General features: G+C 37.7%; 1 protein-coding gene and 1 long non-coding RNA gene across 2 annotated transcripts in view; both read right to left on the reverse strand.

Annotated features, from left to right (window-relative positions):
- Window positions 1-287: 287 nt before the first annotated feature.
- On the reverse strand, window positions 288-44,725 carry LOC121406054. The gene is made up of 6 exons (XR_005968751.1): window positions 44,471-44,725; window positions 25,188-25,236; window positions 22,134-22,346; window positions 10,912-11,046; window positions 1,540-1,647; window positions 288-366 (listed from the first exon to the last, which is right to left on the reverse strand). It is a non-coding gene; the product is annotated as an uncharacterized LOC121406054 (long non-coding RNA).
- Window positions 44,726-67,244: 22,519 nt separating this feature from the next.
- Window positions 67,245-72,089, reverse strand: part of LOC121430850 (protein sprouty homolog 3-like) — a 14,382-nt gene continuing 9,537 nt past the window's right edge. Inside the window, exon 2 of the mRNA XM_041628311.1 lies at window positions 67,245-72,089. This exon is cut by the window's right edge and continues 677 nt beyond it. Coding sequence (XP_041484245.1) covers window positions 71,906-72,089 — 184 coding nt within the window. The 3' untranslated portion in view covers window positions 67,245-71,905.

Genomic DNA, 72,089 nt, shown 5'->3' on the forward strand with positions numbered 1-72,089 from the left:
ATTATGAATAGCATTATGAAATGGCCCCCAGTAAAAGTTTGAGGAAAGTGCTTTAAAAGTAAACTGATTCATTTTTCTATTGTTTCAGAAAGATATTTGTAGCATAACAAGATAGCTTCTTATCTGTATATCTGCATTATCAATTAAAAAACACACCAGCAGTGTTTAATCCAAACTTTTAAGAGCCTTTAACAATACATTATAGTCATGTTACATACCTTTCAATGAAAAAAATTCATTCATCATGAACCGTAAAAATGGAAGTGGCAATAAATGCTTTTAATACTGGCACTTACCACACTGCTTGATGAACTATTAAGCAATCATGCCGCTTCGAAATCTTAGATCTGGGAATAATACGATTTCCTGTTTACAAAAAAGCCAGATAAAACAAATGAAAACATCAATATATAAAGAGCTCTGCAATAAAAATAATATTCCTTCAATATACATGTAGCCTATCTTTGCATCTGAACATGCACACCAATAAAAACAAAAATATGGTCCTCCTTTTTTTTTTATCTTTCTCCTTTTGCCCTCTATTCATACTTTCCTTTTTCCTGACTTGGCTTTTGTCAGAATTTGTGTTATGCCTGCATTCACCTTTATCATGAACATGTATTTTTAACCTCTTGTGCAAGATGGAGCGATTGAGAAATAACATAGCGTGAACAACAAGCCTCCGGGACTTTGATCTGCCAACGGGCATAAATCGTGCATGTATGAATGATCCCAATGAAAGCCTCTGAAAAGAAACAGAGAAAGAGGAAAAGAGTGAGATAGAAAGAGAGCATAAAAAATGAAACCCTATGAAAGAATAACTATAATTCCCTCTTCTGCATGCTTGCAGCCTCACATCGCCTGCTTTTCAATTTTTTTTTAACCAAAAACCTCCCTTTATTACCCATTTCTTCCTCTTTCATAATTCAATGGTAACAAAACAAGCAAGTGCAGGGGGGGAGAATTTTTTGCCTTTTTTCCTTTTTTTAATATTTCTTTTCACAACGGTTGCCAACTTGGTGGAAAGAATCGGAAGTGTGGTTGAAAGAGAGCGCTGGGTGCCTATTGTGTTTTACTCCTATGCATGTAGGTGAGTGATTACTCCCAAATCCAATTCGATGACAAGAGGCAGCAGTCATGCATGAACCGGTCCATTGTCGCCACTTATTTTTTTTACTTGCTGATTATAATTCATTTTGCTGGCGGATATCCTTTCTGTCACACTCCATGCCTTAAAGGACGAGTCCACCCCTCAAGTTCACTTGTTGCCACAGAAATAGGGGACAAAATAAAGGCCATCTATGAGGGTTTGAACTAAATCCAATTAAAAATAAGAAAGTGAATTGCAAAAATGTGTGGTCCAATCTTATTTTGTTCTTTATCATTAAATTAAATCTTTAGATGGGATAATTATTCTTAATAGTGTTCATAATTCTGTTTCTAAAGTGAAAACTCCTTGGGGGAGATCATGGCATAATATGATTACCATGACCTTAGTCCCTGTATTTCATCAATGTTTAACAAAATTTATTTACAAACCTTCTTGATAGTCAAGAGCAGAATCTTTGACTAGGAATCCAGCTAGCATCTTTGCATCTTCCTCCCATTCATTAAAGACAAAACAATAGGAAGTACTGGAAAACAAAACTGTGGTGAAAACAAAACAAAAACAGTGCCTAATTCAGTGGAAAATCCTGTGTAAAATGTGGCACAGCCGCACATACTGTTAAAAAAGTCATGAGGGAAGGAAATATGGCAAATGAAAAAGAATGAAACTTATTTCTGAAATGAACACAAGTTATTTGATGGAAATGACTGCAGCATGTTTGAAAACAAAATTCAAAAGCGTGTAATTTGAAAACAAGGCAAAAGCGATTTTGTGTCTCGCCCACGTATGAAAATAACCAGAAATATTGTGATTCGCGAGGGCATGCAACAGAATTGTATTGAAACTTCATTGTAATATGACTGGGATGGAATAACACTTGCCTTAAGAGCCTTGCACGTAATTTTAATGTTGACCTGAAAATGACCTTCGACCTTACCATGTGACCTCCGACTGCAGCAGAACATGCAGGTCCCCCAAGTCCATCTACCATCCTAGTTTGGTTGAAAAGCGGCCTACGGTTGCGGAGTTAGGTGTCATAAGAGAGTCCTGCATGTAAACTTTAACGTTGACCTGAAAATGACCTTTGACCTTACCATGTGACCTCCAACTGCAGCATAACATGCTGGTCCCCCAAGTCCATCTACCATCGAGACAAAAAGTAGGTCCATGATCGAAGTAAGCTCCCCCCAGGTTTTGCTAGGTAGATGATATGCCCCCCCCACAAACCTCAGACTTTGTTCTATAAGTGATATTACACTGTTATGATTGCAACTGAACACATCCAGCTGAAATCTAGCCTCATGTTTCCACTTTACAGATTGTTTGGGTAGACAAAACATGAATACTCCTACTGCAATCAATATTCTCTCTCTTTTTCATTTACTAATTGTTTTTAAATCTATTTTTTAGGGGTGAGGGCTTGACCTTCATGCAAGCACTTTAAAAAAAAGCACTGAAATTATGCAAACTCAATTTGCGTACAAGCTGAATTTATCATTGTCATGGCAACAGGCACAGGCGTTCACCAGATTTCAGGAGGAATTCACCTCATACCACTGACTCTCCTTACTCTTCAATTCACAACACATGTTAGCCTACACATTCTCATCTAAAAGAAAGAATGAACTTGAATACTTTTATCCAGAAAAAAATCCTTCCCTGAAAGTCAAGTTCCTCTAGGACTATCTTACAGAACATGTCTGGTAAGGATGCAATTATGTTAACTTGTTTCATATAACATACAGAATACAAAAAAGCATTAATCAAATAATTAAATTCATGACTGCAATCAAAAGAAATTTGAAGGCTTTCAAACGCATACATTAGCACAGGTGCTCTGGAGATGTATTTGTCCAAAATGAGATAGACAGATAAAAAGAAAATACCAAAACTTCTGGGCAAATATGGGGCATGTTCATATTAAATGTTCCAGCGATTGATGAATGGAGCTTCGAGCAAATAATTTTGGTCAATCAATCTCGAGCAAATAGGATGGTAGCTGCAAAGAATGTGTGTACATAAAAAATGAAGAAAAAAAAAGTATGTGTGTATTCTCATATACATTAGAGGTACGTGAAGTTATGAACACCCTAGCTGGCAAAGTACAGGACACCTGTAGAAAGGATAGTATAATTGATGCTTTAAAGGACAAATTATGAAATAGAACTTACTTTTCTGGAATACAAGATTTATGTTGGAGAAACAACAAGGAAACATGCTACAATGGATGGAATTTCCGGTATTCATTTGGATGTTGGCATAATTTTAGTGTTGTATGCAAATTTATTTGGTTTAACCATGGAGATCCATGGTGAACTAACATCGGTGCAAAAATGTGTTCGTCCATAAACACCAGTGGTAATGTTTTAACACCAAAGCCTATGTGATGAAGTCCACAAATGATTCTGTAGACTTAGTAATGTGACGTCATAATCTCATATATGCTTTTCACACTGCACATATTTTCCTTAACCTCGGGAAATTGGTGGGGTTAAGGTGAGGGGGGGGGGGGGCCTTGGCCCAACCAATTCCCAGGGGTTAAGCTAAGACCACTTTGTTTTCACATTAGGTGTTAACAAAGTGGGCTAGCACAAAAATAGTATCGTACTATCTGGCCCTGCAAAAAAGCAGGGTTAGCTTATTGCGGTGCTAGCGCCACAATTGTGGTGCTAAGAGATAGAGTGTGAAATGAAACCGGGCTAAGGAAAAGTGGGGCTGAGCATTAGACAATCACAGAAGTCGAAATTGCACATTAATCACGCTCTGTATGGCAAAATCATCAATAATCATGAGCTTTGCGATAATCTGGCGTTAACCTGGCTATTAAAGCAAATAGTATGGGGTTAAGAAAGACAGTATGAAACAAAACAAGATAGTATGGGGTTAATGATAGGGGGATAAAGATAGTATTGGATTAAGGAAATGCAGTGTGAAAAGCAAAGTAGTGATCCTAGTTCTCTTCCGCTCTGGGTACAGACTACCTTCTGTTGTATTGTCAGACTATGGAGGTTTGCCCGAGATTGGCAGGTGCAATTCACCAGGTGAACTGAAAACCCTACTCTGTGACCCTGTTCTTAGTACACTTTCTTGAACTTGTTTCCCTAAAAAACAGTTCAACCAGTTTTAAAAGATCACTTTGCTAGCATCCTCATCGCCATCTAGTTGAACTGGTTTTCAGAACCACTTCAATAGGTCCATGATGTAATGCAGTCATGTTGCAACAGGAACGCTTTCATTGGGGTCACATGTGTTTTGTGCGAATATTGAAATCTGCTTGATGTGGTCCTTTATTGGCACCAGTATTATAGGTTAACACCAAAGCTGGTGTAAAAATCAGCTTTAGCACAAACACAGGTGGTATAGTTTTAACACCATGGCTTGTGTGCTTAAGGGAGGCCACCAATGATTCAATTTAACACCAGTTGGTGTACAAAGCATAAACATCGATGGTGTAGTTTCAACACCATAGCTTATACCTTGTTTGATGAAATGATGCCTCAAGTGATTCAATAAAAACTGGTGTAAACACCTAGATGTGGTTCTCCATAAACACTGATGGTGTAGTTTTAACACCAGTGGTATAGTGTTAACACCAGATTTAGAAATGTAGATAGGCCACCAAGGAAGAGAAATATCCAATCCCAGAGAGTGAAAAGGACTACAATAAAAAGATAAATGATAAATTCCAGGCATTTGACATTAATTATCCAACGAATAATCTCAACCCCTTTGTAATCGAGCTAAAAGGTTGCTAACTCATGTTATTTCATGAAGCATTAGTTCCCTTCTTGCTCTAAAAAAATAACCAGATCCTGAAATTGTCTATTTATAACTTGTTTGTTTGTTTCTTTGGCAATATTTATTGATTCATTGAAATGAGAGTAATTTGGAAGGATAAAAGGTCATTGATGGTTTAGCGAAGCAGTACAAGTACATCAGCCCGAAGCCTATGCGTGTTCCTCTATTCAAATTACCGACTACAAATGTTGACGGATAAGAACCTAATTCCATGAAATTATCTTGGCTATTTATGAAGCTAAAACCGACTTCCTAAACAATTCAACCATACAGAAAATAGAATGTTATTTCTTTGAAGGTGAAAAGGACTATAACTAACAAAATAGATATTGCGGTTCAATTCAAAGTAAGTAGTGGTTGGAAATATAAGTCAGAATTTGATTTGAATATACATGTAAAGCAAGTCATAATAAGTATCTAAACGAATGATACAGAAACTTTCATCAGTTGGGGATGATAAATCAAGTATTTTTTAAGCTTCAACCAAACTTAATTCAATATATTCAGAGCTTGCCCCAAATAATCATTAAGGTTGGTTGAAGCTTAAAAATCATTTAATCTTTATGAATTTGAAATGGAGTTTACTTGCCAAACTCCAACATCTCACCAACTGTTGCACTTCTATAAGGAAAATATGGGCCTATTATTATACTTTAAATCTTTGTTCATAACAATGTCATCAACATTAATAAAAGTAATAGCCATATGACAAAAATAATGATATCAACATTTCTCATTGTAATTATATCCAAGTGTTTTAAGTCGCCTAATTAACATCAGAATTAAGTGCACAAGATTGGTAAAACTAAAGATAAAAAAATATCACAACTGTTTTATGATCAAGAGAATAAGATTAAACAGTCACCGAGTATGTTGAAAGCAAAGATATATAACTGACATCAAAGCTAGGTTCACAAGAAATTCTTGGATCTTTTTTGGCAATGCATTTTACCTGTAAATATCTTTAAAATAAAACCTTGGGTGCTTTTAGACCCCCAACAAAAGAAAATTACTTTAGTTTTAGCCAAAGCAAAAATAAAACCTTATATTAAGCACCTCACTAGCAACTACTGTAGTTGTTGTTTTTTTTTCAAATGATCTATAATTCAACATCTTACCATATTTTATACTAAATCGAGTTCATCACTAAATGTTTTTTAAAAGGAGATAAGATTTTGAAATGGTCGTAATGTCTTTTTTCTTTCTCAATAATATTTGTATTTGTAGCAAATCTTATCAATTCTTATATGCTTTGACCATTATTTTGAAAATTCTAGTCTGGTTAATACTCTTTTCTCAAAATTGTCATATTCATTCTTTTTTGTCCAGGTGGAAACACTAGTAAGCAGTGAGCACGATTGAAGCGGTCTTGGAAGCGATCTTCCAAACCAGTTTGGAAAACCACCTCGCGATATTGTTTTCAAGATCGCTTTGCCTTGTTAAACTGGTTTTAGCGTAAGTGAGGACACAACCGTTCTTCGGGAAGCGATCTTTGCACATTTTGAGCACGCTACTCCACACAACAGGTGTAGAATGTTTCAAATTTCATGCAAAACGCGTCACCCCACTGAGAGCATTTTCATAGCAACAAGTGCGCCTTGCGTAAAGTGATTTTGAAAACCACTTTTGTGTGATCAAGTGGGAGCGCTAGCAAAGCGAACTTCCAAACTGGTTTCCTGAATCGGTTTTCAGTGACTAGTTTTGGAAAGCGTAATGAGAATGGCCTCAAAGAGAGTGATTGCTCTTCTCTACAAAAATGTGACCATCTCATCACTTACAAATAAATTTCAAGAACTATTTCTATACAGGAAGGTTTGAGTGTGCTAAATATTTTTAGACCTAAGCAATACAGGTAATGTATGCTTATTTTTTGCGACTCGGCGGGTGTGAATACACACCCTGTGAATTTATAAGAGTTTCTTCAGGACCCCTAAAAAGTACCCAACCAAGGACAGCCAACAACAGAATGGAGTTGAAAAATATTTGCATGGATGACAGGACAAAAAATACAATTTGACAAAAAAATGAAGATGTCTTCAAACCAAACGAACCGAATATGCCATTATGGGCACAGTTCAAATATGGTGGACAAACTTTGAAATCAATCAGGCAGTTTTGATGTAGACCGAAGCCATGTTTGATGTCGGGCCAGAGTTAAAGGATAACTTCTAGCTGGAGGTTTCTATTTTATCTCCTGTTTTTTATGTGTCATCAAAGATCGCGTCATGAGGAAAAGGGTTCTCAGAAGACTGGCATGCACTGTCCTTGATTGACGTACAAGGCGGCTTTGAGTGCGTTCAGGCCATGTCTCTGAAATGCCAATATCGCTTTTAAGTGAACATGAAAAGCACAGTAAGGCAACTTGTCACATCCGCATCTTTCAGAATGCAAGAAGCATCCTTTCTATGCTAATCCTCTGATGTCATCATGGAGAAAACATAAAAGGAAAAGTCAGTTTAAAAGATGATCAGCTTCTTTTGATTGGGACACCCGCTAAAAACCATGAGACAAAGTGCCTTGACTTTCAGTTGGGGTGTATAAAGCATGCATGTATTAACCCTGATCATGAAGCAGGCTACAAAAGTTGACATCTCATAAATATTGCCAAGTGGTTCTGTGGATAGGTCTCTGGACTTTGAACCACAAGGTCTAGGGTTCAAATCCCACCACAGCACTCACCTCATTTGACAAGGTGTTTATCTACATTTGCCACTCTCCACCCTGGTGTAGTCAATGGATTCTCAATATCAAGGAATTCCTTGGGTGCTTAATAAACACCTGATTAGGGTAGCAGTGCTAAAGCTGGGGAAAAGTAGGCAGCACTATTGCATATTGTCAAAATTAATATAATCTTTGTTACATTTCATTTTCATGCAATTATTATTAACTAATGTGATTTGGCAGAATCTGTTTTCAACAGTTCACACTTGCACTTGAAAGACGTTTCTTTCTACACTGAGCCACAACAATATCACCCGAAAGCAACCATGTTAAAACTTTAACAAGCCATTGAAAATTATAGTTATAGGGTGAGAACATTTGCTCAAACACAACCAAAGAAAGACACAGAAATATCACTCTCTTGCTGATGTTTCGTTGATCACAATTTAATTATTACTGCCCAGATATAATGTTATTCTGAATATTCGAATGAATTATCACATATTTTTAATAACTCTAATTTCATTGAATTACGCAGGTCCTTGATAAGACTGCTCATTTGTGGAAATCTAGATCCTTGTAAAAGTTATTTTGCAGCAAATGTCAATAAACACATCCAGAAATGAATAATCAATAAACAAAATGGCAAAGTCTGAGAATCCTCCAAACAGGGATAACGAAAATGATTAGCCATCAATTGATTCATGAAAACAATAGCCGCTAATAACCAATCGCGTAGACAATTGGCAAACTTTTTTAAATGGCTCTACGGCTAGACACTTTACTAATCAATACTTGTCAATGTTCCGCTGTTTAAATATTAGCGACCTTGAGAGAATTATGCATGCCTTCTACAATCCATGTTAGTTTGTTTGCCTCGAGAATCTGTCAATCAGGAAATGTACACAATCTACGCAAAATGCCCTGTGAATGTAACATCTGCCGCCGCCTTTCGTAAACTTTTTTTAAAAAGCCATTTCTCTGGATTTCTTTGATTGATGGTACAGAATTTCGAATTTGGGGTCTGTATTCTCATCTGTCATGTTTTCAATGCTTACTGATTTAACAAAGTCTATGAAAAAATTCCATTCCCACATAATCTTCATTTTTACTATACATAGTCACATTGGTGACTGCATGCTTGCTGTTCAATATTTGTGTCACACTTGGTTTCCGGGCACTGTTATAAAACCTAAGGAATGAACAGCTTCCACTTTATACATGCTCCAACAAGAAGTAATATTAAGGGGGGGATGATCAAACACCGACAAAGAATAAACAAAATATACCAGCTACTGCTGCTGCATATAATGATAAAAGCAAATAATAATTTCATTGATAAGATAGCAATAAATATGAATATTTGAAATATTCTAGTTATTAAAAAAATCTTTCTGAAAACTATTCAAACAGTAAAATTAGGTCAATGACACAGGTTTGCATAGATCTGATTCGGCTATAAATTTTGCAAATGGACTCCATCATTCAAACATTAATTCCATCCGGTATGTCCTACAATATCAATTTGTCATATCCATACTGACTCTCTTGTCATATTGATTTTGCTTTTTAATAATTCTAGGAATTTCTTACTTTTTTTATTATATTCATTGGAATTAACATTGGATCGAACTAAACCACACCATACCTAAAAATATACTGGTTTAGACCAAATGGGAACTCCATTGTGACATTAGACCAAATGGCAATAGACCACTGTCTACTTGGATTGATCCCACTATAGAGGCATTCATCATTCGGACATTGTTGATACACCTCAACATCATTAGCACTCATTCATCTGATCACAACCCATCAACCACAATCAATGATCTTCATAGTCCTTTATAATAAATAAAAAAGAGGAAAACCACTCCAAATCTCCCAAAATACCACTATTTCCCTTCAAAAGGCGACTCCCAAAGAAAAAAAAAGGAGACAGGTATTCCCCCAGTACTCATCAACAACCAGCCCATGCGCCAGGGACCCCCAAAGTATGCAATCAAATTCATGTTGCATTGATTTCCCTAATCCTACGCCTTTTTTAGAGCACGCTCGTGAAAAAAAAAACCCAGGCATGAATATACCAAATCCAATGACTGATGAAGGCTCGCCTCGGGGTGAAAAATACATGACACGGGTGCGCATCCTGTACCCCTATTCATCCCAGACATCCAGAGAGGAGAGAGCAGTATTTAATTGTTCTTTGGCTCTATTCTTAGACTCCAAACTTTTTTTGCGAAGGGACGAACAGTTAGCGTTACCCTAGGCGGTACTAGAATGACATTCATTACGACGACGATGCATTAGTCATTTTTGAGACCCCTAATGGGTGTTAAGAACTGGTGGGGATCTCTCTTCCCATTTAATTGTGGGGGTAATAGATGCTGGGCACAATACAGACCATTTAGCGGATAAAATAGCCCGCATTGATTGCCCTCATAGTTCATATCACGGTGTATGACTGGAGAAATGTGCATCAAACATGGAACACAATGGGAGGGGAGGGATAACTGAAATTGATTTCTACAAGCAGAGAAGCAAAAAAAAAGAAGGTAAATAAGCTAAAAATCAATAAATGGTCATCAGATTAATCATTTTACTGTCATGGGCTTAAGGGAAATCCATATATAATTCTAATCTTAGCACTAGTGTATATCAGTGGTTGTGATCTGCTCTGACATCTTATTTCTTATCAGATTGATGAATTGGGGTCAATACCTAGATTGTGGGAATTAATGAGCTGCTAGAAAGCTCTTGTTTATTTTTTATTCTCTGACAGCAGGGCAAAATGAAAGAAATAATTACCATTACCAAAACCCTGGCTACGGATTTGAAAATTATTTTGTAGTATTTCACCAGAAATGATAACAATTATGTGTTCCATTTATATAGCGCACCTACTATAATTGCCTATACTCTACTGCGCTTGATACTTGGTATCATATTATTTCCCCGGCTGTAGCTGAGCCGTCATATAGGTGCTAAACTATTCAAGGAATAAATCCTACCAGGTACCCATTCACCTCACCTGGGTCGAGTGCAGCACAATGTGGGTGAATTTCTTGCTGAAGGAAAATACGCCATGGTTGGGAATCAAAACCATGTCCCTCTGGTTGAAAGACGAGAGTCGTAACCACTAGACCACGACGCCCCCAAATTGAGCAGAAGAAAGGATGACGTTAACCTGTATGGTTATGATACTGGGCAAAATTTACCTGTGCAAATTTCAACAGGCTATTAAGCACTAGTACAACATTGAATTACCTCCATCACCTCAACTATGCAATGTTAATTATTAAAAAACAAAATGATAAACAAAATGAATGGGGGGAGGTACATACCTGGGCTTGATGTTGATGATGGTGTCGGTGGAGGTGATGCTGTCAATGATGATGATGATGATGAAGATGATGCTGATGATGATTCATATTACAAGCATGGCACCATCTATCTGTTTCATACATTCCCCTTCTACACTACAAACAAGAGAAACAAAAAGAACATTGTTTGTTAAATTGATTTGTGAAATATGATTAAAGGGGTGCTCTGGGCTGGAAATATTTATATCTGAATAAATAGAGTAAAATTCAGAGCAAAATGCTGAAAATTTCATCAAAATCTGAAAAAAAATACAAAGTTGTTATTGAAGTTTAAAAATGAGCAATATTTTGTGAAAACAGTAATATGTACGTCATCATGAATATTCACTAAGTGAGCTGATGATGTCCCATCCCCACTTTCATTTTTCTTATGTGATTACATGGAGCTACTATGGATGAAATCATAATTGTTTCATTTTTTCATACATGAATGAATGATATGTCTCCCTTGTAATGATATAAAGTTGCAGCAATGAATATTAATGCACTAAATCAGTTGACAATCCAATCTTTTTTTAATTCTTGGTTGAAAAATTTGAATAAACCAAATTTCACATAATAAAATACACAAGAAAAAGTGGGGATATGACATCATGACTTTGCTCACTGAATATTCATGAAGACATGCCTAGAACTGTTTCACTGGAATAATGCAAAAGATTTGTTATTCCTTTTCTGATTTTGATTAAATTTTCAGTATTTTGTTTGTCTGATTTGTCTTTATCTCTTCAAATCATATTATGGCAGCCTGGAGTGCCCCCATTAATGCATAGACAATCAATTGATAGACATTTTACATCAAGCTTATCATCAGCTACCGCTGGGAATTATTGCCATTCCATATCAACTATCATGACCACTGCCCAGAATGTAAATTTTTTTCTGAGATATTTATATCTATTATCTATTATTCCATTTATTTATTACAAAGAAAGTGGACATCTCACAAAAGACAAAAAGTGATCAGGTAAACATTTTTTTAAACACACTTTCAATGACTGAATCAATTTATTTGAACAAAATGAATGTGTCTGCAGTTGCCCACATAATGCACAATGCAAATACTGATTTGTAAATAAGCCAGTCATTTTGCGTTAATAATGTTATACAACAAAACTGAACAAATATTATGGGACAAACTTGACGAGGAGGAATGTGACTTTCTGTATTCAACATGGTCATACTATACAACCCCTTTTATACTAAGGGTGTGTTCAATGTTGATTTTCAAAGTTAAACAGCAACATAAATCATGATTGAAAACTCAATTCCAAAACACCGAACACAAACATGATCAACGGTGCACCGTTCAGTGTCAAAATTAAAAGCTGTTTATATGTTCATTGTCTTTAAAGACGTTTGAAAATGCAATTGTGTTCAATGTCGCATTCGCGATGCTCAAGGATGTAAATTTGAGCTGATCGCATTTACAAACGCATCCTTTTCAACGTTTAAATTTTCCTCCAAATCCTGATTTGAAAGACGTTTACTTTTACGACCGGGAATAGTGGACATTGAACAGGCCCTTTGTTTCTCATTCTATCTGCGTTTTGTAATCACGTATTCAATCATGATCCATGTTGCCATTTTAATTTGGAAACTGACATTTCACACCGTAAGATTTCGGGCATTCTGGTCTGCACTCCCAAAACAGGATTAACTTGTCTGAGAGTTCAAATGTGAGACATCATCAAATAACAATATATTCCTGTTTATGGTTAATTGGTAAATCATAGTAATTGCTAAGAAAGCATGGATGCTTGTAAGCAAACAACCAAAGCAAGGGCGCAGGCTGGTTTGAGCATGGGGAAGTACACATCCTGGGGAGGTGGAACTAAAGTGGAATGGGGTGCACATCCTGGGGAGGTGGAACTGAAGTGGAATGGGGGGTGCACACCTTGGGGAAGGTGAAACTTAAGTTTGGAAAATCAGTAGTTGAAAGCAGAAGGGGTACGAATTTTGATTAATACCCTTTTCATAAACCTATCCTCCAATTAGAGTAATGCGGATAATTCAATAAAAATTTCGTTCACAAACTCCGAAAATAAGCCGCATTATTTTTACGAGCGCTCGTCCTGAAAAAGGCGGATAATCGTCATGACAACTGGACACGCCCCCTCTGATGCGGTTGTGTTGGGAAAGGGTGACCTTGTGACCGCACCATGGCAATTATCCGCATTATTTGGAAATGCGTTCATAAACTCAAAATCTTGTCCCGATGCTGCTATTATGCGGATAATAGCAGCATCAAAATAATGTGGATTACTCTTGTCCTCCTCCAATATTACGACCAAATTATGCTGCTATTAGCCGCATAATTGGGTTTATGAAAGGGGTATTACTTGCCAGTGTCAGAACTCCTCTGCCCCAGCGGGAGGGTTCACGTGCACCCAGTGCACCCCAGCCTACCCCCTTGCCTGAGGACCAAAAAGAAATTAATCCCCATGTACCATTCTGTCAAATTGTCTAAAGACAAGTCTTTGATTTCTTGGTTAAAGGACAAGTCCACCCCAACAAAAAGCTGATTTGAATAAAAAGAGAAAAATCCAACAAGCATAACACTAAACATTTCATCAAAATCGGTTGTAAAATAAGAAAGCTATGACATCTTAATGTTTTGCTTGATTTCACAAAACATTTAGATGCATAGCCTGGTCGATATGCAAATGACTAGCCTGATGATGTCATCCACTCACTATTTATTTTTGTATTTTAGTATATGAAAATGTTTTCCTCATTGTCAAGTGAAACAACGATTAATATCATTAATTCCTCCCTGAACCTGTAGAATTAGCATTGCTTAATACTATATGGTTAGTCAAGTTGGTCCTTAATGTCAAATGTGTAAAAAATTGATTATTGTATAATTCAAACAAGAAAAAAAAACAAAAGAAATAGTGAGTGAAGGACATGATTGACTGTCCCATTCGCATGTCACTGAATTGTGTATATCACTGTTTAGTGAAAAATAAGTGAAATTTAAAAATGTCATAACTTTCTTACTTTGAATCCGATTTTGATGAAATTTTCAGTGCTATTTTTATTTTTTTATTTATTTATTCAAATCCGCATTTTTTTGGGGGTGGACTTGACCTTTAAATTAGGTCCAAGACAAAGTACAATATTACAAAGAGTTTCTAATTAAATGATGATTTCATGTACATCTGGCCGACACATGTACAGATATAATTCCTTTTATCTGGAACTTGCCATATTAAGAAGATCAAGTGGTATTACCGATAAAACCCTCACATATGTCAGAAGTCCTAGAAATTTGCCAAACTAAGTAGAAAAATTTGCAACTTTTTACTTTACAAGTAGCAGTAACAATTAAATGGAGACAAATTTCCCACACTGCTTCATAATTTTCCTGCGTTATGTCTAGAATAAACTTTATAAAACCAACCCCAATTTGTTTTAATTGGCAAAACTGTATTTGGAGGAATGCAGTAACAAACAATATCAAAACATTTAGCAGAGCAAGCACATTATTTTGTGGCTAGAAATAATGACTTTAATAAGGGTTTTTATTTCCCTCTCTGTCTTTGTTCAGTTAAATGGTTATGAAAGGAAAGCTGAATTGCAGAGATCCGATTCATCAATGTCCCAAATGGTTCTTGCTCATCCATAAAGTGTGGCTTTTTTCATAGTGCCAACGTGTCTGCAACCTATGCCACAGCTAGGGTGTGTTCAAGCTAGTTTATTAAGCTGGAATCACAAACCAAAATGGCAACACAAAAAAACGGTTACTGCCTGAGAGAGAAAATAGATTATGAAAACTTCCTGGGGCAACTTTTAATCTCACTAGCTTACAGTAGACTCTATGGGGCTTTTAGGAGCTCCTTTTTTTTTAGTTTTCCATTGCTTTTGTGGGCATTTTGGAGGCGAGAGAGCCCTGGGCCCCATGTGAAGTTTTTTTTATCCCTGCTGCAGGATAGCATTCAAGGGATGCTTCATCAAAACTGATGTTCCCCTTTTCTGAAAGATATAACCATTACAAGCTGTATGTGTGCAGTTTGGCCACAAAGTATCAATTGGTCAACTCAGGACATATGCAAGGCATGTCCAGACTGGGAGGTCACTATCATGATGACATCATAGAATAGTGACAGGGATCTCTGAAGACTGAACATTTGTTAAAACAAATTTTCATTGACTGTGATTCTGCAAAAACATGTTGATACACTCTCAAAAATGCACCTCTTGGTGTTTAGCATACTGGTACTTTGAAAATCAAAAAGAAAATGGCTTGAACACAGATGTGTTAAAAAATAAATGTCTTTGAAAAACCCACAATAAACACTGTAGTTTGAACACAGCCTCAGAGAGACAATAATGCGTTCTTTTGACTGTGTGAAACAAACAAGGCTGCGGAAACAAATTTAGAATCATTGTCCTATTGTTACGTCCGGTTCAATCCAGTGCCACTTTGAAAGGTGAAAAATTTGGCCTTCTTTGTGGTTCATAATTTATGTTTACATAAATAATATTATATCAATTTATGTTTATGTCAATATTAATGAATGATATGATGACAATCACGGTTGGGGCTAGAGCATTTTTATTGGTGGTCACAATTTCACGGCAATACAACATACTTTTAGGCCAAGTTAGTGATCTCAAAGCCAAAAGCGAATGAACGACCTGACATTAGCAAATCTTTGAAATAAAATAACAACTATAAGAATGTTTATTGTAAATTATGCAAGTAAAACAAGATTAAAGATGGAAATTAACGCAAAGTGCAATTCTTCTTTGCAAGGAGTTGTTTGAAATTAGTGGTGGTCAGAAATAGTGTTTTTCATGATGAGTGGTGGTCAGAAATTTTCTATGCTGGTTGGGCCGACCATTGCAGACCACTGTAGCTATATCACTGATGACAATATATACAATAAATTAAACTCAAAATAAAGATGACTGAAAATCATCATCTTTTTTCCACTTTTCATATAATTACCCCTACATTTCCTCTTTCAGTTTCAATTTTCAAAGTAACATAATGACAAATCAAATATTTACTTCAAGTAGTAAGGACAGAACAATTTTTTTTTGTGGAAGCACATGTCATTGTGAGGGCATGTTCATATGCGGGGGCGGGTGGAGATACTTGAATTATAATGTGATACCTATGTGCCACACCAAAGTCGAAAATAGGGGGCTCAGGAACTAAATCTTGGTCTTAAAAAATGGGGTCTCCGGAACGGCTCTTGGAGGGAGTAGAGGGAGATAAAGGGAAGGAGGGAAGGAAGGCTGAAATGATGGACAGAAGGAAATTAATGAATGGAAAGGGTGGTTTAAGATGGAGTGCTGGGTAGAGAAAGGGAGGGAAAAGAGGAGTGGAAGAGATGGAACTGGGGGGGGGGTCACTTCCATTGACGAGTGGATACCATGCGCGACCATGAGAGCTCAAAAAGCACCCTAAACACGTATTTTCCATATTTTGAAAATGCACCCCTTAATGGCATATGAAACCCTACCCTTAACAAGTATTGGAAACAAAACAATAGTATTGGCAAAGTATTCCCTGAATTGAACCCCAAAACAAGTACAGCTATATTTCAATTGTTACACCGACGTTGGTCGTCGGTTTTACCTTTACCTACATCATTGGGCTTAGTACAGCCCCACTAGTGCAAATCATACTCTAAACACTTAGCGTTGACTCTTGGGGCAAAAAGTACACTCTTTATAAAACATTTTAGTTTTTTTATTTTATATACCCTCGCAAATTTGACCCTCAAAATGTAGCTTTCCTATCGAAAATAGATACCTTTTTTTTCATTATTTTAGTGTTTTTGACACCCTTATTACGTTATTACGTAATGTGCCCTTTCTTGAAAAAGACATCCTTATACATGTTTTTATGGTCGTGCATGGTATCCACTCGTCAATGTAAATGCCCCCCCCCCCCGGATGGAAGGATAGCTATACCCTTTTCACACACGATAAAATTTCCTTAACCCCATACTATAGGTGGGGCTAGATTGCCATTTAGCCCCACCTATAGTACGGGGTTAAGCTTAGCCCACTTTCTTTTTACACAGCTTTTTTGCAAAGTGGGCTAACCCCACCTTTAGTACAGGATTATTTGGCCCTGCAAAAAAGCAGGGTTATCCCAGCAATTGCGGTGCTATGAGCGATAGTATGGGGTTAAGATTGCTAGTGTAAAACGAGAGTGGGCTAATCTTAACCCCGTACTATAGGTGGGGCTAAATGGCAATTTAGCCCCACCTATAGTACGGGGTTAAGGAAATTTTAGCGTGTGTAAAAAGTGTACGAGTGAAGTACTTGTACTACGAATGATCGACAAACGTATTTAAACCATGAGCTACCACTAGTCCGGGGCTAGCGAGTTTCGTGTGTGAAAAGCAAGCATTCCTTATCCGGGGTTAGCAATAACAATTTGGCATATGTGAAAAGGAAAAAAAAATAGTACGGGATTAAGGATAGTCCGGGGCTAAGAAAATCCTGTGTAAAAAGGGTATTAAAGAGAAGAGAGAGAGGTGGATGGTGGGGGAAGGAAAGAGGAGTGAATGGATTGATGACAGAAGGAAAGAGTGTAAGATGGAGGGAAGGGAAACATAGAGAAAGGAGCAAATGAAAGGGAGAGAGATGGGAGGGAAAAAAACAGGAAATGAAGGAAATGAGAAAAGGATGACATGATGGACAGAAGGAAAGGAGGGAGTGGTAAGATGGAGTAAAAAAGAAAATGATGGGAAGGACTAGGGAGAGAAGAGAGAGAAAATGTGAGAGAAGAGGGTGGAATGAGGGAGGAATAAAGGTAGGAAGAGTTGCAAAAAACAAAAAAACATGCACAGCAGCAGGGAATGTTGGGGTGGGGGGGGAGGTGTGACATATATAGAACGCAAGTGTGAGAGATCATGAAAGACAAACCAAAAGCATGGAAAAAGCATGAAAATAGGGAGGCGAAAAAAGAGACAGAGTTGAGAAAACTCTCGAGTTTGGAAAAAATATCGTGACAAACAAGAGCTGGAAAAATCAACACACATTCCTTGTATACCAGATGGAGTTATCATCATGCATAGGTATTTACGAAGATGGGCAGGAACTAGCCTTCTTCACAGGCTTCAAGAATATATTTCAAGTTTGTTTCATTGACAAATGGAATTCTATTCTACTTCTTTGGAATCTGTATGCAAATTTATAAGCTTTTATTTCCTTTGTGAGGCAGAGATTTCCAACATGAGACAAAATCAAATTTATAAAACACCAATTTAAAAATTATTTTAAAGGTATATTTGGAGTGGAGCAAAAAAACCCAATCAAGTATAAAAATTCAAATTTTATGTTTTTAATATGTGGGAAATTGTATCAATGAAAACACATGTTTGCATTATCATTCTGCTTTAAATGGTGATACAATTGCACCTATACCCTGCAAGTCTTTACAAAAAATTAATACGGAAAAGGGGGAATTAAAAGAGGGAGGTAAATCTAATTACATTACTAATCATTATTCTACACAGATAGTGTATGGTTACAGATCAATGCATATTTCATTCAAATGCAGAAGATGAAATAAGACTACAAAAGATGTTAAATTAATACCTTCCATCAACTTTTCTCAGCAATATCCAAAATGGAGTAGAGAGCAAATGATAAAATTAAAGATATATTCTAAGATCATTGCTGAGACAGACAATGCCAAAATGGAGAAAAAGTGGGTTTTGCTTTAAAAAACGTTTTCTTTTTTTCCTCCATTATCTTCACCTTTGGGTCTGTTAGAAGCATTACGAACGGCTTCCCTTGCGGGGAGCATACCAGATTCAAATTCAATCCCCTCTCCTGTCTTCTGGCGTGAATGAAAGGCATTCTGCCCGATCGCCGGACCTAGATTGACACCAAAATTTGCAGGAAATAGCAGAAACAACTCCGGTCCGCTGACAACGTTTTGCACTGCTAAACAGATTATTGCCGCCGAGCCTCCTCTATGTTTTATCGTCGCTATCTCGGTTTGGAGGTAGGGGAAAGTGTATCAATGAACTAACCCTCATGAAGATCTGGCCATGTGCGATATCTACATATATAGTATATATAGCTGCGACAGTGCAAACATTTATCTACAATTTAACAAAAACACTATAATTCAGGTTAAAATGTAAAATGAGAAATATGGGATGGTATTATAAAGATTTTGAATACATTGGAAGTCATTATGCTGGCTAGTTTTAGGTTTTATGATGAGTCAATTGGTTACACATTCAGAAGAATAATTAAACAATAGTAATTAATAATCAATATGATTCTTGTATGAACTGCCCCAAAAGAAAACTTTCCATACTGTTGATACCATTCATTTTGTAATAATGCTAAAGATTAGAGAGAATTGGCTCTGTGGCATCAATTGCTGAAGTCTATAAAATCAATTTTATCATATAATTCAGACAAATGAGAACAGATTTATGCTGCCCTCGCTGTTAGGATGCCTCGGAGAAAGAAAAAGGGAAAGACTGGATATCACAATTCTGGTTGCCGATTCAAAATCTGCATACCAATTCCATATCTTTTGATTACTCATTTGTCCACTAATTTAACACCCCGTTGTTTTAACATAAGACAGCTCCTTCCTTGCCTGTTAGATTTCTGAGGGCGGGATGGGGGACAGAGGATCACCACTTCCTATTTTATGCCAAGAGTTTACAAGTTCAAACTGGGCTAAACAAACATACAGAAGCTCATAAATCACTGTAAATGTCAGTTAAACACAGGCACATATCTATAAATTTGCAAAGCTCTTATTGTCCTGGTTCAAGAAACTAAAGATTGTCACTTCATAATCCATCATAGAGGAATAAACTAAAAGTGGGGTATCTATGAGGAATAGGGGAGGGGGAGGTGGAGAGAGGTTAAGTGTCCGAGAAGCCACTTTTACAAAGATATGTTCAGATAGCTTGGAGGTTTGCCACTTTTTTTCTTTCCCAGTCATAACCATGAACTTTAATACACTACTTTCTGTCTCCGTAGTGCGTTTGATCTAACGGCAACTGGACACTGATGTTCTTCTAGATTGGATATTCAGGGATCAATACTATAGCTATCCCAAAAGATTTTTCTATAACTAACTAAAAAGCTTTAGTATATTACTCTGATAGCATATAATTCAGGAAATAATGCAAGGTTTCAAGAAAATACTGGAGTATTTCTTACTGAATGTCTCCTGACATAGCCAAATGTTGATTTCATTAATAATGCATCTACTAGAGCACCATGTAAAAATAAACTGAACATCAAAACGCACACTTCTATCAGTGGTGACACCCTACACAACCTTTCTATTCATTGATAACCCCCCCCCCCAATAGATTTGAAAATTCCTAAATTTCTGGCATACTATCATGCTTATCTTGATCAATGGTGCAAATCCAGGTGCATCTACATTTTTGTAAACTAAAGGGACATTTTATACATTTCAAGCAGTGTTTTTTTTCATGTTGCAAAGCATTGGGTGTTTTTAAGATCGGTGTTAATCTATTGGTATTAGTGTTAGCCCAAATGATTATACCAGCACAACACCAATCCTTAAACAAAACCGGTGCTATGATTCATTCACTTTGCACACGATTCAGGGTTTTGATGAGAAAGGCTGCATTTGAGGTCGTCACATAAAATGCCCAAAATTCATTATTTTTCCCACCATTTTGAGTCGGATTTTTTTACTGAATATCTGTCTATGTATTGCATGTGTAAAGTTTGTGTTCCTTACGTATCTTCATTTACTAGTATCACGCGGATACGCGTGTGCGCAGACAAGGGGGAGTGCGCAGACTTGGGGGAACTTGCCATACAGATTTTTGTAACATAATATCAAGTGTTGTGCTTTTGACACAAACACCAGCGGCAAACTTGAAATTACCCAATCTTTAAACATAAAATAATGATTGTAGAAAAACAATCCCTTGGGTTCATAACTTCTAACCTTGAAATGAATATTTAAAAGCTCAAATGCAAAACCTAGATTTCAAATTGGTTAAAAATAATTTTTCCAGTTACCTTTTCAAGCATGCAACATGCCCTTGCCTTTGAGCAGCATTGGTTTGCTAATTTGAAAGTTAGTACGACGAAATTGTCTAGTTTTTGAGATATGAATTTGACAAGCAATAGATTGGTGTAAATTATCAGTTCTTATCTAATCAATATCAAATTTGTTCTTGTCATGGATATTGCACCGCGGCTGGCCCTGCAATTGCAAGTCTGTGCCCCTATGACCTATGACTTATGATTATAGTATTTGGTTTATCATAATAATTCCCATGGTAATCTTAATTTGAGTGGCTGATGAGCACTGTTACCATGGTTGGGGGCTGCAAAACTGGGGTGGGGGGTGGGCTTGAGCGATTATTTGTCACATGATGAGTCCCCAATTTTAGCACAATCCCCCCCTCTACTTTGAAAAATCATTCCGTAACCCCTGATCATAGTTACAATTGTGAGGTCTGTATAGAATGGGCCCTGGTCCTAGAATAATTTCTTTCCTTGTCCAACTTTGGTGTTTGGAATTGGAAAGGTTTTTATTTAAGTGAGTTAGCACCTTTGAAAGGTAGAATACATATGTATTGAGTTGATAGGCCTACCCGTTTGGCTACTATAACCCGGGCCCCCATAACACAAATCTCAGTGCTTGATAGTAGTGCTGATTTTAACGTTCATAATGTGCAATCAAAATTGATTACATCGTTCATGATGTGCAATCACAATTGATTACATCGTTCATGATGTGCAATCACAATTGATTACATCGTTCATGATGTGCAATCACAATTGATTACATTGTTCATGATATGCAATCACAATTGATTACATCGTTCATAATGTGCAATCACAAGCGATGACATCGTACATGATGTGCAATCAATCATACCAATCAACTTTATGATCCATCTCTAAGCATTGTGATGAAGGCCCCAGATGGTCTTTGTCCAATATATATGAGAATGACCAAATTCAGTAGAAGATACAGTTCTATCTCTGGAACTAAGAGTAAATCCGATGATCAGCTTGGATCAGATTATCAGATTGGTCACACTCACTTAGCCACAGGGGCAGGGATAAAAACTTGGAATATCATGATTTTCAAGTGTTCCAACAGCCACACCTCACGAAAAAATATGATCATGTGACCTTAACAGAAGGAATTATAATCTCATCAATTGGGTCATACACACCTTGGTTGAACCATGACCTTTGAACTTTTGAAAGAGGCGTAGTAGCAGCAGCGATGGATGGTTCCTCCAGCAGGCCCAGTTTTTTTTTAGTCTGATAAACTTGGCCCCCGCACAGTCACCCAAACATCCTGTGTACAAGGCAGCAGCAACTCAGGCAGGGAGATACGCTGCTAGCGTGACAGCCACCGATTTCCACTCCTATTGTTTTATCCGCTGTATGGTGGAAGCAAAGGGAATATCAGGTCGGTTGGTTGCCCAAGTGAGAAATCAAATTATTATGGGGGTTTGCATAAGCAGTATAGAGGTGCCAATTTGAGCGTAACCATTTCCTCTTTGGATGGGAGTTGGCGTTCCTTGATTTGTGCCGCTCTTTTGATCCAGAACTTGGTCAGGAGATTTATGGCTCTGCCGAAAACTTTTTTTTCTTTTGCAACAACTCTAAATCTTGATCCCAACTGTATTTGATATGGAAGAGAGAGAGAGAGAGAGAAGATTGGGAAATAATGCATTTGGGTTCTAAAATGACAGCTGTAATTCAATCCCAGGTACGACTCTGATGTATGGTTTGATTTTATTTCTTAAACAGTGACGCAAATATCTGATGCAAATAACTAATGGGGAAAGTACTTCAAAGGTATTTACTGTTATGAAAAATGTCAAGAATTTGTCTTCATTCATCTCTATGGGTTTGGGATACACCTACCTCTTTTGATTGTGAAATACATATACATGTAGACACATAAAAAGTGCACCACCTATGAGTGGTGCATTGATAAACTTACAGTTCCAAGAACTGTAAGTTTATCAATGCAATTTTATCCCTTATTTCTGAAAATTATTTCATGCCAAGCCTTTCTCTGAATACCTTACATAGATAGAGGTATAGGACCCTTATCACTTGATTACCAATATTTTCATTTCAGCATTCATTTGGTTTAAAGGACAAGTCCACCCCAACAAAAAGTTAACTTGAATAAAAAGAGAAAAATTCAACAAGCATAACACTGAAAATTTCATCACAATCGGATGTAAAATATTTATGACATTTAAAGTTTCGCTTAATTTATCAAAACAGTTATATGTACATCCTAGTTAGTATGCAAATGAGGAGAGTGATAACGTCATCCACTCACTATTTCTTTTGTATTTTATTATATGAAATATTCAAATTTTCTCCTCATTGTCAAATGACACATCAATTAATTCCTCCCTGAACATGTGGAATTAGCATTGTTCAATACTATATGTTTCAGTCAAGTTGGTCCTTATTGTCAAATCTGTAAAAAAGGAAAAATTGTATAAATCAAACAATAAAAAACAAAAGAAATAGTGAGTGAGTGAGTTAGGGTTAGGGTTGCATATCACCGACTTGTGCATTATCACTGGTTTGTGAAAAATGAGCACAATTTTAAAATGCCACCCTTTTTCATTTTACATCCGATTTTGATGAAATCTTCAGCATTATGCTTGTCTGATTTTTCTCTATTTATTCATATCAACATTTTCCTGGGGCGGACTTGACCGTTAAAAGCTATGAGAGTAGTTAGATAAAAGAAACAGGTTTATCTTCAGAATAACAATTGATTCTGGTATTCAAAGCTTCCCCATGTTCGAAGAGGTACCACGGAATCGATCTCAATGCCATTCTTTCAAGCTCTGAGAATTGCTCATTTTAGAAATCTCTAACCATGAATGAAACCTTGACCAATGGCATGAGATGTAACTACCTGTGATTTTCCTGGCAATTATCGGTCTCTATAGGTAATGACAGGAAATAACCTTTGAATGTAGGTATTCATTTTTAATAGAAAACAAGGAGAGACAGTGTGTGGCATGGCATAGTCACCTTTTCTATCTAATGCCTCTTGGTTTGATTCCCAAATTGCTTGAAAGCATCTACCATTCTGAACCCTTTTTGGTCTGTGGCAAGTTTCAGTCAATCGCAAATTATCACCTTGGGCAGAGACTACATATATGTCACAACTTGAAGTTTGATATTTAACCAAAACAACAACAACAACACAGTATGAAAGGAGCTACCAGAGAGAGAGAGAGAGAGAGAGAGAGGCCCCTGTAGTCTCGTAACACAGCCACTTTTACATTTGTGTCTGCCATGTTCAGAGGAGGGTTGGCTACAGGAATAGCTCCATGATGTGGGCTTGTCAGGGTCATTGCGAGGTACCTGGTAAAATCCCTTCTCCCATGAAATGGAACCCTCATCGCCTCCTTTGTTGGGATGTGGCTAATCCCATGTTCAAATTGAACAATATCCAAAATAAGTGTGAAATGGAGAGAGAAGGGGAAAAAGAGGGGGGGGGGTGAGAGAAGGATAGGGAAAAAAAGATTGGGAGAGAAAGGGGAAAGAATGAGAGGAAGATAGAGCACGAGCGAGAGAAAGAGAGAGGGCATGAAAAGAAGAGAGCGATGGAAGTAGAAAGAAGTAGAGGGGAAGAGAAAATGAGTGAGAGAAGAGGGGAAGATAGACTGATGAAATATCTCCATGATAAACTAGAGAAATATGAGTACATGAATGAATAAAGTCAGGGACAGACAGAGATGTCAAGAGAGAAAGGGGGGATAGGAAACAGAAAGAAATAGAACAGAAGAGACAGAGGGAGAGAGAAAGCTAGTTGTACCAGAAAAAAATGAAGAAAAAAAATAAAATAGAGAAGGGAGGAAAGAAAAGAGAAAGATAGAGGGAGAGGGAGAGAAAGAAGAAAAAAGGAGAAATAATGAAGAAAGAGGGGATGGAAGACAGAAGAGAGAACAAACAAAAACTTTAAGGACCGTTGGGTTTGCTTTTGAGGTTTGAGTGGCATGGCCACATGCACTCAAAGATTGCTGTTTAAACACGTTTTCATATATTGTTGTTTGTTTGACGCTGAGTCATTTCCTTTTTACCCAGGGACAGAAATAATAAGGTACACCAAAGATCTGAAGAAAAAAAATCGAAAAGATAAGAAAAAGAGGAGAGAAGAGAAGAACTAGGAGTGCATGAAGAGGGAAAATCAAAGTACAATTTGCTCAAAGGTGAGTGTGCTTTGAGTGGGTTACCTGTAGGGCCATGTCCATTGTCAGGCTAGGCTCTGGTCAATATCTGAACCTGGTGGTGGGAGAAAAAGAGGAAAGAACAGAATAGAAAGACCAATGAACATTGGTATACAAAGGTCACGGATAGAAAACTTGTTCCCTTGGCTATCATAGGTAGGCTTATGATATGAATGAGACCTCAAACACACCATGCGGGCCTAATTCCATATGAAAGGTGACTTTCTTGCACTCTTGATAAAATGATGTGCACTACCGTTATTAACAATAGTACCTAAGATAGATTGAATAAACCTGTTGCATAAAAATTACTTCAATGGTATTTTCCATTGAATTCTTTAAATTTGATTGGATCTTGAGGTTTATTTCCGATTGGTCCAATGCCAATTTGTCCAATTCCTAACTCGTCTACTATCATTTGGTCTACCATCAGTTTGTCCACTGTCCACATGGTCTAATTGCCATTCATCCACTCACCATTTTGTTTAATAGCCAGTTATTCCAATAACCATTTAGACCACATACCATTTGGTCTAATTGGACTAAGCGCCAATTTGGGGAAATGAATGAAAAGAAAATGGGTATTAGACCAACTGGTCATAGACAAAATGGTGATTAGACGAAGTGATTATTGGACCAAATGGCTGTAAAACAAAAGGTTGATGGACAGAATGGCATTAGACTAAATGAAGGTAGACCATGTGATGAGTGGACGAGTTGGATATAGGCGAATCGGCAGTTTACCAATCTTGAGCAGTGTTGCCATGGTAGTTACAATTGGATGACAAAATTACAATAAAAGTAACTTATCCGTAACAGGACCCTGGGGGTACACAACTTATTTCATCCAGTATCTGAAATACAAGTTGTAATGTAATTATGATAATTGTCCTTTATGTACCGTTTGACAAACAAATCTTAGCCCCAATGATCAGATCAGATTCTGCCTTGCCCCCTGAGGAGCATTCCAGTATGAATTTCCAAACTCAATTTTCTAGGCATCACTTTGGCAATGGTGGGTAGATAGAAAGTCAATGTTATTTGCTTCAGTGAGCATCTTATACCCCTTTCCCGTTGACAGCTTTTTGGATGGCCCCTATTTTGGCAAATAGGTCCATCCGGGGATATCTAAATTTTGGTGGGGAACGGGCACACAGAATTTTGGCCAGCATCAATTCTGATTTACATGCATGCAGTCTAGGCCAACGGGTTCTGACTGGAATTTTGTCTGGCTCACACCAGAAGGAAAGACTGGTAGAGTTTGTAAGGGGCTGTTAGGGGATGGGTAACACATATAATGTAAAACAGATATTTTAACATAGTATGTAAATAGTGTGTCATTTTCACAGAGCAAAAGTGTAATATAATGGGTATTGGAAAACATAAAATCACTACAAGTTGGCTTGCAGATAGTTCAGGAAAGTTGATGTGAAAGAAAGTCCACCAAACTACCAAGAAGAAGTGATGTCATTTGTCAAAAATTTGAAGAAGGCATAATAAGACATACAAAAGATACAGGGTAGAACATCTTCTATAAATTAGAGAGCTAAAGTTTTAGCCTTTTAAAATCAAATTTTGTGGTAGGCTCTTACATGATACAACAATTTTCATCCTTTAACTTTCCTTTGATTTCATTTAATCCTTTTTTGTAACCCTAAGGCCCTCCCAATCTACATCCCCAGTGCTAAGAGAGTACTAGAAATATAGACCTATATATTAACATAGAATGTGCTTTGTACTTTTGATATTAGAGCCCATAGGGACACTCCGGGCTAAGGATATTTATATAAAAATAAATAGTGGATAATAAATTACAAAGTTATTGAATTTTAAAGATTTGCATTATTCTGGTGAAACAGTTCTAGGCATGATTAGGTGGGCTGATGATGTCATATCCCTACTTTCCTTTTTCTTATGTTATTACATGAAATAACTAATGCACTTAATTAGTTGTCAATCCAATTGTTTAAGTTTTTGGTACAAAACAAATTTTTTTAAATAATAAAACACAAAAGAACAAGCTGGGATATGACATCATCAGCCCACCTAATGAATATTCATAAAAGCATGCTTAGAACTGTTTCACCGAACAATGCAGTTCTTTTAAAATGCAATAAATTTGTTACTTGTTTATCAAATTGATCAAATTTTCAGCATTTTGCTCTGTGAATTTTACTCTATTTATTGAGATATAAATATCTTCAGCCTGGAGCATCCCTTCAATATCAGTTTGAAAACTGTGCTTTTAAATACTGTAAACCGGTTCATATCACACAAAGACCCCTGTTACATCTGAAAGTTTCCTACCCGAGACCCAACCGAGTCCACTTGCAACCTTGACTGGATTAGTGATGGATTAGCTTCGCGAACGGACCGAGTCCGAAATGTGGTCTGTTTACATCACAGTCTTCATTCCCTCCCCTATCGCCCTATCTGTACTGTTTCGAGCGGCATCCAATTGCTGACACCTTTAAAAGGCGCTCTCGATCTAGGCTCCGAATAATTCGCGCGTGCTAATTGAAGTTACCCGAGATTCTGAAAGAATGCTGATGATCCCAACAGTCGTTGAAGATATGATCGACTTGAAAAGGATACGGTTAAAATGCTTCTTTTCACTCAAATCAAAGACTTTATCAATCACAATTCACATGTCGCATGCCGCAAAAACATTCGAAGAACGACGGGGCTGGGGAGGGGATAGCGCGCGCTATGACGTAATTTGACAGCTGGCGAACGGACCAAGATAGGTTCGAAAGCTTGTGTGCGTTTACATCTACGAATCGGTGGACCGGGGCCGGCCCGATACCTACCCGAGACTACCTCTGGATGTGGTCTCGGGTAGGTTCGCTAAAAGGTGGCCCGAGGTAGGTTTGGGATGTTTACATCTGATTTCTTTCCGACCCGAGGTAGGCCCCGGGCCGGCCCGAGGTAGGGAATCTCTCAGATGTAACAGGGGTCTTAAAGGGGAATCCAGCCTTGGCCATAAAATGTTATGTTGGGAAGGAGAAAAATAAATTAAACAGAATGGTGAAAGTTTGAAAGAAATTGGACAAGCAATAAGAAAGTTATAGCTGCTTTAAAATTGAGATCACTAAGGCTGCGTTTATGCGACCTCGACCCAGAATCATGATTTGAATCACCATTTGAATCATGATTCAAAACAGCAGCATGAATCACGATCCGACAGAATCAGCGTTTATACGACCATCTTTCTAACAGGACCTCTTTCTAACGCTGTTTCTCCCTGAATTCGGGCCGATCCAGTGCGCATCACAGTGTGCAGTTTGACCCAGGAAGTATAGGTCAACATTTTCGCACGTGTTTCTAACTTCACGTCGGCTGCTAGATTTTTGCTGCCGCCAGAGCTAACGCGCGATCGTTTGTGCAAGTGCAACGCTTACTCGGCTTCCGAAAAATAAATCTTTTACTTCCAGAATTCCGTGTATTGTACCTCGTATTGTTTTTGATCGGGAACCAGAAGGGGTCATCATCCTCCCTCCCACCTCCCGATCGATTTTTCTTGTCTATGATGGTCCTGTACTGGGCACGAATTCTGTTAATTTTGTCTCGACAGGCGGTGCCACATCTCCGTTGAAATCCCTCCCTCGCAAGCGCCGCTGAAAGGGATCGTCTTATTTCTGTGAATCCCGGTAAGGGATGCTTGTGCTTCAGGCTGAGCTCAAAGCACAAGCAGAGCCCTGAGTTCATCGTCAGTCCAATTTGTGCCTTTGGAACTTGAAGAAATGATGGATGAAAACAATGAAATATACAAATGACGCTACAGTACAACCCCGGGGGTACAATACACAGAATAATGATAATTCGTAAATGCTGGCAATACTGCTACACGAAAATTAACCTGCACGAAACACAGCGCGCGCCTTTGAGTCGAACCCGGAAGAAGCACGACACAATGACGTCATAGAATCATGATTCAAATCACGATATCGTTCATACGATCTTTTTCGTTCGTGATTCTACAGAAACGTCTTTCCAAACGCCCCTTTTTTCGTGTTTCATGTTTGTGATTCTAATCATGATTATATTCAATTTCGACTAAACGCAATCGTGATTCTGCAGAATCGTGATTTGAATCATGATTCTAATCATGATTCTAGGGTAAAAAAGTGTCGAATAAACGCACCCCCATACTATGTAGATTTCAAATTGGCAACTGGGTAAGTAAATTATGACAAGGGGCAAGGACAACTTTCCCATAGGCCATGTACTTTATTATCAGGGAATTGTGGTTTTCTCCTAAGTACCCATTCCCCTGGGGCAGTAATCTAAATATAACCCATGTAGTATATTGTTTTATATCCTCATGAAAGAAAAATATAATTTGAAATAAAACTTTTGGGGAAAAATTACATTTTAGCCATAATATGTATTGGGTACATGGAAGAGTAGTCCTTGCCTTACATCACTATGACATCCCATATGCGGCCAATTTGAAATCTCCATGGGTATAGTGATTACCAATATTTACAACTTTTAAAAATTCATATCTTTCGTTTTGTTTGTCCAATATTGTTCAAACTTTCACCTATCAACTTGTCTGATTTTTCTTTTCCTTATTAAAACCAGTTTTTATTTGGGTTGGATTCCCCTTTAAGCAAAATTTATCCAAAAGAGGTCTTACAACTTGAGATCTAAAATACCTTGAACAAAATTCCTAAATCAGTTGGTTTTGTTAAATGAATAATCAAATACCTCTCTCTATATATATCTAAGTATTTATACAGTACAGGTCTGTTATCAATCTCAATATGCAATAAGTCTCCTATACTCTCAAGTGTTAAAAGAGAAAGAAAATATGTTGCTTCTTGTATTTTTACAGATTGTCAACACAAAACAACAGATAATCTAATTGTACCGTATTGAAACAATTGATCAATAGATTATTTTGGGATTGTTCTCTTTCTCCAAACGCTGAACTTATTCCAGGTCACTCTCTTCCAGAAGGAATTAAAAAAATGTTGCTCCCATTCTTCTGTATTCGAGTCTCCACACACCGTTTGGTAAGCATACAGAATATACTACAACCTTTGATCACGAGACCTCTGCAAAATGGTGAAGAAAAAAAAAGAAGGCCCTGCCCCAAAACAAGTACGTGTACCAATTCCCAACTGCAAATATTTGCACCTCCGCTTCATGTGCGTTGTTCCTTCATATTCAATTTTACAATCCAATTTTGAAATTGATATTACCCCTTCAGCAAACACGTGGAGGATAAAAGCAGGAATTTGAGTAAAACAACAATTTTTTCTACGTAAACATGAACATAAACAGTAAGAAAAGAGGAATTGAAGAAAAGTGTCTGTGTTTTTCAGTGTTTGTTTATGCCTGACATATTTACCCCAAATGAGAGCTTTTTATAGATGTAAACATCATCATTTCTCTCTTCATGCCAAACTAGAGGAACCATTTTTTACTTGTTTTTATGCATGTTTGAACTTCCATGATTGAAGCATTTGAATTTGAATCTTGAATATAACAAGAAAACCCATGAGGAATCACCGTGATCTTCAAGCCAAACATAAGGGTATCTTGAAGAAAGAAGGGAGGCAAGAATTAAGATTTGTTGTTAAATCTCAACCTCACTCAAAAACTTTCCCTTGATACAAAATATCCTTTGGAATGATTTTGAGGGAAATTCAAAAATTTCAATATCACTTAAAGTCAAAATCTGCCAGAAGTTTAGTAAAGGAAGCATGATGCAAATCATATATAAGTATTAACCCAATGTTCCGATCTTATAAGTAAAAAATAGTTGAGTGATGGTTATCATCACTTTTCATTTGAATTTTTGCAATGCTTGAATTTATCTAAATAACGGATTATAGTGATTGAATATCGGAGAGCTATACAGATTTTTATTTTTAATAACTGTGCTAATGCGTGAAATCTTCATAAACCAGGGTTTCAAACCAAAACCAAATTGCGAATTTGGACCTAGAGGTCACCCCCCCCCCTCCCAGATCACAACTGCACCCATAGTACTTGGCCCAAGGGGATTGAGGACAAGCTGAGGGTACAAACAGTCTGAAACCAGGTGCACAGCTGCACCCCTCCCCCTCCCTTTAACCCCTCTATCAGGAGCATTCACACCAGCCCTTTAAAAAAACTATGAAGTATAGATGGTGTAAAAGCAAGGTATGTGTAGTTATCAAGATATAGACCAACTAGGATATACAAGAGAGAAAATATCCACAAAATAGTACAGTATATACTTTTCAAGATTATAAGGCAACATTTTTTTGCACAGATTTGTCCAAGGTCACAGTAATTTGTGCAGTGCGAAAGAGAATTATGGAAAACTTTAATGTGAAGCAGGAAGAGCATATTTCACCAGTCTTGTCTGGACAATGTAGATTTGAATAAGAAAAAAATTGGGTGATACTGAGAAATTACTTGCAATGCACATCAGGTACAAGTTTCGTGATCGTGCAGGTGTGAACACCCCTCTCCCAAAGTATCGTCGCAGCCAGAAGATGGGGGAGAGGGCTCTATTTTTACTGTGCAAACAACATGGGCGAGAGCATCTTTTGTTCCACAAGTGTCATCGAAAACAACGATGCATAAGTGGCCGACAGAAGGGGTTGGCCCCCGCCTGCCTGAATTGGTATCGTGTCGGATAAAAATCAAAAGCTTCCTGTCTGAGAATGGCACACTCTCATCGTCCTCAAGGAGTGGGAGAAGAAGCCAATCAACAATGATATTGCTTCCTGTTTTCCTCGGGGACTGAAACTGCACAAAAACACTTCAGGACAAAAAATATCATAACTGAGAAACCAGGCAAATTTGCACAAGAGCACCAACGGAAATACAGTTGTAGCTATGAAACTGATGGAGCCACTTGTTGCTAATGTAGACACTGACCGAATTGCAAGGCAGTTAGAAGAAAATTGACCCCATTCATGCCCAATATGCTAAAAACATTGAAGTAAATGTCCTTTGTGGATGCTATTACCGAGAGCTAATAGAAAAGTCATAAAGAAGCAAATATATATGAGAAAAACCGGAAGCCTATTTCTATGCTGAAAAATGTTACCAACTTACCATGGTAGAATACATTCTAGTTATCATAAATGATATGCGTGTTGCAATTATATCCTTCTTACTTCTCGTAGTAATTTCATATTTAATTCACACAGATCAGGGGCGGATCCAGGATTTCGCAAGGGGGGGGGACAAAATTTCTCGAGGAAAAATTTGACAATAAAAAGGGTTTTAACCAAAAAGTAAGGACAATTCGTCCACTAAAAAGTTTGACAAGCAAAAAAAGAAAGGGTTTTAACCAAAAAGTAAGGACAATTCGTCCACTAAAAAGTTTGACAAGCAAAAAAAAGAAAGAAAAAAGGTCTCCACTTTCAAATGAGGGGGGGGAACTTCTGTTTTAACTGCATTTTTACATCAGAAATTTTGATTGTGCCCCTCTAACACAGGCTGACTTTGCCTGTCCCCCCCCCCCCCCGATCCGTCAGTGACACAGATCATTACATGCATTTGATCATTCTTAACAATTGATAGTCTTGGTAAAATGCATTCTTGTTCTAAGAGTGCTTTTCTTAATGATATCAGGTATCATCAAGTTTATATCATAGTTAGCACACTCAGCGGGGGGGGGGGGGGGGGGGGGGGGGCCACTTTCATTGCCGAGTGGATACCATGCGCGACCATGGGGTCTTGAAAAAAAACCTAAACATGCATTTTCCATATTCTGAAAATGCACCCCTCAAGTATTGGCATGTGAAACCCTACCCTTAACAAGTATTGGAAACAAAACGATACTCTTCGCAAGTTCCCTGAATTAACCCCCTAAACAAGTACAGCGATATTACTATTGTTATGTCACAGACGTCAATCAGTCATCGGTTTTACCGTGACCTACATCATTGGGTTTAGTACAGCCCCACCTCTCACATCTCGTGCTAATCGTGCTCTAAACATGTAGTGTCTTTTTTTTATTGTTTATTAGTGTTGACTCTTGGGGCAAAAGACCCTAAATACGTAGCTTTCATAGCAAAAATAGATAGGCCTACCCTCCTTTCATCATTTAAGTGTTTTTGACACCTTATCACGCTACGTATATAACGTGCCCTATCTTGAAAAAGACATCCTTTTTACGTGTTTTTGGGGTCGCACATGGTATCCACTCATCAATGTAAGTGGCCCTCCTGGGCACTCAGCACAAACAAATCTCATGTTCACGTATACACAGTATGAATTGAGAAGAATTACCTTCTAGTTGCAAGTATTCTTACAACTTGTGTGAGAAACTTCAAAACATATCTGTCAAATGTATCTTGTCTTATTATCAAGCCCTATATTATTTCTCATCTTTACTACAACAAAAGATGGTATCAAAAAAAAAAACGAAATGACACATCGTTATTATCATTATTCCTGCTCAAGATACATTTACCCTCCAAAAATCTATATATACTTCTGTTCCGGTTGAAAATCCAAAGTCTGTTTAGGAATTTTTACAACAACAAACACATTAAAATGGCAATGTCTTTTTGAGTCAACAAGGCAATCAGTTACCATTGTATTTAATTACTTCCTTTTTGGTTACTTATTAACAGAGCCCTCAGAGTTGTTGTTCATGAAAAGTCTTGTTGGTGACTTTTTTACTGGGTCAGTTAGTCTGTCTGCTGGCTTCTTGTTGTTTTTGAGGGTGAGTTTTTTTTTTGGGGGGGGAGAGGGCACAAAAAAGAGTCTAACTTGTCTATGAGGACTGTCATTTTTTTTCCAGAAGGCTACTTCAGTGGCATGGGGAAATTGTTGGATATGAAAGTTTATTTCCAATTCATCCAATTGCCAACCCATCAATCATTCCGTTTACAGTCAGTTCGTCCACTATCCACAAGGTCTAATTGCCTAATTGTCTAATTCGTTCACTCACCATTTCGTCTAAAAAGCCAATTTAGTCCATATACCATTTGGTCCAATAAGAATAAGTGTTAATTGTTTGCAAAATGAATGAAATTGAAATGGATAATAGACCAACTGGTTATGAGACGAAATGGTCATAGTCAAAATGGTGATTAGACGAAGTGATGATTGGACCAAATGGTTGTTAGACGAAAAAATGATGGACATAATGGCATTAGACTACATGAAAGTAGACCATGTGGTAGGTGGACGAGTTGGTAGTAGATGAATCAGCCCCGTGGAATCAGCAATTTACCGATATGAATGGGTCGCGTTTCGTGAAGTGGTTGTGAAAACCACTTTTAGGTGATCGAATGGGAACGCTAGCAAAGCAATCTTCCAAACTGGTTTCCAGTAAACTAGTTTTCAAGGGGGTGATAGAGGGAATGGGGTCTGAGGAAAGAAAACAAAATGTGAAGGATGGGGTATCATTGGCCCCGTTCTCATTACCATCTTAAATCTAGTCTACGGGAGACTAGTGGGAACTAGGACTGAGAATGGTCGAAGATGTATTGGAAGCAATCTTCCAAAACGGTTAAGAAACCCACCTCACTATGTAGTTTTCATGATCACTTTGCCTTGAGCATTAAACTGGTTTTAGCGTAAGTGAGGACACAACTGTCTTCGGGAAGCGATTTTCGCACAATTTGAGCACGCTGAACCGGTTTCCAGTAAACTAGTTTCAGAAACTATAATGAGAACGAGGTCATAGTCAGAAGCAAGGGGGGAGGCATTTGGGCAGGATTCATTCAGTAAATATAGAATCATAGATAAATAAAGTGAAATAAGATATGATATAATCATCTGGAATAAGGGACAAAGGGCTGTTATTGCTCATTTTGATCTGATGTTCTACTTTATTGTGACATGGACCCACTTTGATGATATCAAAAGGCAAGCTACAATGCAAGTAGAACAAAATTAAGGATGTTTACAAGGCAAATATAACATGAACTCTTTATCTGTTTCTGTGTCTGGGCCATTTATTTTATTGCCAGATCATGGGATGTTATGAGAACTAATAACAGTTCAAACTGTAAACAAAACTCTTACAGAAAGACAAGTAAATCAACATTAGTCGATAACACTTTTCGTTCATTTTTTACCCATAATTCCTCCCATGTACTCCTCTTAAATGTGTCCAAGCATGGACCAACAAGGTGCATGGTCCAAGTTATTCAGATGTGTAAGGTGTACAGTAGACAGGTTTATTCTTATTTTTTGTTTGCTCTTCTAAAACCTACAACAAAATGATAAAAAATAGAAATGCTTGATGACCCCTCATTCATAGGGTGCTTCAAAGCACACAAACGGGTCAACTCACTAAAACTAAAAACGACAAATGATATATTCATAGTAAAGCAAAATTAGATGGGAAAGAAAAGAAGAATTAAGCAGTGAGTATAATTCCATTACATAAATTATCAATGAGGTATGTTTTAAACCAGTTATTTAACTTCCATTAAAAGTCAGCTATTGTACACTTGGAAGTGGAATAAGGACCTCGTTGTTATTACTGTCCTGAACTAGTTTAATGTGTCATGAGAACGGTCGAAGCGGTCTTGGAAGTGATCTTCCAAACCAGTTCACAAAACCACCTCATGATGTAATTTTCAAGAATGCTTTGCCTTGTTCAACTGGTTTTAGCGTGAGGACACTATCGTTCTTCGGGAAGCAAACTTCGCACAGTTTGAGCGTGCTATTCCACACACTGTCTGTAGAATGCCTATGCTGTGGTTTCAAATTTAGCACGAAACATGTGATCCCCACTGAAATCTTTCCAATAGCAATCAGGACACTTTACGTGAAGTGGTTTTGAAAACCACTTTCGGCTGGTCAAATGGAATCTTCCAAACTGGTTTCCTGAACCGATTTCCAGAAAACTAGTTCGAAAGTATAATGAGAAGGGTATCTAGGTATACCCCTCATTTAAATTTTTTTATACTCTCAACAAAATTCATTCATTCCTTTAAGTGTGTGAACTCTAGAAAGTATCTCAAAGTTGTTGATAATTCACCTGGAAATGTTTACTAAAAGACACTGGACTTGTACCTCCTCCAGTAGTGTTTCAACAAAATCTGTTAAAGCTAATCAGTGTCTTATCTGCACATAGATATCCATGTCTCCAAAGAGAAAACATTAATATCGGAAACACTCAAAAACATTGACATGAATTATCAAAGGTTTGCAAATACTATGAGTACCAAAGCGATGATGACATCACAAAACTTTTTATTTTTGCATTTCAGCATTTGTCCACAACCCATACTGGATTGGAATCAGTCCATGGGAGCCCAAGATCTTCTGCCCAAGGACTTGGTTCTTATTTCCAGATGGGATATCTTCATTTGGGCTATATCCATCTGGTCCACATTTCGTGTAGTCTAAATAGTCCTTGGGCCACGCATCACTAGGTCTAATGAACATTTGGCCTAAGTATCATTTGGTCTAATTACCAAATGGTCCAGTATTTTATTCATCTTATTCAAATGGAAAAATTAGCCCGAAAGTTTGTCCTAATGGATGAAGACTGCATGGTGACTATAAAGCCAGGTGGATTTATAAGAAATATATAGACAAAAAAGTTAGTCAAGAGATGTTTATTGACCAACAGTGTATATAAAAAAGGGCATTGATACTTTTACATTATAAAACCATGCCTTTTCATTTCCCATACATTTGAGCATGACAAACATTTAAATGGTGTATGCAAATAACCCTTATCACGACTCTGTTGTCTGCAAATCGAAAATGTGTGCATGGTTTGTCTCAGACAAACTCCCTTTTCATTGCATGAACAATGGATTAAAGTAACAGTCATCGTGCCAACTTAGGGGTGAAAAGACGTTATGCAAAGTTAACGCCCTTTTAGCAGCTTCAGTCCTTCTATGGTCGACAAATTGTCTTTTTACATGCACAACAAAGTTAAAAACACATCATTAGAAATGGGTTCTGACAGTTAAAAATATTTAGTACAGTCAATGATATGCTGTAGAAAATATGAACTTTGTGCATCCAAAAAATGAGTGATGAGAGACTTCCCCTAAAGCTCAAATCCAATGGCAGTATTAAAAGGAAAATGAATCCAAATCCAAATCTATAATTTATTGTTCGACCGAAATAGATATCTGAAACAGAAATACTCTGAAAACTTGTTTTCCCCGATTGATCGTGGGCCCTGCAGCCACTGTGCAGCGCCATATCGACGCAGCTCTATCAATTTAATCGTTGAACGCCAAAGTGGGTAGCAGCAACTCCCATCTTTTAACGTCTTTTGGTCTGACATATGATGGGCGGGGTTTGAATACCCGCCCTCCCGCTTTTGAGGCAGACTCTCTACCAACTGAGCCAACACACCGGTTATCAAATGAAGATTGATCTGATAGTGACTAATAATAAAGCGTGAATATAATGAACATGCATATAACGGGAGATCGTCTACTTCCAGAAGATTTTTCTTCTTTTTTTCTGAAAATGGGTGCAATATCCATGATGTGCAGGTGAAATGAATGGACCCTTGCATTCTCAGTAAGCAAAATCACAGTGATTTGCATAAGGTTGTAGACACAACTATGATTATTACCTGTCCATAAAGGAGACTTATAATAGGTCCAGCTTATTATGGTGGCCATGGATATGCAAAAAATATATAAATCTCGGTTGGGGTGCAAGATGCACAAAATACTTTGAATAAACTCAAAGGCACGAGAGCGCAGCGAACCTAGTTTGTCATGGGGCGCTTTTATATGTTCTTTCGTGAAATTGAAGGATTTTGTGCACTGTTGGTGAATTTTGTGAAAATTTTTGGTATAAACAGATAAGTTTTATTTATTCATTTATTTTTTGGGGGGGAGGGGGTTCTACCCCCTGCTGCGTATGGCCATGGGAGAGGAGGAAAAAGCTTTCAAATCAGGTGCATGATCACCAAACTGAATTAATCGTGTATACCAAGGACAGGCAGAAAACTTTATATATCGGTACTCTTTGACTTAATAGTCACATATCCATGTACATAGAAAAGCTGTCAACTGCATCGTTTTCTGCTTTATTTGATCTTTCATTCTCTAAATATTTTCCAGATTCTTCATTTCATCATGATATAATAGCTTATAACTGGAAAAGAGACAAACAAACTCCCAGTGACCATTTCCTAAAGGTGCAGAATTAATCCCTAGATAATCCTCTTTATATAATCCACCTCACATAAGCTGTGTCCTGGAAGAATTTTAAAGCTGGAAATAGTAACATGAATTGAATCGAGTGTGCCCATTTGAAACATTTTTGCTATCATGGAACACTTTCCGAAAAACTTCAAGATAATTCATCTGAAAATCTTCAAGATAAATTATCCAACTTTCTGTAGCATCTGCTAAGTTAGAATTTGTTATGCTACAGTCACCCAGTATTTAGCTTGCAATTTTATTAAAATTGTGAATTTTGGTAAAGTGCATTTAACTATTATGAATTGTTATGAGACCACATCATGAATAAATATGTTCTAAAAAAGAAATAACATATATGATATAGATATAAAGAAATGTGTTGAAAATTTCAAATTTTCACACAGAATCAACGGCTGAAAAAAATAAACTGCCTCTTCACCATTGTAAACATTAGAATGCTAGATGATACTAATTTATAATTCAAGATGGACCCTTTACAAGACAGGCTTTAAATTGAGTATACACGGAGAGCAAAGTTGGGATCAAGACCGTTGTCCTAGGGGGCCAAGAGATGAGGAAAACCCCAGAGTTAGACTGTTGTCTGAGGGTATCTACATTTTTATTTCAAATTGGAGAATATTTTACGTAAGCATCATTTAGAAAAATTTGTTTAGAGTATTGTCTTCCCAGAGTTTGAGATTAGTCATTTGCACAATAATGTCCTATTACAGGAAAATCTACAAACTAATTGGAAACCAACAGACAGTGGCTATCAAATGAACATTCAATTTTTTTTTCTAAGTGCCCTCTTAAAGAATGAAATCTTTCTGATTGACAATGTCTCTCAAGACATTGAAAGAGTTAATAATGAGTAACTGTTTCGCTCTTAATTACAGCTCCTAGCACCTGTGCTGGCAAGAAAGTCCATTCCGACACGTCTAACAATATCAGCTGGTAAGTGGCCTACACCCACACAAAGGGCCCAATTCAGATCCTATTGTCCTGCCTAAAAGGATGAAAAAAGAAGCCCATTTGTTACTCTAGATAGCGCTCCTGGGCTTTTCAGCCATTAAACCTGATCATGCTGAACAAACTTTGAAAGTAGCGGCTCAATAGGCTTTTAAGGGGTGGGTTGAAAGGGAGAAATTATGCCTTATTGTAATGGGGTTTTTTTCAGGGGCCCTGTTTATGCCACGATGATAGGAACTATCTGTCATTTGAAAAAATGGATTCTTGCTCTCATAAAGTGTTTCCGATGAATGAAGAATGAATTGGCACTTAATGATATGGCTCTCATTTGTTAGTGATGACATTAATGTTCCCGACATTTCAAATGAATACCCCCATCTCAATCTGCCAGCTATTGAAGAAAATAATATGCTGTGTGATAACTAATAGCAGGGGCTGCCGAATGGTTTTGAAAGTTGGGGGGGGGCTGACCATGCAAAAAATCACAATCAGATGGTAAATTTTACGTTTTTGTACATGTACATTAAAGGAGGCGCGATAGCTCAGTAGGTAGAGTGGGGGATTCGTATTCCGGTGACCCGGGTATGATTCCCACTTGGTGCGCTAGTGCCCTTTGGTAAGGCATTAATCCTCATTACCAGGTCCTTCGGAGAGGACCTTAAGCCGTCGGTCCTCTGGTTGCTTGCTTACAAGCATTCATGCTTTCTTAGCAATCAGGTAAAAAAATCCCCACCAATCAAACATGGTTTTGGAAAATAGTGAGGGGGGGGGGGGTAATACCTGTGGCCCCTGAACAGTGAGTGCATCTTCATGGAATAGATTTACCAAAAACAAATTTATCAATAATATCATACAGTAGTAAAAGATCAAGAAAGTGTTTTCAATGGTCAGTTTCTTCCAGGAATGGGCTTACAAGTAATCGTGATATTCTAAATGGAAAATCATTGTTCATCTCTCTAAAGTATGTATACTTTTAGTGTTGTACTGTGGAGATCTATGTAGAATGTGCTTGCTGGTACCAGTGATATTCTAACATATTCTCATATGAAATTTATGTTAAAATAGGAATAAGGATACACATCTAAATGATGCAAGGAGCAGGATTTTAAAAAAGACGTTTTCATTATAAAACAGGATAAAGGGCCCATCTCTTAACTTTGAGCATGGAAGTAAAAAGGGTGTACCGTATTTGGAGAAAGATAGTGCAACATTGCCCCCGGATCAAGGCCTGTTAGAGCAGGTTAGATGGATATCAAGCTAACAAACGTTTCAAAATACAGACAAGATACTTTACATTCAGTACAAGGTGGTAGGATAAGAATATGAATGAATGAATTCATCACTTTGAATTACACATTGAATAAATCATTAAATTGATGAATAAATTGATAGACCTACCCAATGAAAGAGTGAATGATTGGATCAGTGAACGAATGAATGAATAGATGAATAAATGAATGAAAGAATGAAGGAATAAATGTACATGTATGAATGGTTGCATTGATGAATGAATGAACGAATGAATGAACGAATGAATGAAAGAATGAATGTACATGTATGAATGGATGGAATGGTTGCATGGATGGATAAATAGATGAAATATCTGGAATAATCTGCGAATGAATAAATAAAGGCCCTGTCACATCGTTCCGTGCAAGCCTTGCAGTTGAGTTGCGGGCAGATTTTTTCCAGCACGCAACAAAATTTCTGCGGGCAAACAAGAATTTTCACAAGTTCTGTGTGCAGGACGTGTGCAATCTACTGTCGACTTGCGTGCATTGCGTGTGACCTGCGGGCGTGGCACGTAAAGCTTCCATGTAAGTTGCAGGCGACATACGTGCCCTGCATGTTATCTACTGCCAGCCTGCATGTTATCTACCGCCAACCTGTGTCTTACCTGCGTGTAAATGCATGCAAGGTGCAGCACTGGGCAATCGTCATTTCTCAAGTAGTCCCTATGCCTCGTGCTGAGACCATTGCCGATCGAATCGATACCAACCACGAGGTCGACGACTCAGAGGCCACAGACAGGGGAGTCACAGGGCCTTTTCCAGTGGTGGTCGGGGAGGGGGCTGGAAGGGGTGGAGGCTCTGATTACCGACATTGGACATTTCATGCAGTTTTTGTAATCGCAAAGAAAAGGGTAGGCCTATAATGAATAATGCGAGCGCGAAGTGTGAGCTGAAAATTTCCGATGAAAACTTTTTTTTACACATACACGGATTCCGCACCTGTAGGCCTAATTGGACGTGAGCAGAAAATATTTATTTGCTGTCCCGAACAGGAACCTTTAAAGTACTGTCCAATCAATATGAAGGAAAATGTAAAAATATTATGCTCCAAGCACGAAGTGAGAGCTCATTTTTTTTTTTTTTTACCTTAACGCGGAACATAGTACTGATATGTGTATTGCATATTTGGCTGTTAATATTCTCTAGGAACTTTTCACTGCTGTTAAGAAATGAACATGTTATACATTTATTAATAGTAAGTTTATAAATTTTAAAGATTGACTTTGAACTTTGTGATGGGGTTTATAATCATTCAAGAATTAGAATTAGTTTGCATTACCCATACGCATCTTTTTCAAGATAACAAACATTGTCCAGAATGTTCAAAGTTTTACGAAAAAATACATAAGATTTCCATAAACTTTAGCTTGAGCCCGCATTAATAAATAAGGATTATGATATATATTTTTGTTGATTTCTAAGAATAAAGCTATAAGAAGTGACTATTAGGACTACCCATACAAAGACAAACAAAAAATCATATTTGAGCCGCCGATCAGGGAAAATATGGCTGAAACAAAATTCCGCCCCCCCACATTGGCGAAGGCTGGATCTGCCCCTGAATAAATGATGCAAGCGCAAAGCACGAGCTGATTTTTTTCTTTTTTAGATTTAGACCCTTAACCTGGACATACTAATCATTGTCAGTACAGACCTAGACGCGCGAGGTGAAAACCTTTACTTGGAAACTTCACAACCCCTTGTGTTAAAAAACCCCCCAAACAATCTCAGATTCCTCATGTAATTGAACAAGCTGTGGATTTCATATGCGAGCACTGAAATTTTTGATAGCGGTAAAAATGTAGGCCTGCTGACCTGAAAGTAATTAGCCTTTGAAGTTTGAAGCACTGTCCAACATGAAGGATAATCGTGGAGAGGTTTTGGATCTCTATCAAGCGCGAAGTGCGAGCTTGAAATTTTTTAAATTAAGACTTCAAATCAGTACATTATCAATGCCGATAACGAGGGCTAAGGAGGGGGACGTGTGTGGGAGCGTGCCACCCCCCCCCCTCCCCTTAGCAACGGCCCAGGCCACAGAGACCTGACAAAATTCTAAATTTCGACGAAGGTGAATCAGAAAAATGTCAACAAAAGAAATTCAAACCTTTTATTATTATTATCATTCATCTCTCCTTTTGACAAATTTATTTTCAAAAACAAAATCATCTACATACTCTTTTACATAATTGGTTGCAGTATTGTGAACACCAACTATTGCAGACATAATTATATTCAAATCATGCAATGTTGTTTTCACAATAATTGAGCTTGATATAGAATGAAAACACACTTTTTAAAAGAATAGGCCTACTATTGTCCCAAACACAATTACACCATGATGCAATTTCTTGAAGTGTGTTATACATGATTATCTCAAGCTGTCCAATAAACAAACTCATCTTATAACTTTTAATCAATACCGACAGGAAGTAATTCCTCAAAAAGCTGTGAGCATAGGAATTGGTAGACTAGCTTTGCTGGAGTAACATAAGGCGGTTTCAAACCGCCTCGATCACAAGAATCCCCGTTAAATTACGAGAACTTTTTAAGGCTAAAAAATACCCGTTAATTATTCCTGCATTCACACCGCCCCGAAACACATCCTTCGGGATAAGTTCCCGAAGTTACGAGCATGCGCAGTGTGGTCTGATAAGCAGGCAAGGCGGGAGATTCAAAATCTCTAGCCCAGCAGCCACCCACGCCGCCGCGCCCAACGACACGCTGGGATAAAAGTTCCCGTAATTTGCTTTCACATCGCCAAAATACCTGCGACCTTGGAAAAATCCCCACGAAAGTTCTCGTAATTTCGCCAAGTACCTACTATTTAGCGGGTATTTTCTTTCGGGGAGATTACGCGTAGTTTGCTTTCACATTACCAAAATACCTGGTATTTTCTGATCGGGGTAAATTTCCCGATCAGAGAATACCTGGAACTGGCGAACTTCGAGGCGGTCTGAAACCACCTATAGGAGTGCCTTGAACAATGTAGATACATGCACCATATAAATCCTTTATCATTATTATTATAATGTCCAATATAATTTCTTTAAAAAAGAATGTGTCAAATTCTTTTTAAAAAAAATTTCGAGTCAAATTCAATTTGATTTATTTTTCACTGCATGTTTGTTGATATCGAGCAGAAATTCGCGTGCAATCTGCAGTCTTCATGCGGGTTAACTGAGTGTGATTTGCGGCCGCTGCGGGTCTCCTACTGGTGTTCTGCAGGTGAGTTGCGGGCAATCACCCGTAAAAAGTTTTGAGCATTTTCAAAACTTTTCTGTGGGCAACTCAGACTTGCGTGCGCCTCTGGGGGCAACATGCGTGCGAGATAATGTCAATGTGGGCGACCTGAGGGTAGCAAAAGTAGTTACCCACAAGTCGCCCGCAAGGCTTGCACGAAACGAGACAGGGTCTTAAATAAATGAATGAATGAACAAATGAATGATTAAATGAATAAATGAATGGTTGAATGAGAGTGAATGAATGGATGGATGGATGGATAGATGAGTGAATAACTGAATGGATGAATGAAAGAATGAATGAATGAGTGAATGAATGGATGGATGAATGAACAAATAAATGATTGAATGAATGGATGAATGTATGAAAGAATGAATGAATGAATGGATGAATGAATGTATGAATGAAAGAACAAATGAATGATTGAATGAATACCGGGTAAATGAATGGATGGATGGATGAATGAAAGAACAAATGAATGATTGAATGAATAAATGAATGGATGGATGATGAATAAATGAAAGGATGGATGGATGAATGAATGAATACATGAATGAATGAACGAATGTATGAATGAACAAATGAATGAATGAATGAACGAATGGGTGAAGAAAGGACCCTACTGAATAGAGAGGTTTGGCCGTTTGGCATGGAGTGAGAAAAGCCGATGAGCAAACGTGCTTACCTGGGTGGGCAAATAATGCAATTCTTGAGAAGGTTCACCACAGGAAGTGTAGACCCAGAAAGTTGACAAACATCAAATCCATTGGTACAATGGCTATTGATCCATCCATTTGTGTAGGTAGAGCCGTAGAGGCCTAGTCATTGGCATACACACTTCATAATCAGAGGGAAAATGTCTGAAGAAAGTCGGATCTCTCCAATGAGAGTTATCGTGGGCAAAGACAAGACACTTTTTTTTTTCTAAAGTAAAGGATAGTAGAAGAGACTGAAATTAAGAAAATGTGCTCTGGCTTACGTTTATATTTTTTTCAAAACAACAAATGTTAAAAAGAAAAAAAAAATGTAGGATGTAACAAAATTGCCTTAAAAACAAATTCTTGAAATCCTATGCATTCCAAATGACACAAACTTCAAGAAAGGTTCAATATTACTGATTTTCAATTCCATAGAAGGAAATGTGAATGTCAGAAGAATGATTTTATATCTGATTAATTGGGGTCTATCATACACATGGCCATGGGAGATCTTCAACCACTTTCGCTCAATCACCATCAGCGCAGCTACAGCTTAGCGTATGAACGTGCCAGCCAATCCGCCGACACGTCCATATGCTCAGCTGTAGCTGACAGCAATCGAAGAAGACCTGGCTGATCCCGATCTGTTTGTCATAAAAATTCATTATTTTCCAGCATATTATTCAGACAGGTGGTAAGTTGATTGAATTTGATATAAATTCATCTTCAATATTTCTTCCTTGTCCCCCGTCAAAAAGCATAATTTAGGAATAATCGAGGGTGCATAAGCGCGCACCCTTTCTCCATAGACCCTGACAAAGTGGTGGTTGTGTGCTCCACCATTGCGAGCCTAATGGCCGTCATTCGTCCGTGTAGGACTAGGAGGACAAAAGAAATCAGAAAATATTAAAAAACTCTGAAGAAATAGCCAGTTATCAGTCAAGCCTCATAATATATCAGCTGTTTCTGAGAAGTCTTTTAAACATTTTCTTTTTTTTCCTCCTCCCTATACCGTGGAGCCAGACAAAGCCTGCACTCAGCGGAGCATATCCCCCCCCCCCCCGACACTCATCTAACATTAGCCTAAATTAATGTTGGTAAACTATGTTAGACTTTATAGACCCATCCATCTTTCAACATCAAAAGTTTATTGTAGTTTATATTTTTAGATCTAAACGTTTCTACAAGCGTACCTAATTGTGGTCCTACAGTGTATCATTCGAATGGAACCCCACCTGTTTCTACCTCCAGATTTAACCATGCCCAATACTGAATGACAACAGTCATGAAGAAGAAAGGTTGGTCAATAACTTTGTCCCACACATACATATTGATGTTAGCATGACAATCATTAACCCAGGGTCAGGGAGTTCCGGCCCGCTTCGTGGGCCGGAGCCCCCTGCTTGGGTTAGATAATCATTGGATTGATCCACTCATCCTGAACTTCGTTCATAGCCATAGGGTCTTGTGATTCCTACCGAAATTTCGGCGAAATAATTGAACTGGAAAACACGTCGAATTACTTCAGAGAAAAATACATTTAGATCTAAATGTCTAATAAGTAATATGATATAATCTTAGTTCTTACCAGAACTGTATTCCCAAATCGGCCTCTCTCCCAGCGCCATTATCCATGCGTTGTCAGCGCTGCACAGGCACAGAACGAGCAATTTGCATAGATGCTCGTGTGGTGTTGCGGATGATGCATGAGATGAGATTGAGATGCGAACAATGGTCCATGGTTTAATCATGGAGCTAATAGCTCTATGGTTTAATGCATCTCCTTGAGCAGAGCTAGAACAAGTTATCTCCATGGACAGATGAGATGGACAATTGTCTCCATGTACTATGTGGTTTTATTACTTTTGAGGACCCCACGGGTGACTTGCCAAATAAAATCAATCATTCAATAAAATCAGTCATCTTTTATTCAATGGCTTGCGGATGGCCGGGGGACATTGAACCCTCCCCCAAGTTTCACGACCAAGAAAAAAAAGGGGGAAAAGGATAAAAAAGTAAAGATAAATTGTGAAATATGAGATCATTTTTCTAAATATTACTAGGATAGGCCTATGTCAAAATCCGCCGGTGATATTCAAGGTCCATATAGCAAGAACAATTTTGAGAAGTAATTTGGGGATCTGGATATTCATGAAACAATTAGAGTCCAGTGATTTTTCACCGACAATCTTATTCCGAGCCAATCAGATGCAAGGATTTCAGTAGCTTATAACAAACAGTCAGTGAAAACCACCCTTTTTTGTTTCATCAAGATGGACATGGTTTCATGAAATGCTTCCCTGGAACTGAAGACTACAACGAGCTGTCAAGATGATGCCAACGCAACAGGAAGCGACTCTGTTGACCTTTCCCACAAACGTGACCCTTTCAAGTTCACATGACTTTGAGAATGGATTGAAAAGTTTGAACAAGTGCATGCCCAGTACAATGATGTATAGGCCTATACGAAAAAAACCATCTCGTTATCCCCGGTCTCTATCTCCCTCTCCATCTCCCTTTTTATACCTTCCTTTATTTTGAATTTACCTCTTACTGAACAATGAGGCGCCACTTTTCATCTTATTTCAGTTCTTAAAAAAAGTTTACTCTTTTGCCATGATAGGCCTACATACAATCGTGGCCGAATGCAGATAGATGGAGGGGGGGGGGGGGTATACTCCGATAACACTTCAAGAGCTATTAAAAGTATGATCCGGGCTGGAAATATTCACAGAGTAACATACTGAAAATTGCGTCAAAATTGAATTATTATTATTTCGTTATTGAATTTTGAAATTTATAAATATTTTTAGTGTGAAAACAGTTAGGGGTCCTATATGCACATCGTCATGAATATTCATTAGTGGGCTGATGATGTCACATCCCCACTTTCTCGTTTCTTATGTTATTACATGAAATAATAAATCTTTTATTTTTCACACAATGTGTAAATGATGTGTCTCTGTTATGATGAAATAAGTTGCGGCAATAATAACTAATGCACCTACTCAGTTGTTAATCCAATTGTTTTAGTTCTGGTAGATTTCAGTTTTAAATAAACCTAATTTCATATAATAAAATACAAAAGAACAAGACGTGGGGATATGACATCATCAGCCCATCTAATTGATGTTCATAAAGACATGCCTAGAACTGGCACTGGAATAATGCAATTCTTTGAAATCTAATAACATTGTTATTTGTTTGCCTGGATCATCCTTTTAACGAGATTAGTTTGCTTCTTGTATAGGGTCCATATATTTTACTCTTTGGGTATCAGACCAAGATAATGTCTTTACAGTATGATGGGGGTTGATGTGCCCCTTTAAGAGGAGCGGTACCTTTGAAGGGGGTTCACAATGACGTCGGTGTCGACTTTCCTCATACCTGGCGGACACGTGCGTGAGGAGGGCTTTCCCCACGATCACAGGTGTACAGTTTCCTCCTGTATTACCCCAAATAGTCTTTCGAGCCAGGTGTTTCATGTGAAACAAAATATTAATTGAATTATTAAACGGGATGGGGATGATTACACTCTGAAAAAGGGGTTTACCCAATATTGGGTAAAATGGGAACATGCATGTTGGTTGGGTAAAATATCTCGTAAATTTTACGCAACGTTGCGTTGAAATAGCCCAATAGCCCAGGAGACCGCTCACGATGGTGGTTTCCTGCATTCGTTTAAACTGTTATTTTCTTTTCATTGAATATTGCTACTTTTTAATATTAATTTTTCATTGCTTTGCTGTGACTATTGCTTAAATTATTTTGTAAAACTTAATTGTATCACCTAGATGTTATGTTGCATATTTATGCTGAGTGCAGAAATAAAATAAAATCATTCAATAAAATCAATCAATATGGGGTAAAAAAAAAAAACAAACACCTGCATGTTCCCTTTCTACCCAATATTGGATTAAATTCATTCATACTCAGTGATTTTAGAGTGTACCGTCAGGCTGATAAAAATACCATCAGTCGCGATCTCCTAGAGCTCAAGTGGCCAATGATTTTGTTGGTTATGATGAGGTCTATATAGTCTTTAGGCTGAGATGGATTGGGGGGGGGGGTGAAAAGGAAAGAGAGAATTGTGAAATATGGTATCATTTTCTGAATATATTATGTCTTAATCTATCACAAATTTGATTTTTGTAAATAAAAATGCAGAGACTTTTGCTGCTTCGCTCGCTCACAATTTGTTTTTACCCGATACGCCAGATATGGCCCTATTTTGTCTTTGTTTTGTTTATTACGCCACTGGGATTGTTATATCTGATTTCAATTTTTGTTTTTGCCAAAATGAATTAATTTTTATTTCTAATTCTTTGATGTGACAAGTTCATACTAGGCCTGCCCAATATTGTTGTTGACGATTTTTGTAAAGAGCTGTGGGGAAAAGAATGGAAAAAACGCCTGTGCGTAAGTTTAGTTGTTATTATACCGAGCATCTCTCATTGAGGTTTCTCCTCTCACCTTCCAGCCTGAGGCAGGCATGGGATGCGGTTTGAAAGACATATTCTTCCAAAGATTCAGTTTAAAGAGAAAGTTTATTGTAACAACGACGTAAATGTTAGTGTTTAAATTTCTACATAATTTCATGTATTATTTTTATTAATCTCTTCATCGGATAAAAGTTGTTTTTTTCTTTGTTCTCTATATAGTTTTCTAATCAAAATATGATTACAAAAATAAAGGAAACAAAAAATAAACAATTTCTTAAATTATCCGAAACGGAAAAAAGGAAGAAACAGTGGCAAGTTAGTTTCCGTCTCAATAATAAATCGCGATCCGTCGCAGTAATGCGACATTGGTAATTGAAGCAATTTCGCGATAAATGCAATAATGCAGCATTGGTAATTGCAGCAAGTTTGTGATCCGTCGCAATAATGCGACAATAACGCGACGGAGCTAATTGAAGCAAGTTTGAGATCCATCGCAATAATGCGACATTGGTAATTGAAGCAAGTTCGCGACATAGGTAATTAAAGCAAGTTTGTGATCCGTCGCAATAATGCGACAATAACGCGACGGAGCTAATTGAAGCAAGTTTGAGATCCATCGCAATAATGCGACATTGGTAATTGAAGCAAGTTCGCGACATAGGTAATTGAAGCAAGTTTGTGATCCGTCGCAATTATGCGACATTTGTGATCCGTCGCAATTATGCGACATAGGTATAATTGAAGCATTTGAGATCCGTTGCATTAATGCGACTAGACATCGGTAATTGCAACAAGAACGCATCCGTTGCAATAATGCAATGTTGCAGCAAAATAATGCGACATTGGTATAATTGAAGCAGCAGGTTCGCGATTCGTCGCAATAATCATTGGTAACCATGGTAAATGAAGCAAGTTCGAGTTCCGTCAAAATAATGCGACAAAGGTAATTGTAGCAAGTTCGTGATCCGTCGTAAAATCGCGTTCAGTTAAGTTTAGTTTATTATTCTTTATTTAAAAAATCACACTCGTCAAAACTGACGGCCGGCCTATAAGAAGGCATATGAGTGATAACTTAAAAATTAATGTATAAAAGTCACATACAGAAAAAAGGGAATCATAAGGTATTCACAAAGTAAACTTAACATTTCAGGAATAAATACATGTAGCACCTTAAAAGAAAAAAATGGTGGAAGTCAAATATTATTTCTTGAATATATTTTTTCTTTGCGAACAGTGAGAATTTCATTTGCATATCTGGCTATTGAGCAGCAGAGTGTATCAGAAGACATAATAAACATGAATTGTTGGTAAGTGGTTAAATCATTGAACTCAGGGAAAAATTTAGTCGCAATAATGCGACAATAAGAGGGATTAACATTGTTGTGCACATCTTAATTCTTTGAATCTGCATTTTTTAGTGCCAAATCTATTATGTTTTAACCAAAAGCTTGATTGATTTAAAGTCGTATTTCTAAGGTAGAAATAAAGTCAGGAACATCTCTGAACTCACATTTTGGCAATTCAGGTAACAGTCGTTTGTTAAGTCGAACTTAACTTGACAAAGACCTCGATAAAACTGTCTCCGGAACACAAGCGTATCCACTACACTAAGAAGGGGGGGGGGGGTTCAAATTTGCGCTTTAAATGAAACACTGGCCAATTTCAGTACCTTTTTTGGGGCACAATCTTGCATCCTAAGTGAAAAATGTACAAAATGCACCTTTCGATTCTGTTTGCATCACATAAAATGAACAAATTCAGACATTAATTTTTGCGTTAAAAAGAAGCAAACTGACGCCTTTATAACGTACCACTCTGCACCCTACTTATGTGCAAAGTGTAGTTAACAGCTTAGCTCCATGTTCTAATCTATATAGCGTGCAATGTTACACCGAAGAGGAGCATTATAGTGTTGTTTTTTAAAGGTGCAAAATTGCATTATTTTGTTCTTATAGTGTATGCGTCTAGTCAAAGAAAACACATAACAAAATTATTATACCAGGCCATACATACAAACCAAACACAAATATTTATTCAGAACAAAATACAAAGCATTAAACGGGAAAAATAATATGTGATTTTGTTGAGCGCACAAATGTTGAAATTTGACAGGATAACACCTGACTAGCACGGCTTGATCTGTCTCATGTGATTCTGTAAAGAGAGGATCCTGGATTTAGCAATTAGGAGAGACATATGACAAGTGATATTATGGTTTTGGTATATGAGACACAACAATTGAAGCTTGGTCCTCTTTGGGGACCGGAAACCTCCGACTGTCTCGCAGAGCGGCAGCAGGTTTTTTTCCCGTCACTTATCGTAAGGAGAGCAGACTAGGAAAAAACTTGACCGATGGCATTGAGTCCTATCAGAAGGACATCTCAATGATTGGTATGTAACTCAAATAAGACCAAGCTCGCAATTGGCGCCACATTTTTAATGTGTGGTTAGATACGTTTCAGTAACAGCCCCCCCCCCCTTCCAACATAAAAGGTGAAGAAGTCTGCTAGGTGATAATCCTGAATCACAAATAAGATGCTGCCCAATGTATGGGCAGTGCCCATACATCGTTCTTTGACAGTTCAATCTTGGAATATACAGTGATTTTAAAAGCTTTGACCTCTTAATTTACCCCAATTCTTGTTCAGAAAAATTGCCATATTGATATGCACACGAGGTTATTTTATGGCAATTGGCAGCTCTGTGTTTGTATTGCAAGCACTGGCTCGATTGATTCAGGCTTGATTGATTCAGGAAGACTTACAACACCTACAATAATTATGTCCGATTCTTAGATTGTCAGAACTAGTTCAGAAGTTTTAGAACATTATGTCATGGTTTCTCTCCCTCAAGAAATGGAATAGAATCTGTGTAAAGATAGAAGTCGGTTAAACATATAAATTGAAGCAAAATGATAATAAAAACCAAGGGATGAGCAGGTCACGATGTGCAGGTGCGTATAATGGCTGAAATCGTGTTTTTTGTTATTTACAGGGCGAAATAACATTCTCGTCTCAGAATTGCAATTATGACTATAAATTCGATCGAAATTTTAATCCGAAATGGATTCAATACATTTTAGTTTAAAGGCGGATATCCCCGGATGTTTGGTCAGAAACTGGTCCAAAGTCCGCCTGTCTTCGGATGCTCACGGGACGAAAGACATGGATTAACTCAAGTCTCCTTGGGTAATGACGGGGTGTTTAGCCCGGTATCTCATTCCACCATCCTCCTGCTCATTCCGGAAGAATTATATTATAGAAAATATCTTCCCATCTCCCCCCCCCCCTGCCTGATTTAAAAACTATGGCACGAACTTTAAATTGGATTTGAAGCCTCGCAACATCTGTCACAAAACGCCGCGCGCGGAAGCAGCAAGACCGTGTCCCGGTGGGGCAGGTGCCGTATTGAATTAGAAACCATCGGAAGCGAAACAACAGCACCAACTGTTTCTCAAGAAAAATAAAATAATGTAAGCCAACTGTATCTGATGCGGGCCCATAAACAATTTTCGAAAGGAAGGCTGAGAAGACCGAAGTGGTGGTGGATAGTCATTTTGAGATGGTTGGAAACGATTCTGGCAGGGGTAAAGACAGGTGGATCAAGGGACTGGAGGAGGAGATTGAGGGGTATCAGTCCATTTACGTGGTAACCATGACAACCATTTTGATACAGAATCCGAGTGTGGAGTACATGTTTCTTTAGATGTTGGTGGCGAGGGGGACCAGGGCTCCGTACACCAAGATTAGCGGCCAATCGCTAAATGAACTGACCAATCAATATCAATGTTACACGCGCATATCATTTTGGTTTAAAATACTGACCTGGAACCAATCAGTGAGCAGTGAGGTTCTTTCATATTTGCAATTCATCGTTGTGTTACGGAGCCCAGGCCATGGTGTTCCAGGAACTATAACAGGGGGGGGGGGGGCATGGAAGGACTGGTCGGTAAATGACGGGAGACTTTATTAGAGTATCTGCTGACATTCCAATTTCATTTGTATTTGATTCTTTGCGAATATTTGAATTTTGAACGTTTTTTTTTAAACCTTTCTCTCAATCGGTACTGTTTTGTCTTCTTTAAAAAGACCCATTTAAACACATATCATATACCATAGACATTATTATAGTGAATGGATATCAGAAATCGATATCAAAGATCAAATCCTGTATTCTTTCAGCCACATATTGAGAAGTTTGTTTTACATAAACAAAACGAGATACGCGAATATCTTTACTTTGATCTGACACACCCTGATCAAAAATCGTATATACTAAACATATTTCTATTTCATAAAATCCACACACAACATAACTGTGTTAGAACATATACGTTCATAACTATAATGTAGCAATATTACCTTCAACAATGACATGTATTTTCAGGAGATTTGCCAAAACAACTGCAGCTACAATTTGTACATCTTATACTTCAATGCAAATAAATGCTTCCGATGAAGCGACGTGATTACGAACGACGAACGACGTATCACACCGGTCGCTGCGCTCGCTCGCTTGCATCACAATGTTTACGAACATTCCCTTGCCCCCTTTTGGAAGATACCCCTCCCCGCCGCGGACACAAAAATGGGTTGCAACACTCGGATGCTGAAGACATATTGGGCGGCTTCTTCTATATTCATCGGATTAGAGATCGAGCAGATTTTAGACTCCCTCTAAACTAGTTTTTCCTCCACTTCCCATCCGACAAAAAAAAAATCTGACCTCTTCCGCGACCGGTATAATACCCTCTCAGGCTATCGTTCATTCTTGCTCCTGCATTTCCCTCTCCAGTCTATTCAACGTACAAATCATGCCCTCGAGATCGCCATCACAAGACCAGCTCTTTCTCTTTCCCCTTTTATTCTCTTCTCCTTCAACTTTCTCATATACTTCAAAGTCTGCTCTCCTGTCCCTCTTTTGGGGTTTTATCGAAAATCTCCAACATTCCAGTTTGTAAAGTACTTGTTCTGTTTTCTTTTGTCGCGGAGTAAAATTACCTCTTTGCGCCGGTATTATTCCGAATACTTGAAGGTCATGTTTTTGGACCAAGTTCCCAATAATCTTCAGAGACAGAAAGGAAAGCCTCATGCAGCCCCAATATCTGCCTTTTTTTATTAGGTGGAACAACCAGGTCCACGCCCATGAAGTTAGGATATTATTCAACCAAAGTTCACTGTTAAAAAAACCCTGATTTTACAGAAAAATAAAAGAAGATTTTGCAGAAAGCAATACCAGAATCATTCTTTAAATTCATGAAACAGGAATTTTTCTGCAATTTAACAGAACAGGTCTGTTAGAAAAAGGGGAAAAGAGTGTTTTATTTAAGGAAATTTGTAAGATTACACACACCAAATACCAATTTCCTGTAAGATTACGCAATCTGGTAAGATTACAGGTGTTCTCGAGACTCTGCTGCAGGAACTTCTTTTAGTTTAAGGATAAATTTTCTAACAGTGTTATATTCGAATAAATTTGCTTTACAGTTAGTAGTTTATATCTGATAGGTTGTTGTTTTTTGGCGGAGGTGGAGATGAGGGGGCAGTTCAGGTGATTATAATTAATGTCTCAAGCCCACTAATAATTGTACATGTATGTCAAACCAGACAAAATGAATTACACTCAAATCCGTTTTGCAACTAACTTTCAATACTAGTACATGCATGATGGGGACTTGGCTCTTTAAATTTTTTTTTTATTAATTATCAAATGTTTCACAGGAAAACTTTTATAAAAAGCCCCCACCACCCTCCCACATTTCCTTCTTTAGACTATCTCAACTTCCTTTTTTATGGGGGGGGGGGGTAGACGGGTAGTTTTTGTTTTGTAGGGATGGTGTGGGATTATTCTTGAAAATTCAAAGAACTCACGATGTTCTCTTAAGTCCAAAAGGTTTTAATTATTTTTTACCAATCTCTGTGGCCTATAACGGGGTATATTGACTCAAATGTTATTGACTTAATTTGTAATGGTCGTTATCACAATGCAATTGACGTAAAATAGTCCTGCCAGGTTCTTCTTTTCCGACCAATGGGCAATGAAACGAATATTTTGAAGCTGTTAACTATGTTTGAAATAGGGAATGATTGAGCAAAGAAATCGAAGCAAATTCAACATAATATAGCATAGACCTTGGACCATGGGTATAAGTAATATAATCTGTGCATTTTAAGAAGATGACCATGGACCTGCAAGGGGTCTAACCAACCAGCTTCAATTACAGAAATCGATGCCAACAATATAGAAATAAAACAAAAATCGATGATTTAGCAAAATAGGCATACCTTTTTGGGGGGATGAGGATTTTTTTTTTCATTTCGATTTTCTTGGGTCTCCAGTTCCAAAACTCCTCAACATTTTGAACCACATACAACATGTAAAATGTGATAATTTTATTTAGGATTTCGAGGAAACCAATTCATGATTTGGAAGATAACATTTTGGAAAAGCCATGCGTCGGCATATTTGGCACACCGTTTGGTGAATATTGCTCAGTTCCAATTTGGCATGTATATGCACGGCGTGTTTATAGCGGAAATCATCAACGAGTTTTTATCTCTCGAAGTTTGGCGCGAAATAGATTGTCTGGTGAAACAGAAATAAGGTTTATGATCATTCACGGATGATTATCAAAATGACAATGAATGCAAGAGGCTCGATTTACCACCTGCAATAAAACAAATCCGTGTATTTTCTGCATTTCCGATATTGAGGATGGGGGGGGGGGGGCTAAGTGTACAACCATAAACGGGCTGAAACGTCGGCAGACCCCGCTTTCCGATAGCTGTAAAATTTTGAGTGTTTGACGGATGGGCAGAGAGCGCTCAAACAAACAATTGCCAGTGTAATTAGAGGAGGCGGAGAAGTGGGATATCAAAAAATCAAGGTATAAGTCAGAAATTAGGTCACACGAAATGACCTTTGCTCACTCTTATCTTGGGGCTAATCTATTTGCGTTCGTTGTTTGACCATGGACGTATGTACTCTAAACGGGCGGGAATCGTCCGACATTTCATTTTCACACATTCCTGTTTTTTTTAATTACTATCTCTCTCTCTATTTCCCAATCTCACCTTTGTTTTATGGAAGAGATAAAATGGTGGTCATTGCACCCATCGGAAAAGGCGTATAGATGGATGTGATCCGGTATACATTGGACCAGGGAATTTTATGTTTCCCGATGCTCGATGGGATATAGTATTTCTTTATTTAATTATAAAACTAAAAAAAAAACCTACTGAGTAATAGTATGATAAAGGACACATAAAATACATATAGGCGTCTATAATAGAGGCACATGAATTAGCTAGAGATCACAAATTTATATTAGTTTCATTTCGTAATTTTTTTTCAAGAATTACTGAATCTTATTGTTCTTCTTTCTTTGAAACTCATTTTTGGGGTCTTATTAAGTACAAGTCCACCGCAACAAAAAGTTATTTTGAATAAAAAAGAAAAATCCAACAAGCATAACACTTAATATTTCATCAAAGTTGGATGTAAAATAAGAAAATTATGACATTTTAAAGTTTCGCTTAATTTCACAAAACAGTTATATATCACCCTGGTCAATATGCAAATGAGGAGACTGATGACGTAGTCTACTCATTATTTCTTTTATATTTCAATTTCAATTTATTTCATTCATAAAAAACACATAAATATACAGTAATAAACAAAAATATCAAAATAAGAATATGAAATAGTCTAATTATCTCCTCATCGTCAAGTGAAACAACGATTAATCCCTCCATAAACATATGAAATTAGCATTGTTTAATACTTTATGGTTCAGTCAAGTTGATCCTTATGGTCAAATCTGTAAAAAAATGAAATATTGTATAATTCAAACAATAGTTAGAAAACATATCCCTTCCCTGTCGACACGGGGAAGGGTGGATACTTCCGGAGGGATTGTCCGCCAATTCATGGCTATAGTCTGTATGTGCAGACCTGTTTTACATGTAACGTCATTTTCTCCCGGCATTTTCTAAACAAATTTGAAATAGCGCAATGAGACAGGATTAACCGGCAATTAAAATTCAAGCATGGTTCTGCATTGAAGTCGATATAAACCACTAAAACTTTTACAGTGGCATGAATTTCTTTACCAGAATCAAGCTTTAAAGGGTCATTCTCTCTATTCATTGTTTTATGAGCAGAGGATTTGCAGGTAGACTAAACCGTGACCACATGAACAAACACTAGGTAAAACCCGAAGCCCACGTGCAAAAACGACATTTGAAGCGATTATAATAAACTGTGGTTTTCCATTTTACTTTCGACATACACACCTGAACAAGTAATTCCGGTATAGGCTAAAAATTCAGGCAGCATTCTGCAACTCATAACAGAAAAAAATAGCATTGCTCCTTTTCCGTTTTTCCTTCGATCTGGTCAGATTGGATAAATTGGATTATAGAGTGGAGCACTTACTTCCAATAATATCATAGATTACAAAATTATTAATTACTCAGAAATAAGCTCTATATTGTGTTCTCGATTCACATAGACTGAATTCTTAGACTAGTGCAAGTTAACCTCACTCCTCATACCTGGGCGGCATTTCTGTGAAGTTGTGAATAAACAAAGTGAGAGGGATTGAGGGAGAGCGAGATAGGGGAGGTGGGGGGGGGGCCTTGGTTTTTTCCTCCTTCGCTCTCCGGGGCTACTTCCTGTTCAATCATGCGTTATGTAAACCATAGGTTAATGGCCGATAATACTTGCAAAAGTGAGAAACAAAGAAAAAATAAAGTACAAGACTTATCGGGTGTATTAACCTCCTCGTGTACACGTGACAACGGCATACCTCCATACCTCCTCACCACACCCACCATCACCATCACCGTAATCGTATTAGTGACCATAATCATCTTCACCATCATCACCACCATCACCACCTCCACCATCATAACAATAACCATCTTCACCACCACCACAACCATCATCATCACCCTCACCATCATCATCATCATCATCATCATCACCACCACTCCCACCATCATTACCACCACCACCACCATTACCATCAACATTCACCATCATCAAAGACATTATCATTATCATCATCATCATCACCATCATCATCATCGCCATCATCATCATCGCTATCATCATCATCGTCATCATTATCATCGCCATCATCATCATTATTATCATCATCACCACCACCACCACCACCACCATCACTATCTTCGCAACGCCATCATCATACAGTCATTACATTCGCCATTCGTCACTTCAAAACATTACGTCCAAGAGATTGGACAGGGTGGGGAAGGGAAGGGGGCACCACACCCCACCAACACCACCATCCACTACCACCACGGCTACATCTGGTCCCTATCATCCATTCCCCGCGCTCTCCTCCCGGAATCCCAACCATGTCAGGATGTTTTTAATCAACATGGCGTCACATCACTCCCATTAATTGGTGGCCAGGGTCTCCCTTAACCTAATTGACAGACAGGCGTAGGATAACCATATAGGACTTCCACAACGGAATGGTATCAGAGGACATATCCATGGGCGCTTCTTTTTTTTTCTACATCGCGATGGAAGTGCCGGTAATGGTAATGATTCATATTTCGCAACTATCCAGATGAGGGAGATAACCCTCGATGGTGCATTATAAATATAAAACAGTAAATATGAAAAAAATTAGTTACTAATCTCTTTTTTCTTCTTAAGCTGAATATCAAATACACATAGGCTGTATTTAGATATCAAATCATTTGAAAGCATATTTCATTTTTTTTTTAAATTTAGTTGAATGTTAGAGATCGACGAATCGATCGTATTCCAGCCGTTAGCAAGGAGACGCACATAACATTTTGATGAAACACAGTAGCCGGTGGCAATGGAAGGATGATGGGGGAGGGGGGGGGGGGGGGCGGCAGTCTCTTGATGGGATTCGAACCGTGTTGTGATGTTTTTATGCTGACAAGAGAATCGTCAATCATTTTCATCGGACATATAGAGTCATTCATTTTTACCAGGATCTTTCAGAAAACACGAGTTATCTCTTTCCTTGTGAACGTATATGGCCCTAACCTCTCAACATTTTCCATCCTTCATTTAGGCTTACCCATCTGCATCCAGGTAGACAATAGTGATCCATGTGGCGTGGACACCTTTTAAAAATAAATTTTGTGGTTATTGGATTCTTAAAGGTTAAGTCCACCTCAGAAAAATGTTGATTTGAATCAATAGAGAAAAAGCAGAGAAGCATAATGCTGAAAATTTCATCAAAATCGGATGAAAACTAAGAACTATGACGTTTTAAAGTTTCGCTTAATTTTTCACAAAATAGTTAAATGCACAATCTAGTCACATGCAAATGAGAGAATTGATGTCCCTCACTCACTATTTCTTTTATTTTTTATTGTTTGAATTATATCAATATTTCAATTTTTACAGATTTGACAATAAGGACCAACTTGACTGAACCACAAAATCACAATGGTACTTCCATATGTTCAGGGCAAAATAAAACTTTGTTTCACAGAACAATGAGGAGAAAATTAGAATATTTCATATAATAAAATACAAAAGAAATAGTGCGTGAGTAATGTCATCAGTTCCCTCATTTGCATACTGACCAGGATGTGCATATAACTATTTTGTAAAATTAAGCGAAAATTGAAATAGTCATAACTATCTCATTTTCCATCCGATGTTGATGAAGTTTTCAGTGGTTTTTTTTTCTCTCTTTATTCAAATCACTTGGGGTGGACTTGTCCTATAACGAAACGATCCACTGATGTAGCAACACACCTAGTGTACTCACTAAGAGTAATTATTTTCATCTTGATCTTGAGGCCCTTGTAGTTATGACGCCATACAAGATCGTGTTTGGGTACATTGTCAAGTTATCAGTTGGCCATAAGTGGGGAAGAGCGGAGTGAATTTTTTATTTTTGGGGAAGGGGTCTAAAAATAAAATTGATATGACACAATTGTAATCATGGAGCTATTCTGTTAATGGCAGAGTTAATGGCTCTATGTTGTAATGATTCGTTTTTCTTGTTTTTGTTTTTTTGGACGGGGAACAATCGTGAAATTCATAAATCCACTATCGACAAAATGTGCTGTTATATAAACTAGCAATTCTTTGGCAAGATCTCACGCTTTAGACCCCTCCTCATATTTTTAAAACAAAAATATTCACAATAAATATAAATTCGAATGTTTGAAGGCTGGTCTACAATATGGGACAAGGCTCTGCTTAAGTAACGTAAAGCAGAACAAATATTAGTTGAACATCGCCAATTTGCTACGACTCACCCTTCCAAGAAAGAATAAATAAATCACTTACACGTGTGAAAACGTTGCATAATCTTACTTGCTTGTCATCTTGTCTGACGTTATCAACATCATTAAATTAGACCCAGCTGAGCATCCCTTTAATTACAAGATTCCTTCATCTCTGGTACTGTGTATGTGTGTGGGTGTGTGTGTGTGTGGGGGGGGGGTGATTTGATGGTTTGTTTGGGGTGGAGGAGACGATAGAGTGGAGGTGGGAGAAAGGGGAATAAATTGCAAAATTCGTCTCCTACCAACTCGCCCACTCACCGCATGGTATACTTCATTTCATGCCACTCCGTCCAACAAATTTCGTCTAACAACCATTCGGTCCAATAATTATCACTTCGTCTAATCACCACTTCGTTTATGACCATTTCGTCTCATAATCAGTTGGTCTAACGTTCATTTTGTTGTTATTACTTTCGCTAAATTAAATAAAATTAAAAAAAAAATTGAATTAAATTAATACCGAGTACAATAAGACCAAATGGTATATGGACCAAATGGCTATTGACCAAACTGGTTATTAGAAGAAAAGGTGAGTGGAAGAAATGGCAATTAGACCATGTGGATAGCTAGTGGACGAACTAATGGGAGACCACAGTTTACGAGTTTGATATTAGACGAATTGGCATTAGACCAATCGAAAATAAACCAGCATCTCAGCAAACTGATTACCAAGGGAAGTTTGTCAGATCCGACAACCTGTCGGATTTCAGTAAATATTTAGAATATAATAAAATACAAAAGAAACAGTGAGTGGGTGACGTCATCAGTTCCCTTTTGTGCATATAACTGCTTTGTGAAATAACTTTGAAACTGTCAAAACTTTTTAATTTTACGTCCGATTTGACGAGATTTTCAGTTGTAAGCTCATTTGATTTTTTTAGATTAAAATGAACACTTTAGGAGTGGATTTCCCATCTGACGACGTTCAACCCCCCCCCCTCTCGTACTTCAATATTCGCACACTCTTATCCTCCCTCTCTGTCTCATCTACCTAAAAAAGGCACTCTCCCATCTCCCTCAACGAAGTAAAGGGAAGTAACCCTGATGAAAAGTTTTTTGTAAAAAATAGCAGAAAAGTATGATAAAAAATATTGGAAAGGGTTTGAGGAATATCCATTAAATATCAAAGTTTTTGATTTGACTACGTCTTAAACGAGCAGCTGCCCCATATGTTATTTAATATAAAATGCATAAATTTCATTTTTTAATGGTTCTTGATGACTTCTTTTTATTTTCTCTTTAGTGGTGAGAGGAAATGATTTATGTATTGGTATACTGAAGGTACAATAAAAACTATTTTCATTTGTCTGAGAAAATGACATTTCATTATCTACCATACGATAATTATGTAGGAAAGCTGCCCGAATGTGACGTCGCAAATCAAATATTTAAAATTCAAATACCTTTTTTTAGTCTTTAAAGGATTCCCTCAAACCTTCGCCAACAATTTAATTTTAAAAGTTTAAGTTTAAAAGTTTAATTTTACAATTAAACTTTTGTCAGGGTTAACTTCCCCTTTTAATTATTCCATATCCTCTTTCTTTTTTTCTCTCTCCCACATATACTCACGCTCGCTCATCTTCTATTTCAACTCTCCATCACGTCCATACTTATTATGGCATTCAGATCTCTGGCCTTTTCACATCCCACATCACTCTCCAAAACAACTACAATAAACATAGAGTCAAATCATTCAATTGATTTTCTCAAGATTTTAATGCCTTCCTGGAAAATAAATAATATAATAAAATAGAACTTCAAATATTTCCTCCTTACGACATCGAATGCATGATATATAATCTCACGATCGTGTTGAATTTCCAACTTTCAATCATGAAGCAGGATAATAAAATGGATAAAAATTGCATTACATTTGATACATTCGTGAACTGATATGAAGGACTATATCTGGAACCGATTCCAGATATCCGGTCAAATATTTGAGTAAACCGGCTGTGCTATTATCAATCAATGTACACTAGTTTTTTAATGATTGTGTCTCATTTTAAAAATGATTGGAAAATATGAATATTAAAATATGAAAAATCGTGCTCGGATGATTTTAAAATCTTTCAACACGGAAGGTCATAAAATATTTGTGATAACATTTAAAATCAATGTGAAGTAAAACGCTTTTATTTCATCTGCTGAGTGGCAATAGATTTGTGAAATAAAAATGATTATCCATATTATTAACTGACTTTCTGTTCTAAAACATGAAATGTGGAATCAATTCAGAAAAGTAGCCACATTTTTGTAGAAGTATTCTTTCTAGGTAACGTTTGGGCCGTCTCCCTAAGTACCCGATTCCACTGGATAAATGTTATTCTCTTACAGTAAATATGTCTTTATTCACCAAGTCAAATTTGTTTTTAAAATACATTAAAATACACTATTAAAATGATGAAATAGCTTATAGGAAATATTAAAGGGCAGTGCATTTCAAAATTATTGAAATGATATTTTGCCAACTATTTTCAAAATATCGTTATATAATAAACAAAGTCATGATATTATTTCAACTTCAAGATTGGCCTTAGTGCATAATCCGAACCGACTTTACGTTAAAGATGAACACCATGTTCCTGACGTGAGCTGATAATAATTATTGAATACCTGTACGTACTCTTTCGCTCAGAAAATAAAGGTATCAAGTTCGAATATACTTGTAACTTTTTTCGATCACGACAACTGTTTCTGAAATCTAAAATTAATAGCCTGCCCTCTTGCGTCGTACATGTATAAGAGTCACGATATACTTGGGATAGCGGGAAATTCTATCAAAAAGTATGGATTTCTTTATAGATACCCCATGAAAAAATATTAGAATACATGTAGTATAATATTGTCATAAGCTCACATGTGTACCACTACTATATTTCAAGGAAAGTATGTCTCGTTTTTACATCAAATCTTGTCTGTATACCTGCATACACCTAAGAATTCAAACTACTCTACTTAGTCTCCTTCAGAAATGGGATTTCACTTTCCGTACACATGTAGAGTTGAATTGGCGGCCAATTACTTGAAAAGTTGTCACCCAATCTTGGATATTTGTTCCTCTCTGTATTATTCAGACTAGCTAACTTTTCTTCCCTCCGAGCTGTATTATTAGGTTTTTTCTATTGGATCTCGATAGAAAAGGTGTAGAAACCTTACAAAGTGGCTGGCAAACCGGTGGATAATCTCTGCATGGTTCAAAACGTGAAATGAATTGATTCCACATTAAGGTTTTCTTTTTTGATAAGTTCTTTTTTTGTAAACAATTGGCTGTGAGTTGTTTACAGAAGTAGCAGAGGCAGGAATGCTTGCACAAAACAGTGGAGGAGGTCCGTTTTCCGAGTTTGCATTTACAACGACCGTATGGGCCTATACTTCTTTCACTTTTTTTTAACCAGACGGGGTATTAACGCCAGTAATATCTTATAGTCAAGAATCAAAAAGTAGCTATCGGATTATCAAGCGAGATTTATTGGCAATTCAATTAGACCTGAAGTATGGAAATTCGAATTGATGAAGAAACGTGGTGTATAGGCACTGTATATCTGTAAACGTCTGAAAACATATAATTTCTGAAGGCAATCATTTAAATAAATACGGGAAAAATCTCATTCATAATTATCACGCTGTCATATTTCGATCTCCAAATACGTAATGACGAAATCATTGTAAAAAATAATCCCCATAACACTTTTCAATATGTTGTATAACACATTACTGAGTTTTACAGAATATAAATCTTTACATACTCTCTCATACCTTAAATGAACTCTTACAAATTTGTTTATACTCTATGTGATATACTGAAAATATACACGAAGTGTAATAAGAAACAATAAAAACTGAATACAACGGTGGCAGTGTTTAGGAATACAGGAACGACAAACGAACAAATAAAATGGAGGAAAGTTTAAGAAGAAAATATATGAATACTTAGTATCGTAAGGCATCAATTTGTATGATAAATAAGTTTAGGACTGTTATTTGGAACACCATGTTCTTACAAGAAATACAAACTAAAGAGACAGATTAGCAGATATGACTTAGATTTTAGCCAAAATGTGATTACGTGGGGCAAATTGCGTTTAAATTGACCGATATTAAGCGGTGTACATGGTATTAAATACGTACTTAACTTTAAGGCGGGTGAATATTAATCGCGTAAAAATGAAGAGACAACGCATGCGCAGAGAGGTTCATTGGTGATAAGTTCCATCTCGCGTCACATTTAAAGTCAAGTTCTTCTTCATCGAAGGAAGTTAATCATGAGCAAAATAATAAAATATACATTTCTATGGATTTCCAAGACTTGTGTGGATTACATGTACAGTAAGGAAGTAGCAACTCTGAATGAGAACGACAAAGTTACCGGTATACTTCATTTACACGTGTGACCAGGTAGAGAGAAATCGCAAATTGACAACTCTATTAAAACGTCTCTTAATATAAAACTTATTACTTTTCCCCCTGAAAATGTATAAACCCTATCGTCAAAACGGCGACGCTCATGTCCGTCTCTAATCGCACATCTTTCATTGTTTGTTCCAAGGTGATGAAAAAATGAAGATGCGGTCATTTCGAGAACTCCTTATCTTCCCTATGAGGTGTGCATCGACAACAGAATCCATAGCATTTAAAGGACAAGTCCATGCACCCCAACAAAAAGTTGATTTGAATAAAAGGAGAAAATCAAACAAGCATAGCACTGAAAATTTCATCAAAATCGGATGTAAAATAAGAAAATTATGACATTTTAAATTTTGCTTGATATCACAAAAACAGTTAGGCCTATATGCACATCCTGGTCGGTATACAAATGAGACTGATGAAATCATCCGGTCACTATTTCTTTTTTTAAAATTTTGTTTTGTATTTTTTTGTATGAAATATTCAAATTTTCTCCCCACTGTCAAGATAACGATTAATTCCTCCCTGAACATGTGGAATTAGCATTTCTTAAAACTGAAAAGTTCAGTCAAGTTGGTCCTTATAGCTAAATCTGTAAAAATGAAATATTAATTCAAACAATAAAACACAAACGAAAGTGACTGAAGGTCATCATCGACTTTTCTCATTTCATTTGCATGTCGTTGAATTGTGCATATCACTGTTTTGTGAAAAATAAGCAAAACTTTAAAATGTTATAACTTTCTTATTTCACATCCGACTTTGATGACATATTCAGCGTTATGCTAGTTTGATTTTTCTCTACTTATTCAAATCAAACTTTTTCTGGGGTGAACTTGACCTTTAAGTAACCAATGTTGCATTCGGCATGGAATACCTATGCAGAACGCGGGAGTTAACCTACGCAGTCTGCAATACCGTTTGACAAAAATGACTATCATTTCTCAATTCCATCCTGATCACAGCCAGTACATGTTGTAAATAGGCTTGGACAGAGACGTCCATTGTGCTCGTTCAAAGTCATTTATTTATCTGTAGGCAGCAGAGCCAAGCACTCGATCAGTAACAGATGCTTAAATCGGCAACATACATAATACAGCGGCCGAGACCCATTAGCCAAATTACCCGAGGTACCTTCATTTCCGGTACTCAAATGGCTCTAACGACACAACAATGGCTCAATGCAATTTCCTGCGTGGCCGAGAATTAAAATAAATGATTTTCTTTTCCGTTTTGTTAAAAAGAAAATAAAGAGAGGCAGAAAGATAGAGGTAAGAAAAAGGGTTGAAAGCAGGCGACAAAAACAGCGCAGGTAAGCAATGCAAAACATTGAAAACAAAGAAACATGTAGGTATCACGCGTGAATTCATAATCGTAGGCGCAATCTCTTTATGATACATTTCCTGTACTAAAACAGGCGTCGCATTGAAGAGTAGTTTGTTCATTAAGTAAAAACAGGAAGGCGTCAATTTAAAAATATCGGCGGATAAAAAGAGATAAGCAAGCATGTAAATGTGAGAAATAAATCAATAGAAAAACAATAGCAATAGAAAAACCCTATGAAAGGGTAAGAAAAAAAAACAATCTGAATTTATTTATTGATTAAAAAGAAATCGTATATTGAGATAGGGAGTGTGACACTATAACCGCCATTATTTTGTGTGTGTGTGTGTGTATGTGTAAGGGGGTGGGGGATGGGTAACATTCCGATTCCAAAATTGGGCTGGCCGACCGGGCCGGGGGGGGGGGTGATCCTATGAAGGGGGCTATATGCTACGAGATCAAAGCGCTGGATGGCTCGGTGGATGAATTAAGATATCGGATTAAACACAACAGGGTATCAACCGAAAGTGTTCCAGAGGGGTTCAAACTGTTCCGCGGAGGAGCCCAAGCGAATAAAGCTCCATAGAGTTGAATGCTTAATTGCTTCCCTTCGTCGTATTTTGATCGATATCGTAATCTGTTGGTCAATAAGCCTGCTTTTTAATTTCCGATCTGCTCGCTGCCGCTATTGTTTACAGACCCAAGCCACTCTTGCACTCCCTTCACGAGACTGACAACTAAAACATAGGCTTTATTGGGACCATAAGCGAGGCCCTCAACTCCAGCAAATAAAACCTTTTCCTGATGTAGATTTGATGGTCAATGACTACTCTCAGTCAATGATTTTTACTGGGGATTGTAAAATGTCCCAGCGATTCATCGAGCCGGCATTGCAATTATATGATCTTTTTTCCCCTTTTGTGGCGGTGCATTAACCTGAACCCCCCCCCCCCGACAAGCATGCAGTAGTCCCATTTTTAGTGGAGTTCGAACACTGTTATCCCATGCCACCACCCTGAAAATGAATAAAAAGTCAGTAATAATCACGAATAACATTGCCCTAGGATGATCGACATGTCCATTTTTTCAGCTTCCATCAGCCCGACATAATGATTGCAAAAAGAGCGAGAGAAGGGCCTGTTTTTCTTGGCTTTTCACGTCAGGTTTTAACAAGACCCAAGTTATTTTCATTTGGTAGCGCGGATAGGAAGGCGCAGTTCCGACATGGAATTATGACGAACAATGCGTTCAGGAAAAGATTTTTTTTGTTGGCCTTTTCTTTCATATTCTCCCTTCTCCCACATGTTTGGATTTGTTAGCGTACTACGTCAACAAACAAGAACGTTTTGTAGGTAAACATTCGCTTCCAAAAAAGCATTCCCAATTATGCCGAGCCCCAATTTCTGCTTCCCATTGTAAAGAGAGGAAAAATGGTCTGGAAGTCGTGAACAAATCGCAAAGTAGTCATTAAGGGACAAAGAAAGAAAAGAAAGAGGGAAAAGGGGGAATCAGTGGATCAACTGCTTAACTTATAGAAAAAAAAAGAAATTGAGACTTGTTAAATCATTGAGAGATGACAAATATTGTCAATGTTCGTATTCTGTTGTTAGTTTCCTAACGTGGGGAAAAATTCCGATGAACATCATGCTAATGTTATGTAACACATAATGAACACTCTTTTTCTCTTCAACGCTAATGCAACACTGTGAAAAGCCGTCTTCATGAATTCGGTTGGGTGTAAATGGCATTTAAAAATCGTATAACTAAAAAGTTAAATAAGTGAAATAATTAACTATTTGGAACTTATACATGTGATTGCATAATCAATTGTGCAATTTCATCATTTAAAAAGGTGCACATTCTAACGATATGAAAGAATTTAGACTACAAACGGGCTGAAATGAAAAACAGAAATTTTGAAGTTCACATGTTCATGTATGGGCTTAAATACTACATGTATACATTGATGTGATCCACATGACACGCCATGTGCAACCTTACACCTTTCTAGAAATACAGGTAGTTCACTAAATCAGACCATTGATATCTTTATAAATATGCATGACATTAGTGAATAAGTTTGAATCACAAGTTCTGGACAATTTTTTTTCCAACAATAAACTAGCGCGAACATTATTTGCAGACATCATTATTCGAGAAAATCAATTAAAATGTAAAAATTAATTTCAGAATTCACCATCATGTTGCAGACAGATGACAATTAGAGATTGAAGGGTATAAATGAGCATGGTTATTTTTTCGGTTAACCCTTTCCAACAAGCAAGTTCATTGGGGTCTCCGAGCGCGAAACTACTGCGAGACCGAGGTAATGAACTTGCGCACACACGGTATTGAGTTTGTGCTCCACCCCTCCGGCTGGCGATGCAGGGAAGCGCATTGTGAAACGAGCGGCAGGGCGAATTCGGGTCTCCTCTGCGCTTCCCACAATATACAAGCCGTGTCCTGGTTTGTAATTATTTTCTGGTGCAATGATTATATTGCCTGTTATTGTTGGAGTAATGCACACACAAAGAACCAAATCGGCGACGGAGCCCCTGCCCAAAAGAGCGAGGAATAAGGTTTTTTTTTCTCTCTCTTCTTCTTCAAAAGACCTGCGGAATTCTGCTTGAATGGTGAGCAAAAGGGGGGAAGGGAAATGGTTTATTCACTCATCACTGGAGCAACGTTCCGGTGGACTTGAAAGTTTGAAGAAAATAATGGAAACAAGGAATGGGTTATAAGAGAGGGTGATTTTGAATTTGGTCCTTGCAATTGCAGAATTTAGCTTGATGCAGTATTAGTAATTATATGAATGTGAAAAAAACATGAATTGTAAAAAAAACATTAAGGTTGCACATGCAGGGTTTTAACAAAAGTCATCGGCTGACGAAGTGCTTTGCTTTTCCCCTCAAAGTTTTTTTTTTCGTTGGGGGGGGGGGTGGGGTATCAAATGAATGCCTGAAAGTGTGTGTACTATATAGACCTAGCTATACGTGTATAGGCCTATATATTTAGGAGGGCTAACTTTACGGATGTGAAAATGAAAAGTAACGTCCCAGAACTGTCCACCAAGATGTCAAATTATCGACAATGGGTTGATTATTATATGGCTCGAATAATGTCAATTGCAGCTTAATGTTAAAAGGAAGCCATTCTTACAATTCGGCTTGGTTTGGTTCTGGGCTACTCGACGGCTAGAAGCAAATATACAGAGTCCGACTTGAAAGGTTTATTGAAATGGCCTGCTTGCATGCGGAATTGAAGCAACGGCCGGGTCTTCGTTCTTCACCGGAAAAAAAAAGAGTGGTAAAAAGGCAGGCACCTGGGAACAATAGGGCTTCGAAGGTCTAAAGGTGTGCCAATCTATGCTTGAATAAAGACGGAGAGGAAGCCTAAATTGAATAGAGGGAGGGTGGGAGAACGAGAATAAAAGCAATGTGTGCTTGCTAAGCGTTGCAGGCCATCCGGAGATTGTGGCCGAACGAAGGCCAACCAGCCGTGTGTGAAGCGGAAAGAGATCACAGGCGACTTCGGTAGCAAACATTGAGAGAAGACTGCGGAGAGGTCAACATGATAAAGAACTTGGGCTTGCTCATTCACACAGGAAATGCCATGCACTAATTCAATAACTTCAGAAATTTGGAGGAGTTTCTGTTTTAGATCTTGACGTCTGTTTGAAAAGACGTTGAGGATTGAAAATGAGTTTGAGTCGATAAGTTGAGGGGGCAGTGGGGCATGGATAGAATGGAACACTTGTGAACATACAATGAGAAACCCAATGAATTGTGATTGGTTTGTCATCGCTTTTTCCTCCCGAGAGATGAAAAAAAAAAACTAGAATGAAATATTCAAATGGATTTCCCCCTCATTCATTTTGACATAGGGCATAGGCCATCGGGTAGTGCTGGAGCCTGTTACGTAAGCACCCCTGCCAAGATGGCGTCTTTTCAAATCCACTAGGGTATCGCGTTTGGAAATGATACACCACCATAACGTATCAAGTATGTGTGGGGGCCCAGATAAATGAAATACTCCCGTTGATGGTTAGACCATGGAGCTATTACAGAGAATAGCTCTATGGTTAGACAAGAAAACAAAATTCATTAAAATCAAAGCGGAATAACAGGCATGTGGCCATTTGATCCAATCCCGCCGCTAATGAGCGGTGGTTTGTGCTTTACAGTCTGGCAAGTCCAAGGACATTCAAACCTTTTCCTACCATTTTGAAAGTGTGACGGCTGGGGTATTCGACTAAGAAATCTTGATAAACCCCAACACATAGATAAAAGGATTTGGGCAAACCAGCTCCCATACCTCTGGTTTATGCTTAGTGGAAGGTTCCTGTTTACTCTGGTCCCTTACTAAACACTCCACGACCCCTCGAACAATATGGAGTCTCAAACTCGTCCAATAGACAAAATATCTTTTCTCCAAAAGCGTTACCAGTTTTATGTACACAACACACAAGGAGAGACGGTAGCGATCTAAAAACCCCGCCATCTTTTCTTCACCATTCTCAACCGATAGAGCGTATTGCATCAGATGAATACTATCGCGCGAGAGAAGTGCGATTAGAGATAACGAACGTACGCCATATACGCGTAGAAAGTGTACATCGGCTGTGATAGAACTTCATCGTTATCTGTTCTACCCATTTGTCTAACTTTGGCCCCAAGCTAGTTCATACAAGGTCCATAAATATTAATAGGCCATCACGCTGATATGCTATCTCGTGTCAAATTACACACATTACGGAAGAACGAACTTGCATAACGTTATCTTACACTGTGCATGCGTTACCTCTTCATTTTGGGGGTCCTTTACAAAATAAATTGTTAGGGGGCAATACTCACTTTTGAATGATACAGTGTAGAATGCCTACAATAAACGCGACACTATAATCACTTCTAATAATGATGTTGTGCACATCATGCAATGTAATATCATCCACTGAATGAACAAAATAATACCTGTTTTCTGGGTGACTTCTGATATACACATTACACAATACATTATGCAAATGTAGTAATGTACATCGATTTAGGTTAAATAGAGATGTGACAAAGTATTATAGGCACATTATTCTGAATCTAACTCTTTCAGAAAGAATATATTTTCTTCCATACATTGTTCCATAATCCATAGCATCATAGAACCAATCAATGTTCTTGTAAATCAATAGAAACAAAAAATGTACAAACTCGTTTTCCTCTTTTCGTTAAATTATTTTTGTATTTGAAGCTCTATAATAAATTTAAACATTTAGCACACTACATGAATAACAAATTTTTGATGTATATTTGTAGTGGCTCATTTATGTCTTAATTGCACCTATTTCGAGATACATGTACATCCCACATCCTCACTAGTTGTTGGACAACACACTGTCTACCAGGACTGTGAGTCAGACCACCTTTTGGTAGGGACTGCACAAATACAAAAAAAAAAAACACCATCATGAAGGGACTCTTGCAGTGTCTTCTGGCCACTTGGAGACGTCTTTCTGCAAGCTTCATGAAGCCAGGCCCTGAGGCACCGTTGTCTACTAGTACCCCATTCTTGAAGCCTCGCCTCTCCTGCAACCCTTACCTTACCGGAACTGTTCGGTGGTCGATAGTGACCCTATCAAGCCACATCTCAGAGATGTGACGAGAGATCATGGTAAACATATCATCGTCCTGAGCTGCACTCCGCAGAAATCCTCTCCAACAGTTCCAGGGTTGATTTTGCAGCTCTCCTGGATTGTGCAGGTGTGTAATTTTAGAGGTCCATGAAGACCACGATGCCTGTATAACATCCACAAGATACGATGTAAGAATCATCCATAATGTTGAATGCACGAGCCTTCTGCAGGATGCACTGTTCTCATATTTGACTGTCATCTTGTTGAATAAACATGCAGCTAACATTTAAAGATTTGGGGTGTTGCTTACTCTCATAACGCGTCATATGCTTCACCGTTCTCCCATCTGCTGCACTGACATCCTTGTCTTCCCTGAGAATGGCATTGTCTGTAGGCTTCGAGTGCTCCTCGCCCAGGAAGGTAACAACATAAACAAGGCAAGCATAAGGACAAGAGACTCAAGCAAGTCCATCTAGTACATCGTAAGTGAGGCCGA

The sequence above is a fragment of the Lytechinus variegatus genome, chromosome 1 (genome assembly GCF_018143015.1).
Source record: "Lytechinus variegatus isolate NC3 chromosome 1, Lvar_3.0, whole genome shotgun sequence".
In the NCBI taxonomy this organism is placed as follows: domain Eukaryota; kingdom Metazoa; phylum Echinodermata; class Echinoidea; order Temnopleuroida; family Toxopneustidae; genus Lytechinus; species Lytechinus variegatus.